General features: G+C 46.7%; 2 protein-coding genes across 2 annotated transcripts; both read left to right on the forward strand.

The window, feature by feature from the left end:
* Positions 1 to 348: 348 nt before the first annotated feature.
* On the forward strand, positions 349 to 43,432 carry MTRF1 (mitochondrial translation release factor 1). The gene is made up of 10 exons (XM_038771102.1): positions 349 to 376; positions 14,905 to 15,334; positions 18,422 to 18,513; positions 21,185 to 21,266; positions 21,831 to 21,938; positions 24,296 to 24,468; positions 29,546 to 29,663; positions 33,034 to 33,170; positions 40,925 to 41,023; positions 42,928 to 43,432. Exons 2-10 carry the CDS (start codon positions 14,920 to 14,922, stop codon positions 43,045 to 43,047), a joined length of 1,344 nt encoding a protein of 447 aa, XP_038627030.1. The 5' UTR covers positions 349 to 376; positions 14,905 to 14,919; the 3' UTR covers positions 43,048 to 43,432.
* Positions 43,433 to 52,507: 9,075 nt separating this feature from the next.
* KBTBD7 (kelch repeat and BTB domain containing 7) lies at positions 52,508 to 59,909 on the forward strand (the record flags this gene model as incomplete). The annotated part of the gene is given in 4 exon segments (XM_038742545.1): positions 52,508 to 52,531; positions 57,044 to 57,269; positions 58,129 to 58,547; positions 58,878 to 59,909. Coding segments are annotated over 4 exon segments (1,701 nt in total), but the record flags the coding sequence as incomplete, so codon positions are not given.
* Positions 59,910 to 63,005: the final 3,096 nt, after the last annotated feature.

A 63,005-nucleotide genomic window follows, 5' to 3' on the forward strand; every position in this document is an offset into this window, starting at 1 on the left:
GGCGCTCGTCCGCCGATGCCGTCGTATTTCCCGGGAGCTGAGTGGGTGCAGGGCTCTGTACTGAGCGCTCTCCCAAGCGCCGCGGGGAGACGCTCGGTGGGAGGTCGCCGAGTGGCAGAGGAAGAAGGCGTAAGTGGAGGTGGGAGGTGTTTTGGGGGGTGGGGGGTTTCCGGGGCGCGGTGGGATTTATATATGTTTGTACGTATTATTTTATTTTACTTGTACATATCTATTCTATTTATTTTATTCTGTTAATGTGTTTGGTTTTGTTGTCTGTCTCCCCCTTCTAGACTGTGAGCCCACTGTTGGGTAGGGATCGTCTCTATATGTTGCCAACTTGTACTTCCGAAGTGCTTAGTACAGTGCTCTGCACACAGTTATTGCTCGATAAATACGATTGATTGATTTGTAGTTGTTGTCGGGGAGCCGGGCCGGAGCCTCCTCCCACCTCCGTCCGTGCTGCCGCCGCCTTCCGGGTTGCAGGCCATGTGAGAGCGCGCTTGGGCCTCTTGGGCCGCTACCGGTACCGGGGGCGAACGGAAGGCCGAGAGGGCGAGCCGACTGCGCTGGGCCTGAAGCCCTGCACCCTCGGGACCCCCGGGAGGCCACACGCCGGACGTCACCCCCGGTTTGCTCCTGCTCCTCCTGATCTGCTCCTGCTCTTGCCCCTCTGCTCTGCTCTGCTCGTGCTCCGCTCCTACTCTGCTCTGCTCCGCTCGTGCTCCCCTGCTCCGCTCCTCTGCTCCTGCTCCTCCTCTGCTCCGCTCCTCTCCTCTCCCCTGCCCTGCTCCTGCTGCTCCTATGCTCTGCTCCTGCTCCTCCTCTGCTCTCTCCTGCTGCTCCTCTGCTCTGCTCCTCTCCTCTGCTCTCCCCTGCCCTGCTCCTGCTCCTCCTCTGCTCTCCCCTAATGCTCCTCTGCTCTGCTCCTCTCCTCTGCTCCTCCTCTGCTGTCCCCTGCTCTGCTCCTGCTGCTCCGCTCCTCTGCTCCTGCTCTGCTCCGCTCTCCCCTGCTCTGCTCCTGCTGCTCCTCTGCTCTGCTCCTGCTCCTCCTCTCCTGCTCTGCTCCTGCTCCCCTGCTCTGCTCCTGCTCCCCTGCTCTGCTCCTGCTCCGCTCTCCCCTACTCTGCTCCTGCTGCTCCTCTGCTCTGCTCCTGCTCCACTCCTTTGCTCCTCCTCTGCTCTCCCCTGCTCTGCTCCTGCTGCACTCCTCTGCTCCTCCTCTGCTCTCCCCTTGCTCTGCTCCTGCTGCTCCTCTGCTCTGCTCCTGCTGCTCCTCTGCTCTGCTCCTGCTCCTCCTCTGCTCCTCCTCTGCTCTGCTCCTGCTCCACTCCTCTGCTCCTGCTCCGCTCTCCCCTACTGTGCTCCTGCTGCTCCTCTGCTCTGCTCCTCTGCTCCTGCTCCTCCTCTGCTCTCCCCTGCTCTGCTCCTGCTTCCCTGCTCTGCTCCTGCTCCGCTCCTCTGCTCCTCCTCTGCTCTCCTCCTGCTCCGCTCCTCCTCTGCTCTCCCCTGCTGCTCCTCTGCTCTCCCCTGCTCTGCTCCTGCTCCACTCCTCTGCTCTGCTCCTGCTCCGCTCCTCTGCTCCCCCCTGCTCTGCTCCTGCTCCTCCTCTGCTCTCTCCCCCCCTGCTCAGCTCCTGCTGCTCCTCTGCTCCACTCTGCTCCTGCTCCTCCTCTCTTCTGCTCTTGCTTCCCCTGCTCCTTCTCCTGCTCCTCCCCTCTCCTGCTGCTCCTGCTCCTCCTCTTGCTGGAGGCCTTCCCAGCAGAGCCTTCCCAAACTGAGCCCCCTTTTTCCTCTCCTCCTCCCCATCCACCCCCTTCCTGTCTCCTTCCCCTTCCCATAGCACCTGTATATATGTTTGTATGCATTTATTACTCTATTTTACTTGTACATATTTACTATTCTATTTATTTTGTTAATACTGAGCCCCCTTTTTCCTCTCCTCCTCCCCACCCCCCCAACCCTACCTCCTTCCCCTTCCCTACCTCCTTCCCCTTCCCATAGCACCTGTATATATGTTTGTACGCGTTTATTACTCTATTTTACTTGTACATATTTACTATTCTATTTATTTTGTTAATACTGAGCCCCCTTTTTCCTCTCCTCCTCCCCATCTACCCCCTTCCTATCTCCTTCCCCTCCCCACAGCACCTGTATATATGTTTGTACGCATTTATTACTCTATTGTACTTGTACATATTTACTATTCTATTTATTTTGTGAATGATATGCATTTAGCTTTAATTCTATGTATTCTGACAGCTTGACACCTGTCCACATATTTTGTTCTGTTGTCTGTGTCCCCCTTCTAGACTCTGAGCCCATTGTTGGGGAGGAACCGTCTCCATATGTCGCCAACTTGTACTTCCTAAGTGCTTAGTACCGTCCCGGGGTGCGGGGGGCAGAAGGACTTGGCCCCTAAGCCCGGCTCTACCGTCTGTCTGCTCTGTCATCATCATCATCATCATCATCATAATAACAACAGTAATCATCATATTAATTACAGAAAAGCATCGTGGCTTAGTGGAAAGAGCACGGGCTTGGGAACCAGAAGAACGCGGCCCCACATCCTCTGTAAAATAGGGATTGTGACTGTGAGCCCCACGTGGGGCGGGGATGCTGTCCAACCCAGTGTGCTTGCATCTACCCCATTTCTTAGTACAGTGCCTGGCACATAGTAAGCACTTAAATACCATAATTGTTATAAGCGCTTAGTACAGTGCTCTGCACACAGTAAGTGCTCAATAAATACGATTGAATGAATCCCGGCCCCACCACTTGTCTGCTGTGTGACCTTGGGCAATTCACTTCACTGAGCCTCAGTTGCCTCATCTGTAAAATGGGGATTAAGGCTATGAGCCCCACACGGGTCAACCTGATTATCTTTTATCTACCCCAGCGCTTAGAACAGTGTTTGGCACATAGCACTTAAAAGTCATTATTAGTATTATGATTATTTGTTAACAATAATAATAATTATGGTATTTGTTAAGCACTACTTTGTGCCAGGCAGTGCAACCACTTAGTACAGTGCTCTGCTCACAGTAAATGCTCAGTAAATACGATTGAATGAAATATCATCATCAACCTGTGACCTTCTGACTCCTGGGCCCATTCTGTATCCACTAAACCATGCTGCTTCCCTTGACCTTGGCCAAGTCACTTAACTTCTCTGGACCTCAGTTACCCCATCTGTAAAATGGAGAATAAGATTGGAAGCCTCATGTGGGTCTTGGAGGGTACAACCAGATTAGCTTGAGTCTTTTTTTTCATGGTTTTTGTTAAGCACTTTTCATGTGCCAGGCACTGTTCTGACAGCTGGGGCAGATGCAAGTTAATCAGGTTGGACACAGGCCATGTCCCTCATGGGCTCACAGTCTTAATCCTCATTTTGCAGATGAGATAACTGAGGTATAGAAAAGTGAAGTGACTTGTCACAGGTCACACAGCAGACAAGTGATAGAGCCAGGATTAGAGCTGAGATCCTTCTGACAGCCAGGGCCGTGCTCTATCCACCAGGCCACGCTGCTTTCTATGTGCCCGGCATATAGAAAATGCTTAACATACCTTTTTAAAAATAAGTCAATCAGTGGCATTTATTGAGTGCTTAGTCTGCAGAGCACTGGATTAAATGCTGGGGAGAGTTCGATACAATGGAATTGGTAGATATATTCCCTGACCCACAATGAGCTTACAGTCTAGACGGGGATACAGACATTAAATAAAAAATTTATAGTATGTATGTGGTCATGATTCCTCCTTAATGTATGCCAGTCACAGCATGAGCAGATTTTGCAGTTTTGTTGTGTATGCTGCTGGCGGAAGACGTGGAGCTGGGAAGGACCTTGAGGGGTCATTTGGGCCAGCTCCCGCCTCCCCTGCAGAAGAATGACTAAAGCATCCAGGAGAGATTGGCTGTCAATTTGTAAGATTTCCCAGGATATAGATTCAGGCCCCGATAGCTCTGAAATTTAGATCCAACTGAAACTTACTTTGTGTTAATATAAGCCCATTTCCTTTGGTTTTCTCTGGACATGAAGAATGAGGGGTCGGTATTCCCATAAAAAAAAACCATATTCAATTTAGCAGTGTTCTGCTCCTCCTACTCTCATTTTTGAGTACCTCCTGTAGTAATAACTGTGGTATCCATTAAGCACTGTGATGTGCCAAGTACTGTGCTTAGTGCTGTGGTAGATAACAAGATAATGCCATCATTATTATTATTATAATCAGATCAGACATAGTCTCTGTCCAGAAGGGAGAACAAAGGAGAAGACTGAGCTCCTGAGAAGTCAAGTGGCTTGTCCGACGTCACATAGCAGGCTAGTAGTAAAGCTGGGATTAGAACCCAGGTCCCCTTACTCCCAGTAACATACCCTTTGTACTAGGCCACATTGCAGCACTGTCCTCGCAGCTTGGTAGAGTACAATAGAGTGAGTGGACATGATCCCTGCCCTCATGGAACGTACAGTTCAGCGAGGGAGACAGTCACGAAAACAAATTGCACATAGGAGGATGTAATAAGAATATAAAGATATGTAAGTAAGTGTTTGGGGGATTATGAGTACAGAGCACTAGAAGCAGCATGGCTCCATGGAAAGAGTCTGGGCTTTGGAGTCAGAGGTCATGGGTTCCAATTCCGGCTCTACCAGTTGTCAGCTGTGTGACTTTGGACAAGTCACTTAACTTCTCTGTGCCTCAGTGACCTCATCTGTAAAATGGGGATTAAGACTGTGAGCCCCCGTGGGACAACCTGATCACCTTGTAACCTCCCCAGCGCTTAGAACAGTGCTTTGCACATCGTAAGCACTTAATAAATGCCATTATTATTATTTATTATTATTCTGAAGTGGCACCAAAGTGCTGAAATGGCGGTTAGGGTATATAAGGTGGGAGATCAATCAGTCGGTCATATTTATTGAGTGCTTACTGTGTGCAGAGCACTGTACTATAGCACTTGGGAGAGCATGGTATAACAGAGTTGGTGGATGCATTCCCTGCCCATAAGGAGCTTACAGTCCAGTGACATACCTAAGTGATCCTCCTTCCCCTCCCCACAGCACCTGTATATATGTTTGTACAGATTTATTACTCTATTTTACTTGTACATATTTACTATTGTATTTATTTTGTTAATGATGTGCATTTGGCTGTAATTCTGTTTGTTCTGACGACTTGACACCTGTCCACATGTTTTGTTTTGTTGTCTGTCTCCCCCTCCTAGACTGTGAGCCCATTGTTGGGTTGGGACCGTCTCTATGCGTCGCCAACTTGTACTTCCCAAGCACTTAGTACAGTGCTCTGCACACAGGAAGTGCTCAATAAATATGATTGAATGAATGAATGATATGGGACTGGGGCTGTGGTGAATGCAGGGTATAAATCCTAGTAGGAGGGCAATGCAAAGCTGGGTGGGAGAAGAGGAAATGAGGGCCTAGCTGGGGAAGGCTTCTTGGAGGAGATGTGCTTTTAATAAGGCTTTGAAATGGAGGAGAGCGATTGTCTGTTGGATATGAAGGGGGTGCGGGGGGATTTCCAAGCCTGAGACAGCACATGGGCTCTCCCCCACTTTTCCCACCCCCTTCTGCACTGCTCTTGCTAAGCAGCGTGGCTCAGTGGAAAGAGCCCGGGTTTGGGAGTCAGAGGTCATGGGTTCTAATCCTGGTTCCACCACATGTCTGCTGTGTGACCTTGAGCAAGTCACTTCACTTCTCTGAGCCTCAGTTCCCTCATCTGTAGAATGGGGATTAAGACTGTGAGCCCCACGTGGGACAACCTGATCACCTTGTATCCCCCCAGCGCTTAGAACAGTGCTTTGCACGTAGTAAGCGCTTAACAACTGCCATTATTATTGTTATTGTTATTCACCCTCCCTCCCATCCCCACAGCACATATGTATATATCTGTAATTTATTTATTCATCTGTTTATTTATTTATATTAATGTCCATCTCCCCTTCTAGACTGTGAGGTCATTGTGGGCAGGAATCTGTTTGTTGTTATATTGTAATAATAATAATGATGATGGTATTAAGCGCTTACTATGTGCCAAGCACTGTTCTCCCAAGTGCTCAGTACAGTGCTTTGCGCACAAAAAGTGCTCAATAAATATGATTGAATGAATGAACGTGGGCGAGAGGTTGGCAACGAGATAGGCAAGATCGAGGCACAGTGAGTAGGGTGGCATTAGAGGAGCGATGTGTGCGGTGTGAGTTGTAGCAGGAAATCAGCCAGATAGGGCGGCAGCATGGGGGGTGGCGGTGGGGAGGTGATTGAGACCTTTAAAGCCAATGGTAAGGAGCTTCTGTTTGATGTGGATTGGCAACCACTAGAGGTTATATAATGGCATTTTATAATGGCCTTTATTAAGCGCTTACTGTGTGCAAAGCACTGTTCTAAGCGCTGGGGAGGTTACAAGGTGATCAGGTTGTCCCTCGTGGGGCTCACAGTCTTAATCCCCATTTTCCAGATGAGGTAATTGAGGCACAGAGAAGGTAAGTGACTTGCCCAAAGTCACACAGCTGACAATTGGCAGAGCCAGGATTTGAACCCGTGACCTCTGACTCCAAAGCCCATGCTCTTTCCACTGAGCCACGCTGCCTCTCTGAGAAGCGGGGGAGCATGGGCTGAATGGTTTTTGTAGAAAAATGATCAGGGCAGCAGAGTGAAGCGGGGTCTGGAGTGGGGAAAGACAGGAGGTAGGGAGGTCAGCAAGGAGGCTGACACAAAAGTAGTCAAGACGGGATAGGAGAAGTGCTTGGATTAATGTGGTAGCAGTTTAGATGGAGAGGAAAGGGCAGATTTTAGCAATGTCGTGAAGATTGAACGACAGGATTTGGTGACAGATTGAATATATAGGATGAATGAGAGAGTTGTCGAGATTCAAAGCCCTACTGAAAGCTCACCTCCTCTGGGAGGCCTTCCCAAACTGAGCCCCCTTTTTCCTCTCCTCCTCCCCATCCCCCCGCCCTACCTCCTTCCCCTCCCCACTGCACCTGTATATATGTTTGTGCAGATTTATTACTCTGTTTATTTTACTTGTACATATTTACTATTCTATTTATTTTGTTAATGTGAGCCCACTGTTGGGTAGGGACTGTCTCTATATGTTGCCAACTTGTACTTTCCAAGCGCTGAGTACAGTGCTTTGCACACAGTAAGCACTCAATAAATACGACTGATTGATTGATTGATCTAGCTTTACTTCCATTTATTCTAATGACTTGACACCTGTCCATATGTTTTGTTTTGTTGTCTGTCTCCCCCTTCTAGACTGTGAGCCCGTTGTTGGGTAGGGGCCATCTCTATATGTTGCCAACTTGTACTTCCCAAGCGCCTAATACAGTGCTCTGCACACAGTAAGCGCTCAATAAATATGATTGAATGAATGAGTGAATGAGTGATTATGGGTTTGGGAGACAGGGAGGATGGTGCTGCTGTCTACAGTGATGGGGAAAGTCATGGAGAACTTGGTTCAATGCTCTGCACACAGTAAGTGCTCAATAGAGAAGCAGCGTGACTTAATGGAAAGAGCCCATATTTGGGAGTCAGAGGTCATGGGTTCTACTCCCAGCTCTGCCATTTGCCAGCTGTGTGATTCTGGGCAAGTCACTTCACTTCTCTGTTGGGGGTGAGGACTGTGAGCCTCAGGTGGAACAACCTGATTACCTTGTACCTCCCTCAATGCTTAGAACAGTGCTTGGCACATAGCGCTTAACAAATACCATCATCATCATCAATAAATATGGTTGATTGATGGGAAGGGCAGGGTTTGGGTGGAAAGATGAGATCAGAAATCAATTGAAAACCTCCTGGAGTAGCTGTGTTCTGAAAAAGGATTTGAAGATGGGGGGAAAGCAGTGATCTGCATGGGCAGAAAAATGGTTTGAGCAAGTGGCTAGGGAAACAACAATGAGGCACAGTGAGTAGATTATCTTGAGAGAAGTGTAGAATGTGAGCCGGGCTGTGGTGAGAGAAGGGTGGATAAGTAGGAGGGGAAGAACTGAATGGCTTGAATCAATCTGTGGCATTTATCGAGTACTTATTGTGTACAGAGCACTGTACTAAGCATCTGAGTGAGTTCAGTAGAGATGGTAGACAATATCTCTGCCCTTTAGGAGTGTGCAGTTTAGTTGGGATAACAGAGATTAAAATGTTACAGATAGGGAAAGCAATAGAGTAAAAGGATATGTACATTAGCCGGGTGGGGGTGAGTATCTAAGAATGCATGGACCCAAGGGCGGAGGGGTCACTGAAGGGAGGTAAAATGGGTTGGGGAGTTGAGGAGCTAGTTAGAGATGATTTTAAGCCTGGTCAGGAATTTCTGATTGCAAAAAGGGCAAGGATTGAAAATTTTTGAGGAGAGGAGAACAAAGCTTTAGAAAAGCCAACTAGACAGCATAGTGAGCTATCGGACTGGTCAGGGGAGAGACTGGATGCTGGAAGATCGGTGGGAATGCTGTTGGGATAGTCAAAACAGAATATGATGATCGTGGAGGAAGTTTGAGTGGGGAGAGGAGACGGACTCTGAAAGCGTAGAGGAAGAACTAACAAGATTTGATGACAGACTGCATATGAGGATTGAAAAGTGAGGGGAGTCAAGGACCGTGGCAAGGTTTGGGGCTTGAGAAATGAGAGTCGTGGTAGTTGTGTCCCCCCCTGCTTCCACCCCCCCACTTCGGAGGCCTTCGGTAAAGTGCCCCTCATCCCCCCCCACCTTCCCGGTCCGGTCCTGACTGACTCTCCCCCCGCCCGCCCCCCAGGTAAAAAGCCCTTGTTAGCACCTTGTTAGCACCATGTTAGCACCATGTTACATGTTACATTAACGACAACCTCATTCACACCTCCTCAGCCCTCCCATGCTAGTTGACTGTTCGCTCCCCTCCCCAGGTATCTCTGCTCCCTGACCCCCCTTAACTGGCCCACCCTACTCCAGCTCTTAATAGTTTGTATCTCCTCTCTGTGGCATCATTGTCTGCCAATTCTATTATTGCCATAGCATATTGATTGCTCAACTACACCCTGTGATGCCATCGCCTACTTTTATCATTGTTACTGTTTTATTGCTTCTGCATCTCAATTGTTAACCCCCCGCGGTACTGTCACTCGCCCTGCTGACCTCACCATGAACTATCAGTTCCCTTGCTCCCAACTGCCAGTCCCATTCCTCACCTTCCCCTTCCCCTCTCCCACCCAGCTGTTTCCCTCCCTCTCACCCACCAAGACCGCTCCCCCCTCAACCCCTACCAAGGATTCCTCTGTACCAGCGCAGGTCCTCCGCTTCTCCCTCCCGGCCCCCCTCCTCCCCTTCTCCCCGCCCCCACCCCATCCCAGTTCTCCTTTCCCATCGCCACCCCCCTTCCCACTCTCCCCACCCAGGCCCCCGCCAACTCATCCCAATCCAAACCCTCCCCACCCCTCGCACCCTTCCCCCTCCCTCCCCACCCTCGACAGCTGATGCCAAGTGTGGCCTCTGGAACCCCCGCTCCGTTTTAAGTAAGATCCCTTTCATCCTGGACCTTTTCCTTTCCAGTTCTCTACTCCTCCTCGCCCTAACTGAAACATGGCTGTCGCCGGACGACACGGTCTCTTCTGCTGCTCTCTGCAGTGCAGGCCTCTTCTTCTCCCACTCCCCCAGACTCACCGGAAAAGGAGGAGGTGTCGGTTTCCTTCTCGCCCCCCAATGTCGCTTTCGCACTATCCCTCCTCCCCCTTCCCTTTCCTTCCCTTCCTTTGAAGCCCACATTATTCGCCTCTACCACCCCCTCCAGATTCTTGTAGCCGTCATCTACCGCCCTCCGGGCCCCACTTCCAACTTCTTTAATGACTTTGACCCATTCCTCACATTCCTTCTCTCCTTCTCCATGCCCACTCTGATCCTTGGAGACTTCAATATCCACATGGATATCCCTAACGACTCCTCTGCCGCCCGCCTTCTATCTCTCCTTGACGCTGCCAACCTCTTCCTCCACCCCACCTCACCCACTCACCAACTTGGTCATACCCTCGACCTCATCATCTCCTACCGCTGCACTGTGTCCACCCTCACCAACTCTGTGATCCCTCTCTCTGATCATAATCTTCTCACCTGCCTCCTCACTCACACTCCTTTCCCCTGTAAATCCGTTTTACTCCCTCACAGAGATCTCCGCTCTCTGGACCCCACCCATCTTTCGGAGCGCCTCACACCCCACCTCGCCGCCCTCTCCTCTCTACCCAGTCTTGATGATCAGATTACTGCTCTCAACTCTACCCTTTCTACTCAGCTAGACTCGCTCGCTCCCCTTTCCCTTCGCCGCTCTCGCACCACTAACCCACAGCCCTGGATCACTGCCACTGTCCGCCTCCTTCGCTCTTATGCTCGAGCTGCCGAACGCTGCTGGCGAAAGTCTAAACACCATGCCAACCTCGTTCACTTCAAGTTTATCCTTTCCTGCCTTAACTCAGCCCTCTCTTCTGCCAGACAAAACTATTTCTCCTCCCTTATTGACACCCAGGCCCATCACCCCCGCCAGCTCTTCCGTACATTCAACTCCCTTCTCAGGCCCCCGGTTCCTCCCCCTCCTCCTTCCCTCACCCCCAACGATCTGGCCTCCTACTTCATTAACAAAATTAAATCCATCAGGTCCGACCTCCCCAAAGTCTCTTCCCCCCTTTCTCCAACCCCCCGGCTCTCAACACTCTCTGCTACTCTCCCATCCTTCCCAGCGGTATCCTCAGAGGAACTCTCCTCCCTCCTCTCAAGTGCTACTCCGGCCACCTGTGCTTCTGACCCCATTCCCTCTCATCTTATGAAATCTCTCGCTCCATCCCTTCTCCCCTCCTTAACTTCCATCTTCAACCGCTCACTCTCCACTGGTTCCTTCCCCTCTGCCTTCAAACATGCCCATGTCTCTCCCATCCTAAAAAAAACCCTCTCTTGACCCCACCTCACCTTCTAGTTATCGTCCCATATCCCTCCTACCATTCCTTTCCAAACTCCTTGAACGAGTTGTCTACACGCGCTGCCTAGAATTCCTCAACAACAACTCTCTCCTCGACCCCCTCCAGTCTGGCTTCCGTCCCCTTCATTCCACGGAAACTGCGCTCTCAAAGGTCACCAATGACCTCCTGCTTGCCAAATCCAACGGCTCCTACTCTGTCCTAATCCTCCTCGACCTCTCAGCTGCCTTTGACACTGTGGACCACCCCCTTCTCCTCAACACGTTATCTGACCTTGGCTTCACTGACTCCGTCCTCTCCTGGTTCTCCTCTTATCTCTCCGGTCGTTCTTTCTCAGTCTCTTTTGCAGGCTCCTCCTCCCCCTCCCATCCTCTTACTGTGGGGGTTCCCCAAGGTTCAGTGCTTGGTCCCCTTCTGTTCTCAATCTACACTCACTCCCTTGGTGGCCTCATTCGCTCCCACGGCTTCAACTATCATCTCTACGCTGATGACACCCAGATCTACATCTCTGCCCCTGCTCTCTCCCCCTCCCTCCAGGCTCGCATCTCCTCCTGCCTTCAGGACATCTCCATCTGGATGTCCGCCCGCCACCTAAAGCTCAACATGTCGAAGACTGAGCTCCTTGTCTTCCCTCCCAAACCTTGTCCTCTCCCTAACTTTCCCATCTCTGTTGACGGCACTACCATCCTTCCCGTCTCACAAGCCCGCAACCTCGGTGTCATCCTCGACTCCGCTCTCTCATTCACCCCTCACATCCAAGCCGTCACCAAAACCTGCCGGTCTCAGCTCCGCAACATTGCCAAGATCCGCCCTTTCCTCTCCATCCAAACTGCTACCCTGCTCATTCAAGCTCTCATCCTATCCCGTCTGGACTACTGCACTAGCCTTCTCTCTGATCTCCCATCCTCGTGTCTCTCTCCACTTCAATCCATACTTCATGCTGCTGCCCGGATTATCTTTGTCCAGAAACGCTCTGGACATATTACTCCCCTCCTCAAAAACCTCCAATGGCTACCGATCAATCTGCGCATCAAGCAGAAACTCCTCACCCTGGGCTTCAAGGCTGTCCATCACCTCGCCCCCTCCTACCTCACCTCCCTTCTCTCCTTCTACTGCCCAGCCCGCACCCTCCGCTCCTCCACCACTAATCTCCTCACTGTACCTCGCTCTCGCCTGTCCCGCCATCGACCCCCGGCCCACGTCATCCCCTGGGCCTGGAATGCCCTCCCTCTGCCCATCCGCCAAGCTAGCTCTCTTCCTCCCTTCAAGGCCCTGCTGAGAGCTCACCTCCTCCAGGAGGCCTTCCCAGACTGAGCCCCTTCTTTCCTCTCCCCTCGTCCCCCTCTCCATCCCCCCCGTCTTACCTCCTTCCCTTCCCCACAGCACCTGTATATATGTATATATGGTTGTACATATTTATTACTCTATTTATTTATTTATTTATTTATTTTACTTGTACATTTCTATCCTACTTATTTTATTTTGTTAGTATGTTTGGTTCTGTTCTCTGTCTCCCCCTTTTAGACTGTGAGCCCACTGTTGGGTAGGGACTGTCTCTATGTGATGCCAATTTGTACTTCCCAAGCGCTTAGTACAGTGCTCTGCACATAGTAAGCGCTCAATAAATACGATTGATTGATTGATTGATTGTGTCAATTGTGATGAGAAAGTTAGGTCGGGGAGAGGTTTTGAGGGGGGAGATGAGTTCAGTTTTGGACACGTTGAGCTTGAGGTGGTCAGTGGTACTTCCAGCTAGAGATCTTCTGCAGGAAAGAGGAAATGTGAGATTGCAGAGGAGAGAAGTCAGGGCTAGTGAAGTAGATTTGGAAGTTACCACAAAGAGGTGGCATTGAAGCCATTGGAGTAACATGGGAGGAGACAGATGGAGCTACAGCTGAATCACAGTGGAATCCAGGGCCTTTTTTAGAAGAGGGGAGCTCTTGGGGTATTTGAAGGCACAGGGGAAGGAGCCAGCAGAAAGTGAGTGGCGATCAGGAAAGGGGGAAATTTGGGGGCATTCATGCCTGATGGTTTCAGTTTTATCAACTAAGTAGTTGGCAAGGTCATTGAGGTGAGAGAACAGGGAGGATCAGTTTATCAATCACTGGTGTTTACCGAGAGCTTACTCTGTGCGGAGCACTATATTAAGCACTTGGGAGAAAACACGACAACAGAGTGGGTACCTACGTTTCCTGCCCACAACAAGCCTACAGTCTGGGGGCGGGGGGTAACAGATATTAATAAAAATGAATAATTTGTTATATATGAGCACTCAGTACAGTGCCTGGCACATAGTGAGCACTTAAAAAATACCACCATTACTTATAGATATGAACATGAGGGAGGGGAGAATACCAAAAGCCCAAAGGTCCTAGATCGAAATGCATAAACAATGCAGAAGCGAAAGGGAGACAAAGAAAAGAGGGCTTAATCGGGGAAGGCCTCATGGAGGAGATGTGATCTTAATAAGCCTTTAAAGGTGGGAAGGCTAGTAGCCTGGTGTATATGGATGGGGAGAGAGTTCCAGGCCAGAGGGAGGGTGTGGGAAAGGAGTTGGCAGCAAAATAGAGGAGACTGGGGCACAGTGAACAAGTTGGTGTTGAGAAGCAAAGTGTGCGGGCTGGGCTGTAGTAGATCAGTGTGGTAAGGTAGCAAGAGGCAAGCTGTTTGAGAGCTTTGAAGGAGTTTTTAAGGAGTTTTTAAGGAGTTTCTGTTGGATACCGAGGTGGGTGGGCAACCACTGGAGGGTCTTGAGTGGGGAGAGGGTGTTTAGTGCAGGGCCTGGCACATACTGAGCACTTAACAAATACCACAGTTATTATTTACCAGCACACTCAGGACAACCAGTTAATCAGTGGTATTTATTAAGTGCTTAAAGTGTTCAGAGTACCATAGTAAGCACTTGGAGTATTATTATTAATAATAATAATACTTGTATTTATTGAGCAGTTACTGTGTGCAAAGCACTGTACTAAATGTTTGGGAGAGTACACTGTAATATCAAACATATTCCCTGCCCACAGTGAGCTCACAGTCTAGAGGGAGAGACAGACATGAATATAAATAAGTAGATTTTTAAAAAAATTACAGATACATATATACGTATATGCCATGGGGAAGGGAGAGAGGATGAAGGAAGGAACAAGGATGAATGGTGCAGAAGGGAGTGGGAGATAGGAGGGGAGGGCTCAGGCTGGGAAAGCTTCCTGGAGGAGATGTGCCTTATAAGGCTTTGAAGTGGGGGAGAGTAATTATCTGCCTGATATGAGGAGGGAGGGCATTCTGGACCAGAGGTGGGGCAATAGAATTGAAAGACATGAGCCCTCCCCAAGGAACTGGGGAGAAGAGAGAGGGTAAGGAAATGTACATTAAGTCCTGTGGAACTGGGGGTGGGATGAATATCAATCAATCAATCAATCAATTGTATTTATTGAGCACTTACTGTGTGCAGAGCACTGTACTAAGCGCTTGGGAAGTACAAGTTGGCAACATATAGAGATGGTACCTACCCAACAGTGGGCTCACAGTCTAGAAGGGGGAGACAGACAACAAAACAAAACATATTAACAAAATAAAATAAATAGAATAGATATGTACAAGTAAAATAAATAAATAAATATCAAGTCCTAAGGGGTATGGATCCAAGTGTATGGATGGTACAGAAAGGAGAGAGAGTAGGAGAAATGTGGGCTTAGGGATTGAAGTTTTGGTCTATCCTGGAAATAGCAGCCTTCAGGGCAAACAGTGAAAAGGAAATGCAAATGCCAAAGGGAAGTGAATAAGGGGCTGAGTAGTGATTTATGTCGGGAAAGAAATAAACAACACAGATTTCATTTATTTTCCTGTTAAGGGGAAGATGAGCCACTAAAAAGGCTGGTGAACTCAAATGCGTATGTGGGATTGATTTAGAGGGCCACATCAGCAAGCGGGTATATTTTTCACTGATTGCGTTTGTTCGATCTTGCAGATTTCACCTGTTGAGATGAATGGCCACCTGGGAGTTAGGACTTTTAAAAGCCTGTCTGCTCATTGTTGCCACCAGCGCCCTTCCTGGTTTCCTCTTCCTCATCTCATCGGGCTAGATCATGGCACCAAAGGAAGTATCTGCAGGCCAAAATGGAACCCCATTTGCTCTGGGTTATCTCTAGCCGGGCTAAGAAGGTGCTACCATCGAGACGCCAGGGTGCTGTGGAAGCATAAAGCGCTGCAAAAATATATGGAGAACCTCTGCGAGGAGCATCAAAGCCTTGGTCAATTACTGGAACGTGTCTCAGTGAGCGAAGCAGATCGAAAGACTCTGAGTAAAAGACAAGCTCAGCTCTCTCCCCTTGCCGCCATTTATCAGGAAATTCGGGAAGCAGAAAGGGCTGCCGAAGAGTTGGAATCGATGTGTCAAAGTAGGTCGGCTAGATACGTATGTAACAGTGCAAATACACCTAATGTGCTGAGGGGTTTGAAGCAGTCTCTTAAGTGAGAAAAAGCCAGGGAGCACATAAGGTCGGAGAGGGCAGTACCATTGATTTTTTCCATGTGGTTCAGCATTTCATGATGGGGACCCTCAGTAAGTATTGCTTGATAACAGTGATTCTTACAGGGAGCCTTTTAAAAGTAATAATAATAATAATAATTGTCATATTTAAGTGCTTACTATGTGCCAGGCACTGTAATAATAATAAGAAGAAGAAGAATAATTGTGGTATTCATTTAAGCGCTTACTATGTGGCAGACACTATACTAAGCACTGGGATGGATAAAAGCAAATCGGGTTGGACACGGCTCCTGTCCCATATTGGGCTCACAGTCTTAATCTCCATTTTACAGATGAGGAAACTGAGGCACAGAGAAGTGAAATGACTTGCCCAAGGTCACACAGCAGATAAGTGGCGGAGCTAGGATTAAAACCCATGTTCTTCCGACTCCCAGGCCTGTGCTCTATCCATTAGGCCACGTTGGTTCTCGACCATGCTTTCAGTGTCTTCCCCTTTTCCCCTGCTTCATTATTTTCTCTTTCAGTCATTGGTCCAGGAATTTCCTAAAGCCATGCAAAGGCAGAGAGTTTTGGTCCCAGCCTAGACTGTGTCTATGAACTCCGTTATATTGTACTCTCCCAAGCGTTCAGTGCAGTGCTCTGCACACAGTAAGTAATAATTTGAATTGATTAGAAGTGAGCTTGGGCCAAACAGGACATCAGTCCTAGTTCAGGTCAGGTAGCCGTAGGGTGCCATTGTGCTACCATTGTGCCTAGGATTTCTGAGGAGGGGGAGTTGCCCACAGCACAGGGTACAACTATCAGTATATTTAGTTGAGGTCAGAGGGAAAAGTTTGGGATATTAGCTTACACATTCCTGACTCTCACCATCACCAATAATATAGCTTAAGAAGCTGCATGGCATAGTGGAAGAGCACATGCCTAAGAGTCAGAGGACTTGGGTTCTAATCCCACCTCTGCCCCTTCCCTGTTGTGTATGTGGGCAGGTCACTTAACTTCTCTGTGCGTCTGTTTCCACGTCTGTAAAAGGGGGGTTCATTATCTATTCTCCCTCTCCCTTTCACTGTGAGCCCCATGAAGAACAGGCACTGTGTCCAACCTGATTATCGACCCCACCACTTAGTACAGTGCTTGGCACATAGTAAGACCTAAATGAATACCAGAAACATCCTTTTTAAAGTAGGAGTCATCCTATCCCGCCTTGACTATTACATCCTTCTCCTTGCTGACCCCCCTGCTGCTTGTCTCTCCCTACTTCCAGTCCTTACTTCACTCTGCTGCCCAGATCGTTCTTCTAAAAAAAAGTTCAGTCCACATCTTCCTTCTCCTAAAGAGCCTCCAGTGGTTTCCCATCTACCTCCACATGAAACAGAAATGCTTAGCCACTTGCTTTAAGGCACTCAATTAGCTTTCCCCTCCTACCTTACCTCTCTGATTTCTTACTATGACCCAGCTTGCACACTTTGTTCCTCTAACACCAACCTACTCACTGTACCTTGATCTCGTAATCTCGTTGTTGACCCCTTTTCCACATCCTGCCTCTGGCTTGGAACTTTCTCCCCCTTCATATCAGTCAGACCACCACCTCAAAACCTTTACTAAAGTCACATCTGCCCCAGGAGGCCTTCCCCAATTAAACCATCTTTTCCACTACTCCCTCTCCCTTCTGTGCCACTTGGATTTATATCCTGTATTTATTGAGTGTTTATTGTGATCAGAACATTCATTCATTCATTCAATCGTATTTATTGAGCACTTACTGTGTGCAGAGCACTGTACTAAGCGCTTGGGAAGTACAAGTTGGCAACATATAGAGACGGTCCCTACCCAACAGCGGGCTCACAGTCTAGAAGGGGGAGACAGACAACAAAACATATTAACAAAATAAACAGAATAAATATGTACAAGTAAAATAAATAAATAAATAGAGTAATAAATATGTACAAACATATATACATATATATAGGTGCTGTAGGGAGGGGAAGGAGGTAAGGCCGGGGGGATGGGGAGGGGGAGGAGGGGACTCAGTTTGGGAAGGCCTCCTGGAGGAGGTGAGCTCTCAGTAGGGCTTTGAAGGGAGGAAGAGAGCTAGCTTGGCCGATGTGCGGAGGGAGGGCATTCCAGGCCAGGGGGAGGACGTGGGCCATGGGTCGACGCCGGGACAGGCGAGAACAAGTCACAGTGAGGAGATTAGCGGCAGAGGAGCGGAGGGTGCGGGGTGGGCTGTAGAAGGAGAGAAGGGAGGTGAGGTAGGAGGGGGCAAGGTGATGGACAGCCTTGAAGCCGAGGGTGAGGAGTTTTTGCCTGATGTATAGGTTGATTGGCAGCCACTGGAGATTTTTGAGGAGGGGAGTAACATGCCCAGAGTGTACAATATAACGTATTTCCTGCCCATAAGGAGCTTAGCAGCCCCCAAAGCACTTATGTACATATCCATAATGTATTTTATTGTCTGTCTCCCGCTCTAGACTGTAAGCTCCTAATGAGCAAAGAACACGCCTATATGTACTCTCCCAAGCATAGTACAGTACTCTGCACACAGTAAATGCTCAGTAAGTATTATTGATTAATTGAAGGAGCCTGACCTTACAATCACTGACCTCCTGACAAAAAACTTATAGATCTGAGATTCAGCGATGTTTCCATCCACATTACCCTCAGCCCTTTTTAAGTTCAAAACTCCAAAGACCTCATCCTGGCAAAGTCCAAGTCCCATGGTCTGTGCTTAGTTGCCAGTGCCCCTGACCCTAGACATATATGTATGAATTACAGCCACTTGGTCTTGTAGGTTTTTATTTTAACTATGATTGCTAAGGACAGTGGATTGAAGACCTTTGCATGTATGACAGTGCCCATACAACATTTCATTTCCTTTCTAGCATAATTGAAGTTAAATGAATAAACCCGAGTGACTAAAACTTGATAAACACTCTACAGTTTCTACAAGCAAGAAAAACAAAAACTTTTTGATTCTTATTTCTCTGTTCATTTTTAGGTCTTGATGGTAGAGATGAAAAACAACTCCTGGAACTTGCTGTAGGAGAAAAGCGGGCCACTGAACAAAAAATCAATTCATTGTGCAGGGAGGTAAGTTTCCGGGAATGATTTCCATCTCCATGGTTACAAAGTCAAAAATGTTCCTCTTTATAATGTAATGGCGTAGATATCCTTTGTTATTCAGAAGAATGGAATTTTGCTGTGAAGTACCAACTGAATTTGGGAATTCATTTTTGATCAATGTTAGCACAGGTTTGTGTTTGCGGAATTTTGACCAAGTTGTGTGGGCTCCTGTCTCGCTCAGCTGTAGCAACTCCGTATCCCTCAGGAGTTCCCCAGAGCCTTCCCTGGAAGGGAACTCTACAGGAAGAGTTTGGAATTGAGAAGCAGCACGGTCTATTGAATCGATCACGGGACTGTGAGTCGGAAGGACCTGGGTTCTAATCCTGCCTGTGCCATTTGGGCAAATAGCTTAATTTCTCTGTGCCTCAGTTACCTCATCTGTAAAATGGGATTATGACCGTGAACCTCATGTGGGACAGGAACTGTGACCAACCTGATTAGCTCGTATCTAGCCCAGCAGTTCCTGGCACATAGTAAGCACTTAACAAATACCATTTAAAGAAAAAAAAATATGTCGCAGATTCTGGATTTCCAGATTCTGGATTTCCAAGCTGTCACTGAACTTCTGAGCCTCACTAGAGGGTATACAGAATATACCTTTCCCCTCTTAGCCAGTGGTGTCTGAGCAATACATACCCAAATGTCAAGGAGCCAGAAAAAAGGCACTATTGGAGCCTCTCTCTCAAAGACACTCATGTTCCTGAATGCGGTCTTTTTTTTTAAATGGCATTTATTAAGCGCTTACTATGTGCAAAGCACTGTTCTTGCCATCGGCAAAGCCATCGGCAAATTGAACTGAAAGACAGCTCTACTATTACTAACTTTTTTAATGGTATCTGTTAAGCGCTTTCTTTGTGCCAGGCACTCTACCAGGCGCTGGGGTAGATCCAAGCTGATCCAAGTTGGACCCAATCCGTGTTAAATTGTGTCCCTGCTCGGGGGTCCTTTTCAAGTCAGAGCTTCAAAAGCCAATATGTGTGAGTTTTAATCCTGCCCCTCTCCTCAGTGCTGCCCATATAGGAAAACTCCTGAGCCATTTCCATAGGGGCACATCTCCAGCAATGGGGACAACCGAACCCGTATGTGGACTGTCTCTAGCCCGTGTATCAAGAGTTTCAGACTCCGGAGCAAGCCGATTATTTGAACTCTTTGGAGCCAACCATAGTGCTGTGAAACTGACGATTTGGATAACTGAATCAACTTTCCTCCCAAGCAGTGCTGTCTGGTTACTTTATTTGGAAAATACCCCTCGTCCACTTGCGCCTGTGATGATCTCTGCTTCAGCCTGTTGGGGATTTTTGTGGTCAGGGAGTGCAGACAGAGCCAGGCAAGCAGGGAACTATGCTGTTATCTCAGGTGGGAGAGAATGATACAGATGATACAGGGTTTTCAAAGCTGTGTTCTTCCTTTTGGATGAATGAAGCTAGTGTTTGGGGAAAATTATAAAGTGCAAACCTAAAGGAAATTCAATGAAAAACTTGAGATTTTAGAATAAATATATTTTAGAAAACATAAAAGAACTCCTTGTTAAATCACCATTTATGGTCTGTCTAAAGTCACTGGGATCACAAAATATTGGGAACCGAAACCTCAGTGGAGTGTGATAAAACTTGTTTTTTAGTAGTTTGAGATCCTTGTATATACCCCACTTTTATCTAAGCACAGCCACTCTTCTCATAAACCTTTGGTTACTTCAGTTAAGATGGCAAAACAAATAAAATCATGTGGAGGACTCCTTATCTTCCCACCCAAATTCTGTCCCCCACCAGATTTTCCCGTAACTGTCCTCCCTCTCTCACAAGCCCATAATCTTGGCATTTTCTTGACTCATTTCTCTCGTTCCACCCTTGTATTCAGCCAGTCACCAAATCCTGTTGACTGTACCTTCACAACATCTCTAGAACCCACCCTTTCCTCTCCATCCAGACTGCTACTGCATTGATCCAAACACTTATCCTATCCCTCTTGGCTACAGCATCAGCCTCTTTGCTGACCTTCCTGCTGCCTCCTATCTCTCCCCTCTCCAGTCCATACTTCACTCTGATGCCTGGATCATTTTTCTGAAAAAAACACTCAGTCCACATCTTCCCCCCTCCTGAAAAATCTCCAATGGTTGCCCACCCATCTCCTCCTAGTACTGGTCTTCTACCTCAACCAACCTACACACCTCACTCCTCTAATGCCAACCTACTCACTGTACCTCAGTCTCGTCTTTCTTGCCACCAACCCGTTACCCATATCCTTCCTTTGGCCTGGAACTCCATCCTCCGTCATGTCCACAGACCACTACTCTCCCTATCTTCAGAATCCAACTCCGATCGTATTCTCAAGAGGCTTTACCCCGACTCAACCCTCACTGCCCCTATTTGCCTTCCCTCTGTGTTGCCTATGCACCTAGGTCTTACCCCTTAATCACTTTGATTTTGCACCCTACCTCCATGCACTTATATTCATGTCCACCTGTAACTTCTTCTAGTGTTTTTCTCCCTCTCCAGTCTGTAATCTCCCTGTGGGCACGGAACATGTCTACCTACTCGATTGTACTCTCCAAAGCACACAGTACACTGCTTTCTGCACGTAGTTAAAAGCTCAGTAAATACCATGGATTGATTGATAATGCTCTTTTCTTCCTTTCCAGCTCTTCCAGGGTTTAGTGCCAAAGGAAAAGGATGACAAGAATGATATTATTTTAGAAGTCATATCTGGCAGAACAACAGGAGGTCAGCAAAATCACCCAATGTGAAAAAACCCACCCATTTTCGAAAGTACTTAATAATTTTTGCTTATACTACAGCAATAGCTTTTGGCACCTTTTCCGTTTCTTTTCAACTTTTAAAGTGTTGTGATTTCTCTTTATTTGTAATTTTTCATCTTCCAAACACTGCACTACTTAATTTTCAGTCTTAATGGCAAATAAGTTTCAGAAATTATACCTGCAACACAATTTTTTTCCCTTAAATAAGAGTCTGTGAGACAATTCCAGAAACAGTTAATTTCTTGCTCAGCCCAATTGTAGAAATGGGTCAATTATAACAGTTTTAGAGTGGTGCAAGTAATGAAGTAATGTACCGGGAAATTTCCTGTGTTTTGAAAGGACTGGAAATTTACCCTCTGTTCCTCTAAGATCGCAGTGCTTGGAAATCCTGACTGCTGTGTGTTGTAGTAGTGATGAAAATTTAGGCTAATATTTACAAAAATCAAGAAGGTGTTTTTTAAATCATCATGGTAACAAAAGACACGTTCTTGTCCTCATCTTTTGTTATGTAATTTTTTTGCATTTTTAGGTGATATCTGCCAGCAGTTTACCAAAGAAATGTTTGAAATGTACCAGAAATATGCATATTATAAACACTGGACCTTTGAGATTCTTAATTATACCCCAGCAGACTATGGTATGCTATATTCTAAGCACTTTTATCAACTGGTGGAGGTGCTGAACTCTGCTATTCCTTTTATTATGGTCTGGATCACCATTATACAGAAGTAAACTAGTCTATCAGTGATGTTCAGTGAATGCCTGTCCGGTACAGAACATAGTTCTCAGCTCCTGGAAATCTCCCCACAATCCAATGAGCGAGACAGACAAAAAATATTTACACAAAGTGGGAATAGGAGGAATAAGGATGTAACAGGAGGGAATATATGTGCATCAGGATGAATCATAATAAAGGAAATGAATATATAAAAACTAAAGGCTCATCCTATCCCGTCTGGACTACTGTATCAGCCTTCTCTCTGATCTCCCATCCTCGTGTCTCTCCCCTCTTTAATCCATACTTCATGCTGTTGCCCGGATTGTCTTTGTCCAGAAACGCTCTGGACATGTTAGTCCACTCCTCGAAAATCTCCAGTGGCTACCAATCAATCTGCACATCAGGCAGAAACTCTTCACCCATGGCTTCAAGGCTCTCCATCACCTCGCCCCCTCCTACCTCACCTCCTTTCTCTCCTTCTGCAGCCCAGCCCGCACCCTCCACTCCTCTGCCACTAATCTCCTCACCGTGCCTCGTTCTCGCCGGTCCCTCCATCGACCCCCGGCCCACGTCATACACCGGGCCTGAAATGCCCTCCCTCTGCCCATCCGCCAGGCTAGCTCTGTTCCTCCCTTCCAGGCTCTACTGAGAGCTCAGCTCCTCCAGGAGGCCTTCCCAGACTGAGCCCCTTCCTTCCTCTCCCCCTCGTCCCCCTCTCCATACCCCCCGTCTTACCTCCTTCCCTTTCCCACAGCTCCTGTATATATGTTTCTACATATTTATTACTCAGTTTATTTATTTATTTATTTGACTTGTACCTATCTATTCTATTTATTTTATTTTGTTAGTATATTTGGTTTTGTTCTGTCTCCCCTCTTAGACTGTGAGCCCACTGTTGGGTAGGGACTGTCTCTATATGTTGCCAACTTGTACTTCCCAAGCGCTTAGTACAGTGCTCTGCACACAGTAAGCGCTCAATAAATACGATTGATTGATTGATAAAGGCGACTCTCAACATCCCTAGAGAGTTGCAAATTAATTGGGGAAGGTTTCCTTTGTTATCAGAAATATTTAGTGGTCACCAACTTTGCTCTGATCTACTCAGGGGGCTGTTAGATTCCAATGCAAAAGATCTACTCTTAAGGAATATCAAGTCTTAAGGAGACAAAAATGACTAACTGTGGGAAAATTCACTTGTCTCCAAATGGGGTCTGTAAGGGTGTGGAATTAGGAGCTAGAAAGGTGCAATGGCTGTAAATGATTAAATCAGAACAGCTCCATAGAGGATGTCAGTGTTCAGGAAGGTTGTAAGTGACGGGAAAGAAATGGGAGGATAGATGGGTGGAGATTGACAGATCCAGCAGGTGGGTTGCTCCTCTGCTCCTGATCTGCTCTTGCTGCTCCTGCTCTTACTCTGCTCCTCTGCTCTGCTCCTGCTCTGTTGCTGCTCCTGCTGCTTAGCTCTGCTCCTGCTTTCCCTGCTCCTGCTCCTGCTCTGCTCCTCTCCTGCTGCTCCTGCTCTTCCTGGAGGCCTTCCCAGCAGAGCCTTCCCAGACTGAGCCCCCTTTTTCCGCTTCTCCTCCCCATCCTCCCAGCCCTACCTCCTTCCCCTCCCCACAGCACCTGTATATATGTTTGTACAGATTTATTACTCTATTTTACTTGTACATATTTACTATTCTATTTATTTTGTTAATGATGTGCGTTTAGCTTTAATTCTATTTATTCTGACGATTTGATACCTGTCCATGTGTTTTGTTTTGTTGTCTGTGTCCCCCTTCTAGACTGTGAGCCCATTGTTGGGTAGGGACTATCTCTATAGGTCGCCAACTTGTACTTCCCAAGCGCTTAGTACAGTGCTGTGCACACAGTAAGCGCTCAATAAATACGAATGAATGAATGAATGATCTCTGCGAAGGTCCAGAGGCAGGAGAAAGATGTAGGAAGAAGGAGTCGTCTGAAGACTCCCAGCTGAAACAGAGGGTGCAGGCTGGGGGATAGTGGACAGTGAGAACAGAGAGGATGAGCTCATAATGGGGGAGTAGTAGCAGTAGACTGCAAGCTTGTTATGGTCAGGGAATGTGTCCATTTATTGTTATATTGTACTCTCCCAAGCTCTCAGTACTGTACTCAGCACACAGAAAATGCTCAGTAAATACGACTGACTTACTAGTGGTGGTAGCATTAGACGTCGTCATTGTCCTATTGAGCGAGCAGCAGAGGGCTTCGATGCCCAGAGTCTTCATGCCATAAATCCAGTTTCTTTGATTTGGAAGGTGGGCTGCACCATGCTGCTGCCCGTGTTTCCGGAGACCGTGTCTACAGGCACCTGAAGTATGAAGGTGGAATTCACCGCGTCCAGCGAATTCCTGAAGTGGGCTTGTCATCAAGGATGCAGCGTATTCACACTGGGACCATGTCAGTTATCATCCTCCCTCAACCTGATGAGGTAAAGTCTTTAAGAAACCCAGAGGGTGGCACTCCAGGAACAAGTGTCCTATTTGTTTAGCGCTTACTATGAGCCGAGCTCTGTACTAAGTGCTGGGGGTAGGTGCGAGATAATCAGGTCAGACGTAGTCTTGGTCTTGGTCCCAACTGGGGCTTTTGGTCTGAGAGAGAGGATTCCCAGTTTACAGATGAGGAGCCCAAGGCACAGAGAAGTTAAGTGACTTGGCCATGGTCACACAGCAGGCAAATGCTGCAGGTGGGATTAGAACCCAGGTTCTCTGACTCCAAGGTTTGTGCTTTCCACTGGGCCACACTGTTTCCCTGGCATTCAGGCTTGCATTGTGCCAGAATGCCCCCAAGTTTTCAGGAGTGTCCGTTGTTACCTCCTCCCAAGCATTTGCACAGTGTTCTGCTATTTAGTAAGCCCTCAGTAAATACCATTGCTTAATTAAAAAGTCACCTCGTCCGAGTGGTGTTCCCTGATTAATCCCCTCACCTTTCTGGACATGCCATCCCCTGAGCCACCTTAGCAGTCCAGTGCTTAGAACAGTGCCTTGCACATAGAAAGCGCTTAACAAATACCATCATTATTATTATTATTATTGTTATGAATATATCTCCTCTGCAATCTTCAGTGCCTTTTGCCTACAGCATCACAAACAAGGTCAACGTCTCCAAAACTGAACTGTTATCCTTCTCAAATCCATTTCTTCACGTATTTTCCTATCACAGTTGTTACCACCACAATCCTCTCTGTGTCTGAAGCCCACACCCTTGGTATGATCCTTAACTCCTTGTTTTTATTGGTTGTTGTTGTTTTGTGTGGGGCGCGGTGGGGGGCAGGCAGGTTTATGGTATTTGTTAAGTACTTACTATGTGTCAAACACTGTTTTGAGCGCTGGTGTAGATATAAGTGAATTAGGTTGGACACAGTTCCTATCCCACCTGGGGCTCACAGTCTAAGTAGGAGGGAGAAAAGGGGAACTGAGGCACAGAGAAATTAAGTGACTTACTCAAGGTCACACAGCAAGCATTTCAACACCCAGTCATGTCCTTTCCTCTCCATCTAAACAATCATCACCTAGGTATAGGCACTCATAAGAAAGCTGTTTTTTACTAGCGACTTTCTTCTACACCTTCATTCCTTGCAAGCTCATTTTCCCAAAGTGCCTCATTCTCAACTCTCCCAGCTCCATCCCCTGAATTAGTCAATCAATCAGTGGTGTTTACTGTGTTCAGGGCACTGCATCAAGTACTTAGAAGAGTACAGTACAGCAGAGTTGATAGGGTCTATGCCCTCAAAGGCCTTACAGTCTTGAGGGGGAGATAGGTGTTAAAATTACAGCTAGGGGAAGTGGTGGAGTGTAAAAATATATGCAGAAGTGCTATGGGGCTTAGGGTGGCGTGACTAATGCTTAAGGGGTACATATCCAAATGTGTAGATTACACAGAAGGGTGAGTGAATAGGGAAAAGAAGGGCTTTGTCGGGGAAAGCCTCTTGGAGGAGATGTGACTTTAGTAGGGCTTTGAAGGTGGGGAGAGTCGTGGTCTGCGTCAGGAATGAAGACAGAGGGTGTTCCAGGCCAGAAAGAGGATGTGAGCAAGGAGTTGGAGGCAAGGTAGGTGAAACTGAGTTACAGCGAGTAGGTTGGTGTTAGAGGAACCAAGTGTTCCCCGGCCCATCCACAAAATCCTCCTGTCCACTGCCTTTTTGGTCGGTCACCAGTTCATTCGTTCATTCATTCAATCGTATTTATTGAGCGCTTACTATGTGCAGAGCACCATGCACTAAGCGCTTGGGAAGTACAAATCGGTAATATATAAAGACGGTCCCTACCCAACAGCGGGCTCACAATCTAGGAGGGGGAGACAGACAACAAAATGAAACAAGTAGGCATCAATAGCAGTTGCCACAGCCTCGTCTGTTCAGTGGGTGGCTAGCCATCCCCACTCCCTAGATAGAAGCAGCGTGGCCTACTGGAAAGGGCACAGGACCTGGGTTCTAATCCTGGCTCTGCCACTTATCTGCTGTATGATCTTGGGCAAGTCACTTCCGTCAGTCAATCAATCAGTGGCGTGTACCGGGTTTTAACAGAAGAACAGTGAGATGAGGTAGGAGGGGAGAACTGATTGAGTGCCTTAAAGTCGAAGGTCAGGAGTTGCTGTTTGAATCCCTTGCTCATACCCTTCTTCCTTCCTAGAGCTCCTCCTTCCTGCCAATCTGCCTGACCACAAATCTCCTTATCTTCAGAGTCCGTCTCAAAACTCTGTCTGGGTCTGTGTCTGGTATGCTTTCCCTCATTATTTTTTTAAAATGGTATTTGTTAAGTGTTTATTATGTGCCAAGCACTGTACTAAGCACTGGAGTATATACAAGCTAATCATGTTGGACACAGTCCCAGTGCCACATAGGGCTCACAGTCTTAGAACCAAGAAGTTCATTCATTCATTCATTCAATCGTATTTATTGAGTGCTTATTGTGTGCGGAGCACTGTACTAAGCTCTTGGGAAGTACAAGTCGGCAACATATAGAGACAGTCCCCACCCTACAATGGGCTGACAGTCTAGATGGGGGAGACAGACAACAAAACAAAACACATAGGCAGGTGTTAAACTCATCAGAACAAATAGATTTAAAGCTATGTGCACATCATTAACAAAATAAATAGACTAGTAAATATGTACAAGTAAAATCAATAGAGTAATCTGTACAAACAAATATACAGGTGCTGTGGGGAGGGGAAGGAGGGCAGGGGGATGGGGAGGAGGAGAGGAAAAAGGGGGCTTAGTCTGGGAAGGCCTCTTGGAGGAGGTGAGCTCTCCATAGGGCTTTGAAGGGAGGAAGTGACTTGCCTAAGGTCACACAGGAGACAAGTGGAAGGGCAGGGATTAGAACTCAGGTCCTTCTAACTCCTAGGGCTCTTTCCACTAGACCATGCTGCTTCTCTTTTCTTCTCAGGTCATATCCCCAACTACCCCCTCAACGCCTTTTTGCTCCAGTTTTTTCACCAGTTGAGTATTTACAACTGCCCGCAACACTTCTGTAGAGGTGTTATTTGATATTCCTGGGGGATTGCTTCCAGAAGCCCTGCAGATGGGGTCATTCAACAACTCACAGGCTTCTGGGCCTTTTTTTGTGACATTTGTTAAATGCTTACTATATGTCAAGCACTGTTGTAAGCTCTGGGCTAGATCCAAGTTTAACAGGTTGGACACAGGCTCTGTCCCACATGGGGCTCACAATCTAAGTAGGAGGAAGTAGGATTTAATCCCCATTTTATATTTGAGGAAACCGAGACCCATGGCCATCCACTGAACACTTGGGTCCGCAGCAGCTGGTGACCTACCAAAGAGTTAGCAGACGACCGAGGATTTGTGGGCAGGGCCGGGGCCTGGCAGTGAGCCACCAGTGCAGGTCCCACCAAATTCAAATAGGTGAAACCGAGAACAGAAATCTGCAACTATCAAGCGAAGGCCGTGTCGATCAGTGCCGTATATTGGAGCCTGTAAGATTCCTCTCACATGTGGCCTGTGGGAAACGAGGGTTGCGTTAGAGATCTTTAAGTGTTTAGCAGTGTTGCTTCCAGGCACACAAATAGTAACCATTTGGTCATATTTTAACATTCTCGTAGGAGTGGTCGACTAAATCTGGTTGCTGGGCCCAGTTTTAGGGAGCAATGGGGGAAATGGGTACAAGGCTCGTCAAGAGCCCTACAGAGGAACCAGGGCCACAGTGCAGCCAACGTTGCCACTTCCAGCTTCCCTTTCATTCATTCATTCAATCGTATTTATTGAGCGCTTACTGTGTGCAGAGCACTGTACTAAGCACTTGGGAAGTACAAGTTGGCAACGTATAGAGACGGTCCCTACCCAACAACGGGCTCACAGTCTAGAAGGGGGAGACAGACAACAGAACAAAACACGTGGACAGGTGTCAAGTCATCAGAACAAACAGAATTAAAGCTAAATGCACATCATTAACAAAATGAATAGAATGGTAAATATGTACAAGAGCTGGAAGTCACCATCTGGAGGGCCCTGACCACACCCAGGGGCAGGAACAGGTGGAAGAACATGGCAGGGAGGCCCTTGGGGTGGGTGGGGCGGAGCTCTTGAACACTTGCATTCAAGCGCTTAGTACAGTGCTCTGCACACAGTAAGCGCTCAATAAATATGATTGATGAATCACCTAAGAGGCTTGCTGCTACAATGAAAGTAGGCGTCAGGGCAACCAGCCCAGCCCGTGGCTCGTGTTCTAGCCAAAGGCTTGATGTACCACCCATCGTTTAGTCAATCAGTCAGTCATTTTTATTGAGCATTTACTTTGTGCAGAACACTGTATCAAACACTTGGGAGAGTACAGTGTAACCGTATACAGTATGGTCATGGGTTCAAATCTGTGTGACTTTGGGCAAGTCACTTAACTTCTCTGTGCCTCAGTTTACCTCATCTGTAAAATGGGGATTAAGACTGTGAGCCCCACGTGGGACAACCTGATCACCTTGTATCCTCCCCGGCGCTTAGAACAGCGCTTTGCACATAGTAAGTGCTTAACAAATACCATCATTATTATCACAGAGTTGTAAGGCACATTCCCTGCCCACAGCAAGCTTACGGTCTAGAGGGGGAGGCAGACAATATAAATAAATTACAGAGTAATTAATAATAATAATTATGGTATTTATTAAGCACTTACTATACGCCAAGCACTGCTATTGTATTTATGTTATTTGTTAAGCACTTACTATGTGTCAAGCACTGTTGTAAGTCCTGCGGTAGATAGAAGTTAATTGGGTTGGACAGAGTCTCTGTCCCACATGGGGCTCACAGTCTATGTAGGAGGAGTATAGGTATCGAATCCCCATTTTTTAGATGAGGAAACAGAGGCCCAGAGAAGTGAAGTGACTTGCCCAAGGTCACATGAAAGGCAGTTGGCAGAGAGTTGGGATAAGATCTCAGGTCCTCTAGCTCCCAGGCCCCTGCTCTTTCTACTAGCCACGCTGCTGTTCAAAAAAAAACTTGCTACGAAAACTTTTCTGTTAAAGACACATCTTAGTGATGCTTTTATTAATCCTAGGTGGATGTTAAAGTGGACCCCAAGGATTTGCGTATAGACACGTTTCGAGCCAAAGGAGCTGGAGGACAACATGTTAATACAACTGACAGTGCTGTAAGAATTGTTCATACTCCCACAGGTGGGTATGCCTTCTTGGCTTTTTTTTTTTTATATGTCTTTCCATCTTTCAACTAAATCTTGTTCAAGGAAAGCAATTACTGCAGGCATACCGCCCTGCAAATCGGAATTGTACTCCTGAAAACATTTCTTGGGGAAAAACAATCTAACACAAATCACCTTTTCCCACATCAGTCAATTTCCTCCCTTCAAGGCCCTACTGAGAGCTCACCTCCTCCAGGAGGCCTTCCCAGACTGAACCCCCTCCTTCCTCTCCCCCTCGCCCCCCCTCTATCCCCCGTCTTACCTCCTTTCCTTCCCCACAGCACCTGTATATATGTTTGTACATATTTATTACTCTATTTATTTTACTTGTACATATCTATTCTATTTATTTAATTTTGTTAATATGCTTGGTTTTGTTCTCTGTCTCCCCCTTCTAGACTGTGAGCCCACTTTTGGGTAGGGACTGTCTCTATATGTTCCCAACTTGTACTTGTACAATGCTCTGCACACAGTAAGCGCTCAATAAATACGATTGATTGATTGATATTTATTGAGCACTTACTGTAGGCCGAGTACTGTACTAAGTACTTGGGAGAGTACAGTCTAATAGAGTTGGTTAACATGCTCAGATAGTCCTCATGCTATAATGGGTGCTCATATTCCTAGCTCTTTCATGAAAAGTGTATCGTGACACACCAACACATAGACTCATACTTTTTTGGAGTAGAGAACAAAGCAATTTCCTGCATTTTTGTTTGCTGTTAGTCATAACCTGAGATTAAAGTTGTTTATGCATTCAAAAGTTACTCCCACTGGCTAGATTCCTGTTGCTTGGCTGGATGTTTAGTTGGTAAACTGGCTGGCTAGCAGTTGGTCCTGGCCCCTTGCCGACCAGATGCTTGCTGGCTGGCTGCTTGCTATTTGGGTGGCTTCCTGGCTAGCTGGCTGTTGCCCCTCCCGGGAGGTTTTCAGCTGCAAGCCTTTCCTGGCAGAACAATAATGCTTTATCGCCTTTTAAAGAAGGTGGAAAAGCAGGGAGCTACCCCAGAGATGGGAAACAAAGCCTCAGCAGGCAAAACTGGAAGCATTTCAGTCATATAGCCCGGTAAAGCAAAACTATGTAGAATAGGGAAATTTAGAGCAACATTTGTGGTGATTTGGATGTATCTGGTTCTTGTTACGGAAAACTTGTGTTGTAATAATGACCTGTGTCTGACACTACATGCCAACACCTAGCGGTCTCCTCCGCCCCCGGGTCAGACTGCATCTAAACAGCCTTGCATCAACAGATTCAATCGATTGTATTTATTGAGCACTGACCGTGTGCAGAGCACTGTACTAAATGCTTAGGAGAGAACATTGTAAGTGAATTGGTAGGCACTTTCCCTATTCACGACGAGCTCGCAGTCTAGAGGGGGAGGCAGATTTTAATATAAATAAATAAATTACGGATGTGTGCTTAACTGCTGCCTCCTGCGAATCGACACCTTATCGTGGTAGGAGAGTTTGTGTATACTGATGAAGCTTAGAGCTCTGCCGTATAGGGTTACCCATAGTGGGAAGGTCTAAGCCGAAGCATCAAAGTGGATTCACCTGTGCTGGGCAGCAGTCGCATGGGAAAGAATCAAAGGCAGATGATCAAGTGATCAAAACGTCCCCAAAATGCTTAGTGAAAACGAGTTGTGGCAAAACTGAGAGCGATAATAATAACTGTGGCATTTGCTAAGCGCTTACTACATGCCAAGTACTGTACTAAGCACTGGGGGAGATATAAGATCATCTGAGCGAATACAAACTTTGCCCCATATGGGGCTCACAGTCCAGGCAGGTACAAAACTTAACCTTCTGGTTGCTGCCTTATCCTCTGTACATTAAAAAAAAGTTTTTCTCCAATTTGAACTTTTCAGTAGTGCAGTTTGAACTCCTCCCTCCCTTCATTCCAAATTAGTGAGGTTTCATGGGGGACTCTTATAAGGTGCATTTAGCATAATGGTTATTTCATGAAAAAATGTTCAATTTTCTGCTCCTTGTAATTTTCATTTGAATATTCGTTGGACAACATCCATGTCAAACAGCATTAGGAAGTGTCACAACACATAGTATAAGAAATATATGTCTTTTCTCTGTTGCATTTTTGACTTAATGTTAAGATTGTAAGCTCGTTGTGGGCAGGGAATTTGACAGTTTATTGTTGTATTATACTCTCCCAAGTGCTTAATACAGTGTTCTGCACACAGTAAGCACTCAGTAAATACGATTGAATGAATGAATACTAGGGACATACAAGAGCAGAAGCAGCGGGGCTCAGTGGAAAGAGCAAGGGCTTTGGAGTCAGAGGCCATGGGTTCAAATCCTGGCTCCACCAATTGTCAGCTGTGTGACCTTGGGCAAGTCACTTAACTTCTCTGTGCCTCAGTTACCTCATCTGTAAAATGGGGATTAAAACTGTGAGCCCCCCGTGGGACAACCTGATCACCTTGTAACCTCCCCCAGTGCTTAGAACAGTGCTTGGCACATAGTAAGCGCTTAATAAATGCCATTATATAAAAAAAGAATAAAGTACTGTAATCAGTCAATCAGTAGTATTTATGGAGAATTTACTACATGCAGAACACTGTTCTAAGCACTTGAAAGAGTACAGTACAACAGAATTAGCAGACACTATCCTTGTCCTCAGTGAGCTGACAGTCTGGCAGAGGAGGAAGACATTAATATAAATGTTGTATAATATATAATTTAAAGATATGTACATTACTTTTGGGGGGCTTTTTTGGTATTTGTTAAGCCCTTAATATATATCAAACACTGTTCTAAGCACTGGGGTAGGCACAGGTTAACTAGGCCCCTGTCCTGCATGGAGCTCACAGTATGAGTAAGAGGGAGAACAGGCATTTAAAACCCATTTTTCAGTTGAGGGAACTGAGGCACAGCAGAATGAAGTGACTTGCCCAAGGCCACACAGCAAGCAATCAGAGCTGGGATTAGAACCCAGGTCCTCCAACTCCCAGACCTGTTCCCCTTCCACTGGGCCATGCTGCTTCTCCCACTGTGGGGCTGAGGGAGGGGCAAATATCAAATGCCCTAAGGTCATAGATCCAAGCGCGTAGGGCGAAAACGGAGGCAGAAGAGAGAGGGAGCTGGGAAAAGAGGGCTTAATTGGGGATGGCTTCTTGGAGAAGATGTGACCCTAATGTAAATTGTAATGTAATGTTGTAATGTATAATATGAACCTTTCACTAACTGCAGTTACTGTGCTCATTTTATCCTCATTCTAATCCCTTTATCATTGTGAGAAAGCATCAAAGTGAAGGAATGGTCACCAACTCTTTATCTATTTATGACATTATAATGAGTCCTGCTGTTCCCCATTTCCCCTAATTTTATAGGGCTAGTGGTGGAGTGCCAACAGGAACGATCACAACTTCGAAATAAAGATACGGCCATGCGAGTGTTGAGAGCCAAACTCTACCAGAAGACCCTTGAGAGAGAACAGAGTCAGAAACTCAGTGCTAGAAAACTGCAGGTAAGGAATCTTGAAATTTCTGATGTGGGGAGCGTCGTAACTTTGGGTTTGGGCTTCGCGCAGTCCAGGCTGTGCTTGTTGCTAGATGGTCTGTTAGCACTGGGGAGAATCCCACCAGAAAGGACTGTTGAGTTTGATTCTCCCCTGTGTCACTGACTTTAGGGCAGGGGTGGACAGTTACTTAGCCTGGAGGGGGCTGCACTCCTAAAAGAGTTCAAAAAGTCCATCAGTAAAATTGGTACTGCATTTATTGTTTAAAGAAGCCTTCTCACCCACATTACTCCCACGTTTAGACATTCATTCTTTCAGTCGTATTTATTGAGCACTTACTGTGTGCAGAGCACTGTACTAAGTACTTGGAAAGTACAATTCAGCAACAGAGACTATCTGTACCAAACATTGGGCTCACATGATTTTCACACCAATTTATCCCACTTATAAACATGATAATAAACTTGATGCAAGTAGTCTCTTGTGCAGTGATGACATTCTAGAGATTTTTACTTTTACTGGACATAGTATTGTCAAGATGGAACCAGTAAGGAGCCAGAAAAAGTCTTCCTGCTGTTTTTTGTCTACCTCCCGCCCCTGCTCCGTGACATTGGGCAAGTTATTTGCTTGTCATATAGCAAACTTACCATTGGGTCTCCAAAAGCCCTGGCAACCATAAGATGCCAGTTTCTAAAAAATACTTAATGTAATAATTCTGGTATTGGTTAAGTGCTTTCTATGAGCTGAGCACTGTACTAAGCACTCGAGTAGACACATGACTTGTATCTGTCTCTGCTACTTTGTTCACTTCAACTGTTTTGATGCTTTACTTTTGGTGAACTGATAGAGGATAGCCATCAATCATGTTTATTGAGCACTGATTGTGTGCAGAGCACTGTACAAAGGCTGGAGAGATTACAATGTAGCAGAGTTGATAGACACATTCCCTGTCCAAAAGGAGCTTACAGTCTAGATGGGGAGAAGGAATATACTTTCCATTTTACAGTATGTGTTCATAAAAAAGTTAATGAAAATGAAGTAAATGGATCGATTGCTGGTGGACAGAGGACAGCCGATTGAATAAAATTACTCTTGCTCCATTTACTTTATTAGTAATAATAATAATTGTGGTATTTATTAAGCTCTTACTACATGCTAAGCACTGGGTAGATACCAGATAATTATATAGGATACACAGCCTAGATAATTAAATAGACACACATGGGTCTCACGGTCAAAAGGGGATAGGGAGCAGGTAGTTAATTCCCCTTGTACGGGTGAGGAAACTGAGGCATAGACAAGTAAAGTGACTTGCCCAGGGTCACACAGCAGGGAAATGGGAGAGCTGGGATTGGAACCCAGGTCTCTTACTTGGTCCTGTGCTCAGCTCGCTGTGGTCAAGGATATCTACAACTGATGGATTGTACTCTCCCAAGCACTTAGGACAGTACTCTGTACATAGTTCATGCTCAATAAACACCACTGATTGATTAATTTCCATTAGGTCACACTGCTTCTGACATATTTTATAAGTATGTATGTGAATTGATATAGTAATACAGGTAAAGTGATTTGAGCTTCTGGGGAAAATGAGTTTTTGTAAACCAAAGAAGATGAGGAGGAAGGAGAAAAAAAGTTGATAGAAATTCAGAGAAAAGCTTATATTTTAATTCATTGGTTATAGCGGAAATTTACCACTATGGTTCAATTTATAAATTGAAACAAACCCGTTGTGTGGCAGTTTTGAAGTTGATTGAAAATATATCTTCCTTTTTAATTAAAACTGTTTCCCAGCAGTATCTCGAGATCTCTCGCCTCCTCTCAAAGGCTTCTTCCTCCACCTGCGCCTGTGATCCCATCCCTTTATGCACTTACTCTATCCCTTCTTCCCTCCCTGCCCACCATCTTCAACCGTTCACTTTCCATGGCTTTTACCCCACCGCTTTCAAACATGCTCATGTATCCTCTATCCTCAAAGACCCTCCCTTGACCTCACGGCTCCCTCTGTTTATCACCCCCTCACCTTCCTATCCTTCCTCTCCAAACTCCTCAAGCGAGTTGTCTACACCTGCTGCCTTCTCTTCCTCCTCTCCAATCCTCACCTTGACCCTCTGCAGTCTGACTCCCACATCTTTAGTCCATGGAAACTGCCCGTTATAAGAACACCAGTGACCTTCTTGCCAAATCCAGTGGTTTCTGTTCCATCCTAATCCTCAACCTCTCAGTTGCCTTGAACACTATGAACCACCAGCCTTTACCTTGAACATTATCCAACCTTGGCTTCACTTGATACTGTCCTCTCTTGGTGCGCCTCCAGTCTCTCTGGCCACTCCTCAATCTCTTTTGTGGGCTCCTCCTCTGCCTTCCACCCCCTAACTCTGGGAGTCCCTCAAGACTCAATTCTGGGTCCTCCTTAATCCACCTTTCCATCCTGACCTCTCTTCTTCACTGTTCCCCCAAAGAAGCAGTGTGGCTCAGTGGAAGGAGCCCGGGCTTTGGAGTCAGAGGTCATGGGTTCAAACCCCGGCTCCACTACTTGTCAGCTGGGTGACTTTGGGCAAGTCCCTTAACTTCTCTGGGCCTCAGTTACCTCATCTGTATGGGGATTAAGACTGTGAGCCCCATGTGGGACAACTTGATGACTTTGTATCTACCCTAGTGCTTAGAACAGTGCTTGGCACATAGTAAGTGCTTAACAAATACCTGTATTATTATTATTATTATTATTATTATTATTATTATTATTGTGCTTGGCACATAGTAAGAGCTTAACAAATACTGACATTAGTATTATTATTATTATTATTATGTCCTTCTGCCTTCAGGATATCTCTACCTGACGTAGACCTCAAACTAAACGTGTCCAAAACAGAACTCGTCACCTTCTCACCTAAACCCTGTCCTCCCTCTGACTTTCCCATCACTTCCCATCCCATCACAGCAGCACCTCTCCCCATCCTGTCTCACAAGCCCATAACCTTGGCGTTATCCTCAACTCATCTCTCTCATTCCGTGTCACCAAAGCCCGTCAGTTCTACTTTCACTACATTGCTAAAAGGTGCCCTTTCCTCTTCATTCAAACTGCTTTTATGCTGATCTAAGCACTTATATCCTGCCTGGACTACTGATCAGCCTCCTCACTGACCTGCCTGCCTCCTTTCTCTCCCCACTTCAGTCCATACCAGTCCATACTTCGCTCTGCTGCCCAGATAATTTTTCTAAAAATACGTTCAGTCCATATCTCCCTACTTCTCAAGAACCCCCAGTGGTTGACCATCCATCCACCTCTGCATCAAAAAGAAACTCCTTCCCATCAGCTGTCAAGCACTCAATCAGATCTCCCTGTCCTACCTTACCTTGCTGATTTTCTACTACAACCCAAGCTGAATACTAAACTCCTCTAATGCCAACTAACTGTACCTCAGTCTCATCTACCTCACCGCCAATCCCTTGCCCAGGTCCCTCCCTCTGGCCTGGAACTCCCTCCCCCTTCATGTACAATAGACCACCACTCAAAGCCTTATTAAAATCTCATCTCCTCCAAAGGATCCTTCTCAATTAAACCCGCTTCCCCTGCTCTCTCTGCCTTCTGTGTCACCTATGCACTTGGATCTGTAGCCTTTAAGCACTTGATATTTCCCTCACTCTGAGCCCCACAGCATTTATGTACCTATCTGTAATCTAATTTAATGTCTGCCTCCCCCCTCCAGATTTTAAGCTCCTTGTGGGCCGGGAATGTGTCTACCAACTCTGTTGTATTGTACTCTCCCAAATGCTTGTGCACACAGTAAGTGCTCAATAAATACGAATGAATGAATGAATGAATGCTCTTCACACAGTAAGTTCTCAGTAAATACCATTGATTGATGTGATTGACTCTGAAGTTTTTAAAATTATCAAAAACTAAAAATGGGATTAAATAAATTTGTGTTTTGGGGTAAAAGTACACTTTATATCTTTTGTGATTTAGGTTTTATTTTTTTTCTGTAAGTCAATAATCAGTTACAGTATCAGTCAGTGATATTTATTGAGTGCTTATTGTGCACAGAGCACTTGACTAAGTGCTCGGGAGAGTTCAGTAGAGAAGTAGACACCGTTCCTGCCCTTTAATTGCATTTCTTGGGTCATCGGAGATTGCAAAATGGCATTGACGTTATTGCTATGTAAACGTTGGACCTCATGCTATATAAAATGTGTATTTTCAACTTGAATATTTATTGCTAGTCTTGGGAAGCAGTGTGAAGCAGTGTGGCTTAATGGAAAGAGCACGGGCTTGGGAGTCAGAGGTCATGGGTTCTAATCCTGGCCCTGCCACTTATCAGCTGTTTGACTTTGGGCAAGTCACTTAACTTCTCTGTGCCTCAGTTACCTCATCTGTAAAATGGAGGTTAAGATTGTGAGCCCCATGTGGGACAACCTGATTACCTTGTATCTACCCCAGTGCTTAGAACAGTGCTTGGCACATAGTAAGTGCTTAACAAATACCATAATAATAATAATTATTATTATTATAGAGCATGAGTGTGGGAGTCAGAAGGACCTGGGTCCTAATCCTGACTCTGCCACTTGTCTGCCGTGTGACTTTGGTTAAGTCACTTAATGTCTCTGTGCCTCAGTTACCTCATCTGTAAAATGGGGATTAAGACTGTTAGCCCTGTGTGGGACAGGATTGTGTCCAACCCGACTATCTTGTATCTACCCCAGCGCTTAGTACAGTGATTGGCACATAGTAAGTGCTGAACAAATACCATTTTTAAAAAATCCTTAATTTGAAACTTTTAAATTAGATTTGCAATTTTGTCACTCGACCACCTGAGGTCTCCGTATACTATGTGGGCAAAGTCTTTTAAACTGATCCTCTACTTCAAAGGTATCAAAAAGAAGATCCAAGAAGATGCCGAAATTTAAAAAGTAAAAATAAAATGTTTAAATGTAAAATAATAATATTAATAATAATTATGGCATTTAGGCACTTGCTATGTGCCAGGCACTGTTCTAAACGCTGGGGTAGATACCAGAGAAGCGGTGTGGCTCAGTGGAAAGAGCACGGGCTTGGGAGTCAGAGGTCATGGGTTCTAATCCTGGCTCCGCCACTTGTCAGCTGTGTGACTTTGGGCAAGTCACGTAACTTCTCTGTGCCTCAGTTACCTCATCTGTAAAATGGGGATTAAGACAGTGAGCCCCATGTGGGACAACCTCATTACTTTATATCCCCCAGTGCTTAGAACAGTGCTTGGCACATAGTAAGCACTTATCAAATGCCATCATTATTATACAAGGTAATCCCCATTTTAAATTACTCAGATATAATAATAATAATAATAATAATAATAATAATAATAATAATAATAACGATGGTATTTGTTAAGTGCTTACTATGTGCCAAGTTATATATGTTTGTACATATTTATTACTCTATTTATTTATTTTACTTGTACATATCTATTCTATTTATTTTATTTTGTTAGTATGTTTGGTTTTGTTCTCTGTCTCCCCCTTTTAGACTGTGAGCCCTCTGTTGGGTAGGGACTGTCTCTATATGTTGCCAACTTGTACTTCCCAAGCGCTTAGTACAGTGCTCTGCACACAGTAAGCACTCAATAAATACGATTGATGATGATGATGCCAAGCACTGTTCTAAGCCCTATTCTAAGATATTTCAGCCTGACATACTTACGTTACTACCTCTTCTAGACTAGTTCTTTCTCTTTCTCCCACTGTTTGTCAATCCTTTTTATCTGCCCGTCTTTCCTTTTAAGTTGTGAGCAGGGACCTTGTATCATCTATTTTACTCCCTCAAGTGCTTAGGACAGCGATTTGCACTTAGTTAATTATTGATTGATTGATGTTTCAGATTCGTCTGGGGTGAGGTTCCTGTCAGGACCATTCCTAGGGGGCTTAGGGGTTTAAGGCAATGATTCCCCCAGGGTAGGATGAGATGGGATGAGGGGAAGTTCTACCCTTTCTGTTTCTGTTCTTTCTGTTCAGTCTCTTTCTGAGACTGAAGAAAAACAGTCTCTTTCTGTTCACCACCTCTCCCCATGGGCATTGTGCAGTGGCAGGGCCCAAAATAGAGGTGGTACTGCATGTAGCACTGCTGCCTCCTCATATCCGACTATGACTCCCTCTCACTTCAGAGCCTTATTTATTAATAGTAATAATAATGATGGCATTTGTTAAGCACTTACTATGTGCAAAGCACTGTTCTAAGCATTGGGGGGGGGGATACAAGGTGATGAGGTTGTCCCACGTGGGGCTCACAGTCTTAATCCCCTTTTTACAGATGAGGTCACTGAGGCTCAGAGAAGTTAAGTGACATTGCCCAAGGTCACACAGCAGACATGTGGCCATGACCTCTGACTCCCAAGCCCGTGCTCTTTCCACTGAGCCACACTGGCACAACTCCTCCACAAGGCCTTCCCTGCCTAAGCCCTCCTTTCCTCTACTCCCACTCCCTTCTGCATCCTCCTGACTTCCTCCCTTTATTCATCCCCCCCTCCTCGTCCCAGTCCCACTGCACTTACATATATAGCTGTAATTTATTTATTTATAATAATGTCTGTCTCCCCCTCTAGACTGTAAGCTCATGTGGACAAGGAATGTGTCTGCTTATTCTTATAGTGACCTCTCCCAAACGCTTAGTACAGTGCTCTGCATACAGTAAATGCTCAACGAAGCATTGAGCATCGAAGCAGCGTGGCTCAGTGGAAAGACCATGGGCTTTGGAGTCAGAGGTCATGGGTTCAAATCCCAGCTCTGCCAATTGTCAGCTGTGTGACTTTGGGCAACTCACTTAACTTCTCTGTGCCTCAGTTCCCTCATCTGTAAAATGGGGATTAAGACTGTGAGCTCCCCCATGGGACAACCTGATCACCTTGTAACCTCCCTAGTGCTTAGAAGAGTGCTTGGCACATAGTAAGTGCTTAATAAATGCCATTATTATTAATAATAAATATAATAATAATGGTATTTGTTAAGCACTTACTATGTGCCAAGCACTCTTCTAAGCGCTGGGGTAGATACAGGGTAATCAGGTTGTCCCACGTGAGGCTCACAGTCCTAATCCCCATTTTCCAGATGAGGGAACTGAGGTGCAGAGAAGTTAAGTGACTGGCCCAAAGTCACACAGCTGACAAGTGGCAGAGCTGGGATTAGAGCCTGGGCTCTTTCCACTAAGCCACGTTGCTCTTCCGATATTATTGACCAACGCCCCCTTCCCCCAACAAGACCTCTCTGACTGGTCCCAGACCCCTGCCTAGGTGCCTTCCAAGCAGTGGCAGCTCTCCAAGAAGGACAGGGCCTCAGGCAGCCCAAACTGTCATCAAAAAGGGAGAAAAGTAGCAATCAATCAATCAATCATATTTATTGAGCGCTTACTGTGTGCAGAGCACTGTACTAAGCGCTTGGGAAGTACAAGCAGCTTTTCATCTCTCCTGGCAGGACACCAGACGGCCTTAGCGGTAAGCTCGTTGCAGGCAGGGAAAGTGTCTACCAACTCTTGTTGCTTTGCACTCTCTCAAGTGCTTAGTACAGTGCTGGGCACACAGTAAGCCCTTTCATTAACTCATTCAGTCATATTTATTGAGCACTTACTGTGTCCAAAGCACTGTACTAAGTGCTTGGGAGAGTGCACTATAACAGTAAACAGACACATTCCCTGTCCACAATGAGTTTACAGCCCTCAATAAATTCCATTGATTGAACAGTGATTTGGGCCATTGAAGTTGATGTGAAATCAATATTTGCCTTTTGTCGATGCCTAGGTAGGAACCAGAGCCCAGTCGGAGAGAATTCGAACCTATAACTTCACTCAGGACAGAGTCACAGACCATAGGATTTCTTATGACATTCGCAATATCAAGGTAATTTTACTGATTATAAATTAACCTACTGTCATTTGCAAACAAAGTAAATGACAGTTTACTGCTGTTGTTTCTTAATGTTACCCAAGAACAGTAAGAAGTCTTGTTAGCTGGAGTCGGTCTGAAATCAGTTTGCAGGTTTTGCTGGTCTGAGTTATGACTTTCCAGGTCTGTTCTGAATTTATAAGGAATCATGGTTACGGCTGATTTTTTTCAAATGGCTCATTTTGAATGATACATGACCATGCCAGTTTGAAGCAGTGGCTGTGTCTACATATAGCAAGTGTGTTGTCTACATATCTATCTATCTATCTATATGTATTGTTTTTTGGGGTTTTCCCCAAAATTTTTCAGAGGCACCCCAGCCTCACATCCCTTCTAATAATCATTATTGTACTTGTTAAACGCTTACTATGTGCCAAGCACTGTTCGAAGCACTGGCATAGATGCAAATTAATCAGTTGGACACAGTCCCTGTCCACATGGGGCTCACAGAAGTAGGAGAGAGTAGGATTTAATCCCCATTTTCCAGATGAGGTAACTGAGCTGTCGTTAGGAAACGTGCAATTCAGGCAGATTCTGTGAAATTTTTTCAATCTATTTCTCATAATTCAAAGCCAATAATTTGTCTCCATGTGGATCCCCATTCACTTGGGTGACCCTATTAACAATGCATTCTGAGCCTTTTCTTGGAGGCTACACAGATGCTGAGCACTAACGGCAGCGGTACGTTCAGCTGTTCCGACAAAACGCCTAGAATCTTATGCTAAAGACCCTCCGCGAGAGTCCCAGAACTATGGATATCAAGAGCGTGGAGCCCAACTACTTCTGAATAGAATGGGAAATGGAAAGGTGGGAAAATGGAGCAGGGAGACGGCAGGTTGAGGCAAGAGCAATAGCCTGGGCTCTGTGGCAGAAAGATGCACACCCTAAACTCAGAACTTCTAGAACCCCCTCCCCCGAACAACTTTCCAACTCCTTACCCCTGCCCCTTGACCTTTAAAAGAAGGAGGGAATCATCAATCGTATTTATTGAGCACTTACTGTGTGCAGAGCACTGTACTAAGCGCTTGGGAAGTACAAGTTGGCAACATATAGAGACAGTCCCCACCACCAACAACAAAAAACCCCACAACATTTTATTTAGAAATGGGAATGTATCCATTTAACTGGCAAACTTTCTTAGCATCACAACTTTGCAGAAATCTTTCAGTATCCTGACCTACTTTCATCCCTTTCCCATCGATCCCTCCAATGTGAACACAATGTTCATGTGACATAATAATAATGGCATTTATTAAGTGCTTACTATGTGCAAAGCACTGTTCTAAGTGCTGGAGAGGTTACAAGGTGATCAGTTTGTCCCACGGGGGGCTCACAGTCTTAATCCCCATTTTCCAGATGAGGTAACTGAGGCACAGAGAAGTTAGGTGACTTGCCCAAAGTCACACAGCTGACAATTGGCGGAGCCGGGATGTGAACCAGTGACCTCTGACTCCAAAGCCCGTGCTCTTTCCACTGAGCCACGCTGCTTCTCGTGGCTCAGTTTGGTGGTTGAGTAGTTTTGAGTCGGAGCTAATGTGACTGATCTTACCTTTTTGCCTACATTTATGCGAGTAGGTCTAAATGATCGCCCAGCCTGAAATGGTCCACAAAATCATTTTGCTACCCTGTCAAAATTAAAAGGTTGCCCAAAGTAGACTGGACTGAGCTGAATTAGGTTCATAATGTAGTGCATTTTTGGCCAACCACCTTCAGCTTAACCTGCTTTTATAAATAGCCTTTTTTTTCCCATAGGAAGTAGTAGGTTCAGTGTTCAGCACAAACCTTCATATCTTTTAGGTTTTTTTTAAATCCAGGCAGTGTTTCTTTTCATAGTTAATACATTGTTCTTATTTTGCCAGGAGTTTCTAGGTGGTGAGAGGCCTCTGGACATGCTAATCCACAATCTGCTGCTCTCAGCAAATGAAGAAGCAGTTGTTGAACTTCTGGATAACTTCAAATCATCCCAGGAGAGCAGCTAAATGGATTTAATGTCAAATAGAAGCCTGCTGGAGTCTTAGCCAGGTCAAAATGAAATAATTAGAGAAATGTGGTTGAAAGTGTTCAAATTAACTTCATTAAAAAAAACCACCACCAACAACAAAAAAACCCACAACATTTTATTTAGAAAATATTTCCTACCTACAGGTCGTCATTTGGTCTTTGCATTTATTCATCTGTAACTTGTATTGATTCCCCCCTCCACTTCCCACCCTTCTCCTCTGTCTCAACATTCTCTGAGGATCCGGGAGGGTATACTTATGAAGTACTCTGAGATTACCATCTGAAAGTTTATTTTAGTTCTGTGTTTTATTCTATTTCTAAAATGAGGCCTCTAGCCTAAGCATTTATTGAGCACTTACTGTGCGAAGCGGTGTGGCTCAGTGGAAAGAGCCCGGGCTTTGGAGTCAGAGGTCATGGGTTCAAACCCCGGCTCCACCACTTGTCACCTGGGTGACTTTGGGCAAGTCACTTAACTTCTCTGTGCCTCAGTTACCTCATCTGTAAAATGGGAGTGAAGACTGTGAGCCCCCCGTGGGACAACCTGATCACCTTGTAACTTCCCCAGCGCTTAGAACAGTGCTTTGCACATAGTAAGTGCTTAATAAATGTCATTATTAATATTATTATTATTATTATTACAGCATTGTACTAAGCGTTTCGGGAAATACAGTATGACAGTTGATTGCGAGCAGGGGATATATTCATTCATTCATTCAATCATATTTATTGAGCGCTTACTGTGTGCAGAGCACTGTACTAAGCGCTTGTATCTACCTACTCTACTGTATTATATTCTGCCAAGTGGTTAGTACAGTGCTCTGTACTCAGTAAGCACTCAGTAAATATCATTGGTGATGATGATACTGTCATCATCATCGTTCTTTCTCAGTCTCTTTTGCAGGCTCCTCCTCCCCCTCCCATCCTCTTACTGTGGGGGTTCCCCAAGGTTCAGTGCTTGGTCCCCTTCTGTTCTCAATCTACACGCACTCCCTTGGTGACCTCATTCGCTCCCACAGCTTCAACTATCATCTCTACGCTGATGACACCCAGATCTACATCTCTGCCCCTGCTCTCTCCCCCTCTCTCCAGGCTCGCATCTCCTCCTGCCTTCAGGACATCTCCATCTGGATGTCTGCCCGCCACCTAAAGCTCAACATGTTGAAGACTGAACTCCTTGTCTTCCCTCCCAAACCTTGTCCTCTCCCTGACTTTCCCATTTCTGTTGACGGCACTACCATCCTTCCCGTCTCACAAGCCCGCAACCTTCGTGTCATCCTCGACTCCGCTCTCTCGTTCACCCCTCACATCCAAGCCGTCACCAAAACCTGCCGGTCTCAGCTCCACAACATTGCCAAGATCTGCCCTTTCCTCTCCATCCCAACTGCTACCCTGCTCATTCAAGCTCTCATCCTATCCCGTCTGGACTACTGCATCAGCCTTCTCTCTGATCTCCCATCCTTGTGTCTCTCTCCACTTCAATCCATACTTCATGCTGCTGCCTGGATTATCTTTGTCCAGAAACGCTCTGGGCATATTACTCCCCTCTTCAAAAATCTCCAGTGGCTACCAATTAATCTGCACATCATGCAGAAACTCCTCACCCTGGGCTTCAAGGCTGTCCATCACCTCGCCCCCTCCTACCTCACCTCCCTTCTCTCCTTCTACAGCCCAGCCCACACCCTCCGCTCCTCCGCCACTAATTTCCTCACCGTACCTCGTTCTCGCCTGTCCCGCCATCGACCCCCGGCCCACGTCATCCCCTGGGCCTGGAATGCCCTCCCTCTGCCCATCCGCCAAGCTAGCTCTCTTCCTCCCTTCAAGGCCCTGCTGAGAGCTCACCTCCTCCAGGAGGCCTTCCCAGACTGAGCCCCTTCCTTCCTCTCCCCCTCATCCCCCTCTCCATCCCCCCCATCTTACCTCCTTCCCTTCCCCACAGCACCTGTATATATGTATATATGTTTGTACATATTTATTACTCTATTTTACTTGTTCATATCTATTCTATTTATTTTATTTTGTTAGTATGTTTGGTTTTGTTCTCTGTCTCCCCCTTTTAGACTGTGAGCCCACTGTTGGGTAGGGACTGTCTCTATATGTTGCCAATTTGTACTTCCCAAGCGCTTAGTACAGTGCTCTGCACATAGTAAGCGCTCAATAAATACGATTGATGATGATGATCATCATCATCATCATTCATTCAATCGTATTTTTTGAGCGCTTTACTGTGTGCAGAGCACTGTACTAAGCACTTGGAAAGTACAATTCGGCAACAGAGACAATCCCTACCCAACAACAGGCTCGCAGTCTAGATCATCATTTGTGATCCCTGACCAAATGGATCTCTCAGTCTACAGTGGGAGACAGCTAAGGGAGAGGCCTAATATTAACCAATATCAAACATTTAGAGAGTCTTGAGGGTGGTCTAATCCTACTAGGATGGATGGATGGATGCCGCCCACCCATCTTTCTGTAGAATTCCTCTGTTCCAGGAAGTAATCTGTGACCTGGGAAGATAATAATAATAATAATAATGGTATTTGTTAAGTGCTTACTATGTGCCGAGCACTGTTCTAAACGCTGGGGTAGATACAGGGTAATCAGGTTGTCCCACATGGGGCTCACAATTTTAATCCCCATTTTACAGAAGAGGTAACTGAGGCACAGAGAAGTTAAGTGACTTGCCCAAGGTCACACAGCAGACAAGTGGAGGAAGCGGCATTAGAACCCACGTCCTCTGAGTCAATCAATCAATCAATCGTATTTATTGAGCGCTTACTGTGTGCAGAGCACTATATTAAGCGCTTGGGAAGTACAAGTTGGCAACATATAGAGACAGTCCCTACCCAACAGTGGACTCCCAAGCCCGCGCTCTTTCCACTAAGCCACACTGCTTCTCTCTGGTGACTTGACACCTGTCCACATGTTTTGTTTTGTTGTCTATCTCCCCCTTCTTCACTGAGTCCGTTGTTGGGTAGGGACCGTCTCTATATTTCACCAGCTTGTATTTCCCAAGCGCTTAGTACAGTGCACTGCACACAGTAATCACTCAATAAATACGACTGAATGAATGAATGGTGCCCACTGGATTGTTTCAATGAACTATGTCCCTCAAGTGGGAGTCACAAAGCATGCAGAAGTCATGATTGCTACCCAGAAGGAGTTTGAAATCTAGTTAAAATTAGACCAACCATACACAACCAAGGAAAACGTACACAGGATTAAAAAGTTGTTTGGAGATATACACAACTGAAGGAATTGCATAATTGCCCTAGATTTGCACTTTGAGCCAGATTCTGATGTAAAGTACCGGAACAAATACCATTGCAGTGTTAGAAAAATGTTAATGAACCTTAGGGAGGGAATTGGTAGCAAACCTTATCCTGAAAAAGCAATAATGTGGTCTCAGCCTCACCCAGCTCCTCACCCTATGGCTCCCTGGCTCCCAGCAGCAGGACAGACAAGCCTGATTCTCTTATCTAGGAACACAGGCATGCAATTAAAAAAAAAAAAATGGTTCTTAAAGAAAAAAAAAGTCCTGTTGAAACGAGTTCTCTAATGAAAATGTATTGATCTGACTGCCTTAATTTCCATTTCACTGCATAACTTGGCTATAGTATTTGAAGCCTTTTTTTTCTGGTACTTGTCAGAAATAATGTTGGTATTTGTTAAGCGCTGGAGGCATACACTATTCCAGGGTGTATATAAGCAAATCAGGTTGGAGGCAGTCCATATTTATTACTCTATTTATTTATTTATTTATTTATTTTACTTGTACATATCTATTCTATTTATTTTATTTTGTTCGTATGTTTGGTTTTGTTCTCTGTCTTCCCCTTTTAGACTGTGAGCCCACTGTTGGGTAGGGACTGTCTCTATATGTTGCCAATTTGTACTTCCCAAGCGCTTAGTACAGTGCTCTGCTCATAGTAAGCGCTCAATAAATACGATTGATGATGATGATGATGATGATGATGTCCCACATGGGGCCCACAGTCTTAACCCCCATTTTATAGATGAGGTAACTGAGGCACAGGGAAGTTAAGTGTCTCGCCCAAGGCCACACAGCAGACAAGTGGCAGAGCCAGTATTAGAAGCCATGGCCTTCTGAATCCCAGGCCTGTGCTCTATCCATTATGTCCTGGGGTATTTCTTTTTAATATTTTATTTATGTAGGTTATGATTTATATATTATTGTGAGATAGTGAAAATGCAAAACTGATTTTTGGAACACTGCAAATTTTAAAAGAAATATTTTTAGTTATATCAAAACCAAAGCTCATGCTGTTTTACCAATAAAGAGACAGAGCCACAACAATTTGAGACAAAATTGTTACCTTGCATTGGAGTACTATTGGAGAAGCAGCGTGGCTCAGTGCAAAGAGTCCGGGCGTTGGAGTCAGAGGTCATGGGTTCAAATGCCGGCTCCCCCACTTGTCAGCTGTGTGACTTTGGGCAAGTCACTTAACTTATCTGCGCCTCAGTGACCTCATCTGGTAAATGGGGATGAAGACTGTGAGCCCCCGATGGGACAACCTGATCACCTTGTAACCTCCCCAGCGCTTAGAACAGTGCTTTGCACACAATAAGCACTTAATAAATGCTATCATCTATCTATTTTTTGTAGTTTGGGATAGTTCATTACTGAATTGCAACCTAGATATTTTTACACCCTAAGTATTTTTTAAGTATTCGTAGGAGATCTAAATTTGAAGAATAAAGAAAGGAATATTTGCATTCAACTTTTTTCTAAACCTGGGGCAGAATCTCATGAGCTCCTTCTGGGTTATGTTGTATTGTACTCTCCCAAGCACTTAGTACAGTGTTTAACATGTAGTTAGTGCTCGATAAATACCATTGTTGGATTGATTGTTTAGTAAAACTGTGGTGAGAGGAAAAATGGTTCAAGAAGAGGCAGGTCCAAATTTTTGTAGGAATGCTCAACTGTCTGGCCCAAAAAGTCTCTTAATTCAGGATACACGAGGCCAGTTCTTAGTCAAATATATAGAAGGGGGATTTAGAATAAATTTAAGAGACTCTGTGCTTTTTGTTAGGAAGCATTCGCCAGCTGGAGGAAGAAGATGGGAATTAAGTTTCCATGGTCATGAGGCGAGCCAAGAATCCGGATTCACACTAATGCTCTTAAAAGCGATCACCGAAACTCACATCCAGATCCAAAAGGAAACTTAGTTGTTCTGAGTAGCCAGCTCCCCTGCCAAGTGTCATGGGGTTATTGCTCTACATTCCCTTTCGGTCTGGCCGTGTAGACCTGGCATCACCACTCAGTTCATACTTGGACTCTTGTTCTGGATGAGGAAAAGCCAGTACTCCCTACTCAGAGCTATAGTCGCGCATGAATTTATCCATCGGTGTTACACTATGCTGCAGTACTGTCTGGAGGACACTTTCCAGTGCCGCTAAGAATCAGAGTAAATTATTGGCCTCTCGAGGATTCTTCCTGCTTGGATGAGTTCTGTTTTCTTTCAACTCTATTGGACTGATGAGCAATTAATCACACTTACGGAGCGCTGGGTGCAGAACACTGTACTTGGGAGAGAAATAATAATAATAATGATAAGTACTATAGAATAGAGTTGGTAGACACATTCCCTGCCCACAGTGAGCTTAGAGTCTAGGTGATCATAATAATAATAATAAAAATGATGGCATTTATTAAGCGCTGACTATGTGCAAAGCACTGTTCTAAGTGCTGGGGAGGATACAAGGTGATCAGGTTGTCCCACAGGGGTCTCATTGTCTTAATCCCCATTTTACAGATGAGGGAACTGAGGCACAGAGAAGTTACGTGACTTGCCCAAAGTCACACAGCTAAGTGGTGGAGCTGGGGTTTGAACCCATGACCTCTGACTCCAAAGCTCGTGCTCTTTCCACTGACATAGAGGAAAGGAAAAATAACTACTCTTTCTCCCTTTTGCATTGTCTATAATAATGACATTTATTAAGCGCTTACTATGTGCAAAGCACTGTTCTAAGTGCTGGGGAGGTTACAAGGTGATCAGGTTGTCCCACGGGGGGCTCACAGTCTTAATCCTCATTTTACAGATGAGGTAACTGAGGCCCAGAGAAGTGAAGTGACTTGCCCAAAGTCACACAGCTGACAAGTGGCGGAGCTGGGATTTGAACCCATGACCTCTACTCCAAAGCCCGGGCTCTTTCCACTGAGCCACGTTGGGTCTGCACCCTTTTAAGCACTTGCTATTTACCGCCCCCTCATCCTCACGGCACCCTGGTACGTACCCATAATTTAATGTCTGTCAACCCCTTCTAGACTGTAGGCTCCTTGCGGGCAGGGAACGTCTTATATCGGTGCTCTCCCAAGTGCTCAGTACGGTGCTCTGCACACAGTAAAGACTTAATGAATACCATTGATTGGTAACTTCTACCTGGAATGCTGCAGCCCATGGTGGTGGTGAGTGGTGGCAAAAAAAAGGTCCCATTTCAGTCCATACTTCACTCTGCTGCCCGGATTATCTCTGTCCAGAAACGCTCTGGGCATGTCACTCCCCTCCTCAAAAATCTCCAGTGGCTACCAATCAATCTGCGCATCGGGCAGAAACTCCTCACCCTGGGCTTCAAGGCTGTCCATCCCCTCGCCCCCTCCTACCTCACCTCCCTTCTCTCCTTCTCCAGCCCAGCCCGCACCCTCCGTTCCTCTGCCGCTCACCTCCTCACTGTGCCTCGTTCTCGCCTGTCCCGCCGTCGACCCCCGGCCCTCGTCCTTCCCCTGACCTGAAATACTCTCCTTCCGCACATCCACCAAGCTGGCTCTCTTCCTCCCTTCAAAGCCCTACTGAGAGCTCACCTCCTCCAGGATGCCTTCCCAGACTGAGCCCCCTTTTTCCTCTCCTCCTCCCCATCCCCCCCACCCTGCCTCCTTCCCGTCCCCACAGCACTTGTATATATATATTTGTACAGATTTATTACTCTTTATTTTACTTGTACATATTTACTATTTTATTTATTTTGTTAATGATGTCCATATAGTTTTAATTCTATTTGTTCTGACGATTTTAACACCCGTCTATGTGTTTTGTTTTGTTGTCTGTCTTCCCCTTCTAGACTGTGAGCCCGTTGTTGGGTAGGGACCGTCTCTCTATGTTGCTGACTTGTACTTCCCAAGAGCTTAGTCCAGTGCTCTACACACAGTAAGTGCTCAATAAATACGATTGAATGAATGAACGAATGAATGAAAAGAGCATTGTGCAGAACAGGTGGAGGGGGACGGAGGACATTGGATCAGGTTCCTGGCCCAGGCTGGGTGGTAGCAGAGGGCGGGGAGTTTGTCCTGGACGAATATGTGGATGAACTTTTCACAAGTAGGCTGGCTGATCATGTAATAATATAATAATATTATTTGTTAAGCGCTTACTGTGTGCCAAGCCCAGTTCTAAGCGCTGAGGGACATAAAAGGTTATCAGATTGTCCCAGTTGGGACTCACAGTCTTAATCCCCATTTTACAGATGAGGTAACTGAGGCACAGAGAAGTTAAGTGACTTGCCCAAAGCCCCTTCTCTCCTTCTCCAGACTGATTGACTGAGAGGCCCTTCTGCTGTGCCGTTAGGTGGAGCGGGCCAAGCCGCTGGGGAAAGAAATGAAAAACCGCAAGGGCCGGGGAAGCGTGGGCACACGGTGCCCCTCCTACATGTTTTGTTGTCTGTCTCCCCCTTCTAGACTGGGAGCTCGTTGTTGGGTAGGGACCGTTCCTATATGTGGCCAAATTGTACTTTCTAAGTGCTCAGTACAGTGCTCTGCACACAGTAAGCGCTCAATAAATACGATTGAACGATTAATGGTTTTGACATCTGTCTACATGCTTTGTTTTGTTGTCTGTCTCCCCCTTCTAATAATAATGATGGCATTTATTAAGCGCTTATTACGTGCAAAGCACTGTTCTAAGCACTGGGGAGGATACAGGGTGATCAGGTTGTCCCACGTGGGGCTCACAGTCTTAATCCCCATTGTACAGATGAGGTCACTGAGGCCCAGAGAAGTTAAGTGACTTGCCCAAAGTCACACAGCTGACAAGCAGCAGAGCTGGGATTTGAACCCACGACCGCTGACTCCAAAGCCCAGGCTCTTTCCACTAAACCACGCTGCTTCCCTTCTAGACAGTGAGCCTGTTGTTGGGTAGGGACCGTCTCTATATGTTGCCAACTTGTACTTCCCAAGTGCTTAGTACAGTGCTCTGCACACAGTAAGCGCTCACTACAGACGATTGAATGAATGATTTATGTAGGTCAATCAATACGATTGAACGATTAACGGTTTTGACACCTGTTTACATGTTTTGTTTTGTAATAATAATAATGATGGCATTTATTAAGCGCTTAGTCTGTGTAAAGCACTGTTCTAAGCGCTGGGGAGGTTACAAGGTGATCAGGTTGTCCCACGGGGGGCGCACAGTCTTCATCCCCATTGTACAGATGAGGGAACTGAGGCCCAGAGAAGTGAAGCGACTTGCCCGAAGTCACCCAGCTGATAAGTGGTGGAGGCAGGATTCGAACCCATGACCTCTGACTCCAAAGCCCGGGCTCCTTCCACTGAGCCACGCTGTTTCTCTTTTGTAGTCTGTTTCCCCCTTTTAGCCTGTGAGCCCGCTGTTGGGTAGGGACCGTCCCTATCCATTGCCGACGTGTCCTTCCCGAGCTCTCAGTCCAGTGCTCTGCACACAGTAAGCGCTCAATCAATGCGATTGAATGATTAACGGTTTTGACACCCATCTACATGGTTTGTTTTGTAATAATAATAATGATAATGACATTTATTAATAATAATAATGGCATTTAGTGAGCGCTTACTGTGTGCAAAGCCAACTTGTACTTCCCAAGCGCTTAGTACAGTGCTCTGCACACAGTAAGCGCTCAATAAATACAATTGAATGAATGAATGAAAGCACTGTTCTAAGTGCTGGGGGAGGCTACTGAAGCAGTGTGGCTCAGTGGAAAGAGCACGGGCTATGGAGTCGGAGGTCATGGGTTTGAATGCCGGCTCCGCCACATGTCTGCTGTGTGACCTCGGGCAAGTCACTTCACTTCTTTGAGACTCAGTTACCTCATCTGTAAAATGGGGATTACGACTGTGAGCCCCACTTGGGACAACCTGATCAATCAATCAATCGATCGTATTTATTGAGCGCTTACTGTGTGCAGAGCACTGTACTAAGCGCTTAGGAAGTACAAGTTGGCAACATATAGAGACAGTCCCTACCCACCTGAACACCTTGTGCAGCGTGGCTCAGTGGAAAGAGCCTGGGCTTTGGAGTCAGAGGGTGGGGGTTCAAATCTCGGCTCCACCACTTGTCAGCTGTGTGACTTTGGGCTAGTCACTTAACTTTTCTGGGCCTCAGTTACCTCATCTGTCAAACGGGGATGAAGACTGTGAGCCCCGCCGTGGGACAACCTGATCAATCAATCAATCGATCGTATTTATTGAGCGCTTACTGTGTGCAGAGCACTGTACTAAGCGCTTAGGAAGTACAAGTTGGCAACATATAGAGACAGTCCCTACCCACCTGAACACCTTGTGCAGCGTGGCTCAGTGGAAAGAGCCTGGGCTTTGGAGTCAGAGGGTGGGGGTTCAAATCTCGGCTCCACCACTTGTCAGCTGTGTGACTTTGGGCTAGTCACTTAACTTTTCTGGGCCTCAGTTACCTCATCTGTCAAACGGGGATGAAGACTGTGAGCCCCCCCGTGGGACAACCTGATCACCTTGTAACCTCCCCAGGGCTTAGAACAGAGCTTTGTACATAGTAAGTGCTTAATAAATGCCATTATTATCATTATTATTATCCCCCCCAGCACTTAGAACAGTGCTTTGCACATAGTAAGTGCTTAATAAATGCCATTATTATTATTATTATTATTATTATTATTATCCCCCAGCACTTAGAACAGTGCTTTGCACATAGTAAGCGCTTAATAAATGCCATTATTATTATTATTATCCCCCAGCGCTTAGAACAGTGCTTTGCACATAGTAAGCGCTTAATAAATGCCATTATTATTATTATCCCCCCAGCGCTTAGAACAGTGCTTTGCACATAGTAAGCACATAATAAATGCCATTATTATTACCATTATTATTATTATTATCCCCCAGCGTTTAGAACAGTGCTTTGCACATAGTAAAAGCTTAATAAATGCCATTATTATTATTATTATCCCCCCCAGAGCTTAGAACAGTGCTCTGCACATAGTAAGCGCTTAATAAATGCCATTATTATTAATTATTATTATCCCCCCAGCGCTTATAACAGTGCTTTGCACGTAGTAAGCGCTTAATAAATGTCATTATTATTAATTATTATTATTCCCCCAGCGCTTAGAACAGTGCTTTGCACATAGTAAGCGCTTAATAAATGCCATTATTATTAATTATTATTATCCACCCCAGCGCTTAGAACAGTGCTTTGCACATAGTAAGCGCTTAACAAATGCCATCATTATTCTTCATTCATTCAATCGTATTGATTGAGCGCTTACCGTGTGAAGAGCACTGTACTAGGCGCTTGGGATGTACAAGTTGGCAACATATAGAGACGGTCCCTATCCAACAGCGGGCTCACAGTCTAGAAGTAGGGAAGTAGTAGGAAGCAGTGTGGCTCAGTGGAAAGAGCCCAGCCTTTGGAGTCAGAGGTCATGGGTTCAAATCCCAGCTCCACCAATTGTCAGCTGTGTGACTTTGGGCAAGTCACTTCACTTCTCTGTGCTTCAGTTACCTCATCTGTAAATAATAATAATAATAATGACATGTATTAAGCACTTACTACGTGCAAAGCACTGTTCTAAGCGCTTCCACAGTCTAGAAGGGGGGAGACAGACAACGAAACAAAACATATTAACAAAAAATAAGTACAATAAATATGTACAAAATAAACAAATGGATAATAATAATGGCATTTATTAAGCGCTTACTACGTGCAAAGCACTGTTCTAAGCGCTTGGGAAGTCCAAGTTGGCAACATCCGGAGACGGTCCCTACCCAACAGTGGGCTCACAGTCTAGAAGGGGGAGACGGACAACGAAACAAAACATATTAACAAAAAATAAGTAGAATAAATATGTACCAAATAAATAAATGGAGTAATAATTGTGAGCCCCCCGTGGGACAAACTGATCACCTTGCATCCCCCCCAGCGCTTAGAGCAGTGCTTTGCACATAGTAAGCGCTTAATGAATGCCATCATTATTATTATTCAGAGAAGCAGCGTGGCTCAGTGGAGAAGAGCAGGGGCTTTGGAGCCAGAGGTCATGGGTTCAAACCCCGGCTCTGCCAATTGTCAGCTGTGTGACTTTGGGCGAGTCACTTAACTTCTCTGTGCCTCAGTTCCTTCATCTGTAAAATGGGGATTAAGAGTGTGAGCCCCCCATGGGACAATCTGATCACCTTGTAACCACCCCAGAACTTAGAACAGTGCATTGCACATAGTAAGCACTTAATAAATGCCATCATTATTGTTCTAAGTGCTGGGATAGATACAAGGTAATTTATTGGGTTCAAATCCCAGCTCCACCAATTGTCAGCTGTGTGACTTTGGGCGAGTCACTTCACTTCTCTGTGCCTCAGTTACCTCATCTGTAAAATGGGGATTGAGACTCTGAGCCCCACGTGGGACAACCTGATCACCTTGTAACCTCCCCAGCGCTTAGAACAGTGCTTTGCACATAGTAAGCACTTAATAAATGCCATTATTATTATTATTGAAGTCTGTATTATTATTACAAGGCGATCAGGGCTCCCAGTCTTCATCCCCATTTTCCGGATGAGGTCACTGAGGCCCAGAGGAGCGACGCGACTCGCCCGGAGCCACCCGGCTGGCCAGTGGCGGGGGCGGGGGATTCGAACCCGCGGCCTTCGGCGCTCCACCGATGCGGGGGGGATCCCCCTCTCCATCCCCCCCATCTTACCTCCTTCCCTTCCCCACAGCACCTGTATATATGTATATATGTTTGTACAGATTTATTACTCTACTTATTGATTTATTTATCTTACTTGTACATATCATCAATTGTATTTATTGAGCGCTTACTGTGTGCAGAGCACTGTACTAAGCGCTTGGGAAGTACAAACTGGCAACATATAGAGACAGTCCCTACCCAGCAGTGGGCTCACAGTCTAAAAGGGGGAGACAGAGAACAAAACCAAACATACTAACAAAATAAAATAAATAGAATAGATATGTACAAGTGAAATAAATAAATAAATAAATAAATAAATAAATAAATAAATAAATAGAGTAACAAATATGTAAAAACATATATACGTATATATAGGTGCAGTGGGGAAGGGAAGGAGGTAAGATGGGATGGACAGGAGGACGAGGGGGAGAGGAAGGAAGGGGCTCAGTCTGGGAAGGCCTCCTGGAGGAGGGGACCTCTCGGTAGGGCCTTGAACATATCTATTCTATTTATTTTATTATGTTAGTATGCTTGGCTTTGTTCTCTGTCTCCCCCTTCTAGACTGTGAGCCCGCTGTTGGGTAGGGACTCTCTCTATGTGTTGCCGACTTGTACTTCCCAAGCGCTTAGTACAGTACTCTGCACACAGTAAGCGCTCAATAAATACGATTGATTGACCTCCTCCAAGAGGCCTTTCCAGACTGAGCTCCTTCCTCTCCCCCTCATCCCTCTTTCCATCCCTCCATCTTACCTCCTTCCCTTCCCCCAGCCCCTGTATAGATGTATATATGTTTGTACAGATTTATTACTCTATTTATTTATTTACTTATTTTACTTGTACATATCTGTTCTATTTATTTTATTTTGTTAGTATGTTTGGTTGTGTTCTCTGTCTCCCCCTTTTAGACTGTGAGCCCACTGTTGGGTAGGGACTGTCTCTATATGTTGCCAACTTGTACTTCCCAAGCGCTTAGTACAGTGCTCTGCACACAGTGAGCGCTCAATAAATACGATTGATTGATCGATTGATTGATTGAATGAACAGAGGGACGAGCCGGGGAAAAACTACATTTCCCAGCAGGCCCCGCGGCGGCGGGCGCTTCCCTCCCCGCCCCCCTCCCTCCCCCGGCTCCTTCCCAGCAGGCCTTGCGAGCCCCGGAGGCTGCCGGGAGTTGTAGTTCGGGCCGGCGGGCCCGGGGAGGGAGGGAGGCGGGCGGCCTGCCCCTACTTGATGATGATGGCATTTATTAAGCGCTTACTATGTGCAAAGCACTGTTCTAAGCACTGGGGAGGTGAGCATCCGTTTCTCGATTTCATAACCCTAAATGTTAGCAGACGCGTTCATTTTAACCTTTCCCCCAGCGGATTAGCTGGAATTTCCAGACTAGCCTGTAGAACTTCCTAGTGAGGAAATTCCTGAATTTTTTTTTTATTGTACGGTATTAAGGGCTAACTATGTGTCAAGCATCGTTCAGAGCGCTTGGGTAGATTCAATCAATCCCCTTCTAATAATAATAATAGTGATGGCGTTTATTAAGCGCATACTATGTGCAAAGCAGTGTTCTAGGCGCTGGGGAGGTTACAAGGTGATCGGGTTGTCCCACAGGGGGCTCACGGTCTCAATCCCCATTTTACAGATGAGGTAACTGAGGCACTGAGAGGTTAAGTGACTTGCCCAAAGTCACACAGCTGACAGTTGGCGGAGCTGGGATTTGAACCCGTGACCTCCGACTCCACAGCCCGGCTTTTTCTGTTGAGCCACGAGACTGTGAGCCCACTGTTGGGTAGGGACTGTCTCTATATGTTGCCAACTTGTACTTCCCAAGCGCTTAGTACAGTGCTCTGCACACAGTAAGCGCTCAATAAATATGATTGATTGATTGATTACAAGGTGATCGGGTTGTCCCACAGGGGGCTCACAGTCTTAATCCCCATTTTACAGATGAGGGAACTGAGGCACAGAGAAGTGAAGTGACAAAGTCACACAGCTTGACAGTTGGCGGAGCCGGTATTTGAACCCATGACCGCTGACTTCAAAGCCTGGGCACTTTCCACTGAGCCACGCTACTTCCGCGGCATGTTCAGGGGCGGCCTGTTGGAGAGCTGGCATCCGCGGGTCACCCTGCGCAGTGTGGACACCGAGTCACTGGCCCTGCTGCTCGACTACTGCTACACGGGCCGCGTGGCCGTCAGCGAGGCCAACGTGCAGCGCCTCTACGCCGCCGCCGACATGCTGCAGCTGGAGTAGGTGCGCGAGGCCTGCGCCGCCTTCCTGGCCCGCCGCCCTCACATCCAAGTCGTCACCAAAACCTGCCGGTCTCAGCTCCGCAATGTCGCCAAGATCCTCCCTTTCCTCTCCATCCAAACCGCTACCCTGCTCGTTCAAGCTCTCATCCTATCCCGGCTGGACTACTGCATCAGCCTTCTCTCTGATCTCCCATCCTCGTGTCTCTCCCCACTTCAATCCATACTTCATGCTGCTGCCCGGATTGTCTTTGTCCAGAAACGCTCTGGGCAGGTTACTCCCCTCCTCAAAAATCACCAGTGGCTACCAATCAATCTGCGCATCAGGCAGAAACTCCTCCCCCTGGGCTTCAAGGCTGTCCATCACCTCGCCCCCTCCTACCTCACCTCCCTTCTCTCCTTCTCCAGCCCAGCCCGCACCCTCCGCTCCTCCGCCGCTAACCTCCTCACCGGGCTTTGTTCTCACCCGTCCCGCCATCGACCCCTGGCCCACGTCCTCCCCCTGGCCCGCAATGCCCTCCCTCTGCCCATCCGCCAAGCTAGCTCTCTTCCTCCCTTCAAGGCCCTACTGAGAGCTCACCTCCTCCAGGAGGCCTTCCCAGACTGAGCCCCTTCCTTCCTCTCCCCCTCGTCCCCCTCTCCATCCCCCCGTCTTACCTCCTTCCCTTCCCCACAGCACCTGTATATAGGTATATATGTTTGTACAGATTTATTACTCTATTTTACTTGTACATATCTATTCTATTTATTTTATTTTGTTAGTATGTTTGGTTTTGTTCCCTGTCTCCCCCTTCTAGACTGTGAGCCCACTGTTGGGTAGGGACTGTCTCTATGTGTTGCCAACTTGTACTTCCCAAGCGCTTAGTACAGTGCTCTGCACACAGTAAGCACTAAATACGATTGATTGATTGATTGACAACTGCACCACCATCTTGCGCTTTGCCAACGCCTTCAACCACCCACGCCTCAGGGCCCGGGCCCTGGCCTTCATGGCCTGCCACTTCACAAAGCTCAGCGGGGCCGAAGGGGCCGACGAGACCCAAAGGGCTGGTGAGGCCATCGCCATCGCCGTCGCCACCGAGGAGGCCCCGCCGCTGAGCGAGCTCAGCCTGGACGTGTCCGGGGCGCAGGAGGTGCTGCGCCTGGACAGCCTGGACGTGTCCGGAGAGTGCACCGTGTGCGCCGTGACCGTACAGCGGGTGGAGGCCGACCCCCACGAGCGGGGCCCCCGCGCCGCCGAGGTCCTCTGGTGCGTCCGCTGGAGCCACTTCGCCGACCAAGGCCGGGCCTACCTGGAGGGGCTGCGGGCCAAGCCCTTCGTGTGGAAGCAATCAATCAATCAATCGTATTTATTGAGCGCTTACTGTGTGCAGAGCACTGTACTAAGCGCTTGGGAAGTACAAGTTGGGAACATAGAGAGACAGTCCCTACCCAACAGTGGGCTCACAGTCTAAAAGGGGGAGACAGAGAACAAAACCAAACATACTAACAAAATAAAGTAAATAGAATAGATATGTACAAGTAAAATAAATAGAGTAATAAATATGTACAAACATATATACATATATACAGGTGCTGTGGGGAAGGGGAGGAGGTAAGATGAGGGGGATGGAGGAGGGGACGAGGGGGAGAGGAAGGAAGGGGCTCAGTCTGGGAAGGCCTGCCTGGGCCTGGTGGAGGGGGCCCTGAGCGCTGGACCCGGACCCGCCCGCATCGGCATGCTGGCCAAGGAGATGGTCGTCTTCTTCGGCCACCCCAAGGACCCCTTCCTCTGCTACGACCCCTACTCAGGGGACATCTACACCATGCCCTCCCCACTGAACGGCCTGGCCCGGAACAAGGCTATCACCTCACTGGCCATCTGTGTCTCCCTGGATGACGACATCTACCTGGCCGCCCTGCCCAAGAAGCAGCTGTGGGTCTACGACACGGTCCGGGATGGCTGGCGGCAGCTGGCGGACCGCCTGCTCTGCCGCGGGGGCATGGACCTGGCCTACCTCGACGGCCACGTCTCCGTCCTCGGGGGCCGGAGCCCCGTGACCGGGGTCAAGCTGAAGGAGGTGGAGTGCTACAGCGTCCGGAGGGTCCTGGTGGCCCCCGTGCCCTACTCCTTCTACTCCTTCGAGCTCGTCGTGGTCCGCGGCCGCCTCTACGCCGTCAGCAACAAGCGGATGCTCTGCTACGACCCCAGCCGCAACCGGTGGCTCAACTGCACCTCGCTGAAGCGCGGCGACTTCCAGGAGGCCTGCGTCTTCGACGGGGAGATCTACTGCATCTGTGACGTCCCGGTCGTGAAGGTCTACAACCCGGCCCGAGGGGAGTGGAGGCGCGTCGGCGACGTCCCGTTGGACGCCGAGACCCACAACCATCAGATCGTCTGCCACGGCCGGAAGCTGCTGTTCGTCATGTCCACCACGCCGCAGTGGAAGAAGAACCGGGTGACGGTGCACGAGTACGACGCCGCGGCCGACCGCTGGCTGAACGTCGGGACCATGCTGGGCCTGCTGCAGTACGACTCCAGCTTCATCTGCCTCTCGGCCCGGGTCTACCCTTCCCGCCTCGAGCCGGGCCGCCGCTTCATCGCCGAGGAGGACGACGCGCGCCACGAACTCGGGGCCTACTGGGGCGTGAACGGGTTCAGCGAGCTGGATTCTGAGTCGGGCAGCTCCAGCTCCTTTTAACGGGATGAAGTCGGCTGGGCCAGGCGGCGCCAAGGTGGGGATGAGGGGGCTCTGCCCCGTGGCGGGCCTTTCTCCTCCGCGTTGGGGGCTTGCCCAGCGGTGGGTGTCCCTGCCCAGTGAGGAGGGGTGGGGGGCCCCTGCCCCATGGTGGGCCTCTCTGCTCCATGCTGGACTGGCTTCCCCACTTCACGCGGAGGCCTCGCCCTACGGCGGGCCTCTCCTCTCCGTGTCGGGGCCCTCCCCCGAGTCGGGCCCCTCTGCTCCATGTGGGGGCCCTGCCCTGGGTGGGCTTCCCCACTTTACGAGGGGCCCTTGCCGTCTGGCAGCCCTCTCTGCTCCCTGTGGGGGCCCTGTCCCTCCAGCGGGCCTCTCTGCTCCATGTGACGGGGGCCCCGTCCTCCGGTGGGCCTCTCTCGCCTCTCCCTCACAGGTAAGTGACCCGAACAAAGCGGTGGCTCGAGTTTTATTAGCCGGGGAGGTTTTGGAGTACCGACGATCGTGATTTACAAAGTTTAAACGTGACTCGTTCGAGAATGTGACAGGGCAGAGAAATGCCATTGATTTAATCGTCTACCGTGCTAATAGAAGAGGGCCGGGGTTTCCTTTTAACAGTCCAGTGCTACGCAAAAATGATCTCATTGGTAAATTAAAAGGCTCCTAGGTCTCCTTAGTGTTTCAGCCTCGGTAGCAGCTGCAAATAAAGTTTTAGGGGTGAATGCGTTCAGGCTCCCACCTGGTGAGTTTAGCCTGCTATTTGAAGTTTCCATAGACGGCGTAACTCCTGAAGCGTCGATCCGTGTGGCTTCGTAGAGAAAGCAGATTGGAATAGAGGTCGATCGAGCGGTATTGGAAAGCTGTTCTTTTTCTGAAGAACCGTGAAGTTGGTGGATTTTCCAAAATACCAGTCTCATTTTGGGAAGGGTGGCGGGTGGAGGCGGGAGAAGGGTCTTTAGATTTTTAGTCCCTTTTAAGTAAAATTCCACGTTAGCGGACTTTAGGGGAGCCGTGGTCTACTGCACTCCACAATACCTGGGTTCTAATCCCAGCTCCCCCAGTTGTCTGCTTTGCGACCTCGGGCAAGTCAGCTCACTTCTCTGGGCCTCATTTCCCTCGTCTGTAAAATGGGGATTGAGCCCCGTGTGGCCCGTGGACCGTGTACCGCCTGATTATCTTGCATCTACCCCAGCGGTTAGTGTAGTCCCTGACACATAGTAAGCACCTAACAGATACCATTTCCTTCTTTTTGACGTTCTTTTAGACTGTGAGCCCACTGTTGGGTCGGGTATTTATTTTACTTGCACATATTTACTATTCTATTTATTTTGTTAATGATGTGCATCTAGCTTTAATTCTATTTGTTCGGACGACTTGACACCTATCCACATGGTTTGTTTTGTTGTCTGTCTCCCCGTTCTAAACTGTGAGCCCGTTGTTGGGTACGGACCGTCTCTATATGTTGCCAACTTGTACTTCCCAAGCGCTTAGTACAGTGCTCTGCACACAGTAAGTGCTCAATAAATATGATTGATTGATTGATTTCCGAAAAAATCCAACCTGAGGCTAGGCTGCTCTGACCGTTTGCTGACCTGCCCCCAGGATCCCATAGCCCTACCCCGATGTTTTGTCCACTCTCCTAATTCTCTTATCCTGTCTCACACCACTTTCCTGTTCAGCCTCCCAAACTCCATCTCCACCCGGATCCCGTTACCCCAGCCACAACCCACTGTCTTCTCGGGAACCCAGTGACCGGTGCGGTGTGTGGTGCAGTGCAGTGCAGTGCAGTGCAGTGCAGCAAGGCCTCCGCTGGTGCTGCCCACCCTTCCTGCCTTCGGCCCGATTTCAGATGGGCCAGGCTGGGCAGCATTGCCCAGCCCTGCTGCAGGGAATCGTGTCCTCCCAAACCCTCTGCCTCATCTCCCCCGGCCCCAGCTGTCCTTATCCAGCCAGGAAGCGATAACAACCTGCCTAGACTTTGTGCATGCCACTCATTAAAAAAAAAAAAAATTCAGAAGGCTGGGTCCAGAGTCGGGGAGACTGGACACCTGCTCGGGACTTGGGAGAGTGGGAAGGGAGGGAGTCACTTGCAGCGGTTGACGTTCCAGCAAATAAACCTGGAAGCATTGAGGGACTGGGGATGTTGGGGGAGGAAGACAGGCAGGAAAACTACCAAGAGTGGCTGGGGGCGGTTGGGAAGGGGTTTACGTTTTCATTTTTTGCCTGCCTGTGGAGCTTGGCTGTCATATCGGAGCTGGTATCTGTGGGAAAGTACCCCACGGTACGGACTTGAACCCAGCTCTGATATTGGGCAAGCCTATCTAGAAATCACCAAAATAAAGGCTACTTAGAGCTGATTTTTATACTTCACTATATCAATCAATCAATCGTATTTATTGAGCGCTTACTGTGTGCGGAGCACTGTACTAAGCACTTGGGAAGTACAAGTTGGCAACATATAGAGACAGTCCCTACCCAACAGTGGGCTCACAGTCTAAAAGGGGGAGACAGAGAACAAAACCAAACATACTAACAAAATAAAATACATAGAATAGGTATGTACAAGTAATGTCAGATTACCTTGTAGAAGCATTGAAAACGGAAAGAAGAATCCCGTTCACTTGAAAAACAATTTTGGATTAATTCATGGAATCTAATTTTTTATAAGATCTTCATTCTTAAAACCCTATTAAAAGTATTTGTCATTTATATCCAAACCAGACACGAACAACATTCAGTCAGAGGAGTCTGAAATATTTTCCTCAGGCCTGTAGTTAGAATAGGGTATATTAATTTTTTTCCTCTCTGTTACATTTTTACCATAAATCTACTAGAACACTTTCCTTTCAAGCATTGATCTACCCTTGGCGATTAATACACGATGCTGAATGAGAGGTTTGCCAGTTAGAGACAATGCTGCATGTAGAGGTTTGCCAGCTGGACACAGTGCTGTATGTAACTCATTAATTGTATCTATCAATTCTTCAAATACCAGCAAAAAAAAAAGACTTTTAAAATCTCTCCTTTTTTCTTTTCTTTCTTTTATTTTTTAAATGCTGGGCATTGGGCCGGATTTGTGTAGCATTAAAGAGACATTCTACT

This window comes from Tachyglossus aculeatus, chromosome 2 (genome assembly GCF_015852505.1).
Source record: "Tachyglossus aculeatus isolate mTacAcu1 chromosome 2, mTacAcu1.pri, whole genome shotgun sequence".
NCBI classification, from domain to species: Eukaryota; Metazoa; Chordata; class Mammalia; order Monotremata; family Tachyglossidae; genus Tachyglossus; species Tachyglossus aculeatus.

Excerpts from the sequence above, each read along its gene's own strand:
- MTRF1 (XM_038771102.1), top strand. The coding sequence starts at position 14,920 with ATGAATGGCCACCTGGGAGTTAGGACTTTTAAAAGCCTGTCTGCTCAT. Across the intron at positions 18,514-21,184 it reads TCAATTCATTGTGCAGGGAG|CTCTTCCAGGGTTTAGTGCC; the intron begins GTAAGTTTCCGG and ends CTTCCTTTCCAG. Across the intron at positions 41,024-42,927 it reads ATGACATTCGCAATATCAAG|GAGTTTCTAGGTGGTGAGAG; the intron begins GTAATTTTACTG and ends TTATTTTGCCAG.